Consider the following 72,089-nt stretch of genomic DNA (forward strand, 5'->3'; position numbering starts at 1 on the left):
ACTACATACGACAATCGCCATTTTTTTGTACTCCAATTAAAACGTTCAATTTGTTTTTCTTTTAGCAACAGTAACTTCCAAGGTTGAAGGTTTATCTTTTGTTAAACAAACCCATCCTTTCTACATTCTGTTGTGTTCCTAACGCAGATGAGGCTGCACACAGGGAGGTTAAAGTAACAGTGACCTCAGTCTTTATTAAGACACTCCAGAGTGAGGAACAGGCCTTAGGGGCCGGCTTATATACAGTGCTCCCAAGGGATGCTGGCATCCCTTGGGACTTCAGGGGATGCACTCCCTGGTGGCGGAACATGGGGGTGCATACTTTACAGATACACAACACATTCCATGTCCGAAAAGTGAAGGAGCTGAACCAGACACCTAGACAATAATTTCTCTTTTAAAAGACCGGCTTTCAGACAAATGAAAAATTCATTAACTCCCACCTCAAATATTCCAGTCAAGAAAACTTTCACACAAACACTTTCATTTAAGGACAGACATTCACACCAACTTTTCAACACAGCTTATCCAATATTTTTTCAGCAACTTATCCTTGCATGTCATTTCTCGTCTGGGTACGTATACCCCTCGACCAGATTCCATGTACTGTTTCCAAGCCCTTGGACTCCTCTAACATCTGGCCAGACTAACAATACTGATTGCCTCCCCAATCTGGTTCCTCGGCACCTTAAGCGTCAGTTTTATTTTTCTCCTTTCCTGCTAGCATTTATACCCAGGACTCTTCTGGTCCATATAGCAGAGACTCCCCTGGTTTTCATTCCAACCCACTGGCCAGTTTTTCCCAACGATCCTGGGGTCGGCACCCACCCTCCCCCCTTGAGGTTGTATTCCTTCTAGTTTAGAAACATAGAAAATAGGTGCAGGAGTAGGCCATTCGGCCCTTCGAGCCTGCACCACCATTCAATAAGATCATGCCTGATCATTCACCTCAGTACCCTTTTCCTGCTTTCTCTCCATATCCGTTGATTCCTTTAGCCGTAAGGACCATATCTAACGCCCTCTTGAATATATCCAATGAACTGGCATCAACAACTCTCAGCAGCAGGGAATCCACAGGTTAACAACTCTCTGCATGAAGAAGTTTCTCCTCATCTCAGTCCTAAATGGCCTACCCCTTATCCTAAGACTGTGACCCCTGGTTCTGGACTTCCCCAACATCGGGAACATTCTTCCCGCATCTAATCTGTCCCGTCCCATCAGAATCTTATACGTTTCTATGAGATCCCCTCTCATCCTTCTAAACGCCAGTGTATAAAGGCCCAGTTGATCCAGTCTCTCCTCATACGTCAGTCCAGCCATCCCTGGAATCAGTCTGATGAACCTTCGCTGCACTCCCTCTATAGCAAGAACGACCTTCCTCAGATTAGAAGACCAAAACTGAACACAATATTCCAGGTGAGGCCTCACCAAGGCCCTGTACAATTGCAGTAAGACCTCCCTGCTCCTATACTCAAATCCCCTAGCTATGAAGGCCAACATGCCATTGGCCTTCTTCACCGCCTGCTGCACCTGCATGCCAACTTCCAATGACTGATGAACCATGACACCCAGGTCTCGTTGCACCTCCCCTTTTCCTAATCTGCCGCCACAGATAATATTCTGCCTTCGTGTTTTTGCCACCAAAGTGGATAACCACACATTTATCCACATTTAACTGCATCTGCCATGCATTTGCCCTCACCTAACCTGTCCAAATCACCCTGCAGCCTCTTAGCATCTTCCTCACAGCTCACACTGCCATCCAGTTTAGAGTCATCTGCAAACTTGGAGATATTACACTCAATTCCTTCATCCAAATCATTAATATATATTGTAAAGAGCTGGGGTCCCAACACTGATCCCTGCGGCACTCCACTAATCACTGCCTCCCATTCAGAAAAGGACTCATTTATCCCGACTCTCTGCTTCCTGTCTGCCAACCAATTCTCTATCCACGCCAGTACATTACCCCCAATACCATTTGCTTTGATTTTGCACACCAATCTCTTATGTGGGACCTTGTCAAAGGCCTTTTGAAAGTCCAAATACACCACATCCACTGGTTCTCCCTTGTCCACTCTACTAGTTACATTCTCAAAAAATTCCAGAAGATTTGTCAAGCATGATTTCCCTTTCATAAATCCATGCTGACTTGGACCAATCCTGTCACTGCTCTGCAAATGCGCTGCTATTTCATCCTTAATAATTGATTCCAACATTTTCCCCACTACTGATGTCAGGCTAACCGGTCTATAATTACCTGTTTTCTCTCTCCCTCCTTTTTTAAAAAGTGGTGTTACATTAGCTACCCTCCAGTCCTTAGGAACTGCTCCAGAGTCGATAGACTGTTGGAAAATGATCACCAATGCATCCATTATTTCTACGGCCACTTCCTTAAGTACTCTGGGATGCAGACTATCAAGCTCCAGGGATTTATCGGCCTTCAATCCCATCAAATTCCCTAACACAATTTCCTGACTAATAAGGATTTCCTTCAGTTCCTCCTTCTCGCTAGACCCTTGGTCCCCTAGTATTTCCGAAAGGTTATTTGTGTCTTCCTTCATGAACACAGAACCAAAGTATTTGTTCAATTGGTCTGCTATTTCTTTGTTCCCCATTATAAATTCAGCTGATTCTCACTGCAAGGGACCTACATTTGTCTTCACTAATCTTTTTCTCCTCACATTTCTATAGAAGCTTTTGCAGTCAGTTTTTATGTTCCCAGCAAGCTTCCTCTCATACTCTATTTCCTCTCTCCTAATTAAACCCTTTGTCCTCCTCTAAATTTCTAAATTTCTCCCAGTCCTCAGCTTTGCTGCTTTTTCTGGCCAATTTATATGCCTCTTCCTTGGAGTTAACACTATCCTTAATTTCCCCTGTTGGCCACGGTTGAGCCACCTTCCCAGTTTTATTTTTACTCCAGACCGGGATGTACAATTGTTGAAGTTCATCCATGTGATCTTTAAATGTTTGCCATTGCCTATCCACCATCAACCCTTTAAGCATCATTCGCCAGTCTATTCTAGCCAGTTCACATCTCATACCATCGAAGTTACCTTTTCCTAAGTTCAGGACCCTAGTCTCTGAATTAACTGCGTCACTCTCCATCTTAATAAAGAATTCTACCATATGATGGTCACTCTTTCCCAAGGGGCCTCGCACAACAAGATTGCTAATTAGTCCCTTCTCATTACACATCACCCAATCTAGGATGGCCAGCCCTCTAATTGGTTCCTTGACATATTGGTCCAGAAAACCATCTCTAATACACTCCAGGAAATCCTCCTCCACCGTATTGCTACCAGTTTGGTTAGCCCAATCTATATGTAGATTAAAGTTGTCCATGATAACTTCTGTACCCTTATTGCATGCATCCCTAATTTCTTGTTTGATGCTGTCCCCAACCTCACTACTACTGTTTGGTGGTCTGTACACAACTCCCACTAGCGCTTTGTGCCCTTTGGTATTCCGCAGCTCTACCCGTACAGATTCCACATCATCCAAGCTAATGTCCTTTGCTATTGTGTTAATTTCCTCTTTAACCAGCAACGCTACCCCACCTCCTTTTCCTTTCTGTCTATCCTTCCTGAATGTTGAATATCCCTGGAAGTTGAGTTCCCAGCCTTGGTCATCCTGGAACCATGTCTCCGTAATGCCAATTATATCATTTGTTAATAGCTGCCTGCGCAGTTAATTCATCCACCGTATTATGAATACTCCTCGCATTGAGGCACAGAGCCTTCAGGCTGGTCTTTTTAAACACACTTTGCCCCTTTAGAATTTTGCTCTAATGTGGCCCTTTTTGATTTTTGCCTTGGGTTTCTCTGCCCTCCACTTTTACTTTTCTTCTTTCTATCTTTCCATTCTATTTCCCTCCGTCTCCCTGCAAAGGTTCCCATCCCCCTGCCATATTAATTTAACCCCTCCCCAACAGCACTAGCAAACACTCCCCCTAGGACATTGGTTCCGGTCCTGCCCAGGTGTAGACCATCCAGTTTGTACTGGTCCCACCTCCCCTAGAACCGGCTCCAATATCCCAGGAATTTGAATTCCTCCCTCTTGCACCATTCCTCAAGCCACGTATTCATCTTAGCTATCCTGCAATTCCTACTCTGACTAGCACGTGGCACTGGTTGTAATCCTGAGATTACTACCTTTGAAGTCCTACTTTTTAATTTAACTCTTGGCTCCCTAAATTCAGCTTGTAGGTCCTCATCCCGTTTTTTTACCTATATCTTTGGTACCTATATGCACCACGACAACTGGCTGTTCACCCTCCCCCTCCAAAATGTCCTGCAGCCGCTCCGAGACATCCTTGACCCTTACACCAGGGAGGCAACATATCACCCTGGAGTCTCGATTGCAGCCACTGAAACGTCTATCTATTTCCTTTACAATAGAATCCCCTACCACTATAGCTCTCCCACTCTTTTTCCTGCCCTCCTGTGCAGCAGAGCCACCCACGGTGCCATGAACTTGGCTGCTGCTGCCCTCCCCTGGTGATTCACCCCAACAGCACCCAAGGCGGTGTATCTGTTTTGGAGGGGGATGACCGCCGGGGACCCCTGCACTACCTTCCTTCCACTGCTCTTCCTGATGGTCACCCATTCCCTACCTACCTGAGTAACCTTTAGCTGCGGTGTGACCAACTCAGTAAACGTGCTATTCACGATACCCTCAGCAATGTGGATGCTCGAGTGAATCCATGCGCAGCTCCAGTGCCGTAATGCAGTCTTGTCAGGTGTTGCAGCAGGATACACTTCCTGCACATGTAGTCGTCAGGGACACTGGAAGCATCCCTGAGTTCTCACATAGCACAGGAGGAGCATGACACGGATCTGGGCTCTCCTGCCATGACTTAACCCTTAAATTAACTTAATTTGTCAACAATGCCAAAGGTTACCTACTGACAAAGGAAAAGAGAGAGAAGAAAAACTACTCACCAATCGCCAGCCAATCACTTGACCCCTTGGCTGTGATGTCACCCTTCGATTTTTTTTGCCTTCTCTCCCTGCACCAGCTGGCCTCCCCGGACTCCCGCACTGCCTCCTCGACGACTCAGCTCGTGCAGCTAGAATAAAGTGATCTTATAATGCCACAGTACTCCTGAACTGAAAATGGACATTCTATGGAAAAGATGTGAGTTTGCAGAGGACTCCTTTAGATATTTTGTGACTCAATCATGGGTATATTTTCCCCTGAAATGAAGTGGGTTATCATCTTAGTTAAAATAAGAGAGGAAGGAATGAGATAGAAGTGTATTGAGCATCTGTACGGAAACATTGGCAACAGGAATTCCCAAGCAACAGTATCTTGATGCATTTCAGGATTTTGTAATAAACTGATCTTCTACCTTTATTTCTGTCTTCAGTGCAATGTATAATTTTTTCTTAGAAGTTTCAACTCACTCCTTCATATCTGCTTAAACTCATCATTGAGTTTGTCATACTGTTCAGATTGCATTTAGAACTGAGATGAGGAGAAATTTCTTCACTCAAAGGGTTGTGAATCCTAGGAATTTTCTAACCCAGAGGGCTGTGGATCCTCAGTCAATGAGTATATTCAAGACTGAGATTGATAGATTTTTGGGAACTAAGGCAATCCAGAGATATGAGGATAGGGTGGGAAAGTTAGGTTGGTGTAGAAGATCAGCCACGATCGAATTGAATGGTGGAGCAAGCTCGAGGGCCTTATAGCCTACTCTTGCACCTATTTCTTATAAGAACATAAGAATTAGGAACAAGAGTAGGCCATCTAACCCCTCGAGCCTGCTCCGCCATTCAACAAGATCATGGCTGATCTGGCCGTGGACTCAGCTCCACTTACCCGCCCGCTCCCCGTAACCTTTAATTCCCTTAATGGTTAAAAATCTATCTATCTGTGATTTGAATACATTCAATGAGCTAGCCTCAACTGCTTCCTTGGGCAGAAAATTCCACAGATTCACAACCCTCTGGGAGAAGAAATTCCTTCTCAACTCGGTTTTAAATTGGCTCCCCCGTATTTTGAGGCTGTGCCCCCTAGTTCTAGTCTCCCCGACCAGTGGAAACAACCTCTCTGCCTCTATCTTGTCTATCCCTTTCATTATCTTAAATGTTTCTATAAGATCACCCCTCATCCTTCTGAACTCCAACGAGTAAAGACCCAGTCTACTCAATCTATCATCATAAGGTAACCCCCTCATTTCCAGAATCAGCCTAGTGAATCGTCTCTGTACACCCTCCAAAGCTAGTATATCCTTCCTTAAGTGAGGTGACCAAAACTGCACACAATACTCCAGGTGCGGTCTCACTAATACCCTATACAGTTGCAGCAGGACCTCCCTGCTTTTGTACTCCATCCCTCTCGCAATGAAGGCGAACATTCCATTCGCCTTCCTGATTACCTGCTGCACCTGCAAACTAACTTTTTGGGATTCATGCACAAGGATCCCCAGATCCCTCTGCACCGCAGCATGTTGTAATTTCTCCCCATTCAAATAATATTCCCTTTTACTGTTTTTTTTTCCCCCCAAGGTGGATGACCTCACACTTTCCGACATTGTATTCCATCTGCCAAACCTTAGCCCATTCGCTTAACCTATCTAAATCTCTTTGCAGCCTCTCTGTGTCCTCTACACAACCCGCTTTCCCACTAATCTTTGTGTCATCTGCAAATTTTGTTACACTACACTCTGTCCCCTCTTCCAGGTCATCTATGTATATTGTACATAGATGACCTGGAATCCAATGTGCATCTGCATTATTGCGTGACTGATTTCTGCATTTGCATTTCTATTACTTACTTCGGATATCTGCTTCCATTGAACATGTGCTGTAAGCTGTTACCCGTTAATCTTTAGGAAATGAAGCAAGCTCAGCGAGTTGGGAACTAAAGCATTTTAGGAAAAAAAGCAGCAAACCTTATACTGTACATTCATAACATGAGACTTATGCCAAGGTAACATGGTCAGAAGAGAGCCAGGTGGACAGTGATCAAAAGCTAAAACTGCCAGAAAGATGTTTGGTTCTGCAGTCCATCGAATCAGTTCTCAAGTAGTTGTCCCAGCTACAGACTTTGTTGGTGATTTCCTTAGCCTTGTGTGAATTAGTAATAGAAGAAAAGGAAGCTAAAGAGCAAGCTGAGAGCTCAACACCTGAGACCAGGTCAGTCGACCTATTGACACACAAAGTATGGAGAAGAGTTGAGTTTTCAGAGGCCTGGCTTCTAAGAAAATAAAAATGATTGCATAGATGACCTCACACAGGCACAGCGTCACTTTTGTACTTCAAAGCACTATCAGTTTGGAATTCAACTCTTTGGACACCCTCAAAATCAAGACACACAAACTATAAAGTACCAGGATCGATTCTCCATCCGAGATGAGTTAGCTGCTCTCATTCAGAACAGCAGTTTGGAGTGCTGCAACTGACCTCAGGGCTAAGAGGTCCTTATCATTCCTTTTGGTTAGAGGGAACGGTAGTATAGTAGTAATGTTGCACGACTAGTTCCAGAGGCCTGGACTCATAATCCGAGGACAAGAGTTCAAATCCCACCATGGCAGGTGGGGAATTAAAATGCAATTAAATAAATCTGGAATAAACCAGTATCAGTAATGGTGACCATGTAACTATCGGATTGTTGTAAAAACCCATCTGGTTCACTAATGTCCTTCAGGGAAGAAAGTCTGCCGTCCTTATCCGGTCACAACTAGATGTGACTCCAGACCAACAGCAATGTGGTTAACTCTTAACTGCTTTCTGAAATGGCGTAGCAAGCCATTCAAGAGCAATTAGGGATGAGCAATAAATGCTGGCCTTGCCAGCAATGCTCACATTCCGTGAATGAATTATAATAAAAATTCCTCATGTGTGTGCTGAAGTCACGATTACTACCTTTACTTCAGAACTCCTCTATCTTATTGAAGCTTAAATGTGATTTTCCCTTTTGTTGTGAATGTTTAAGTGCCTGACAGTTGACTTCTTCATCTTAACTGCTGTGTTCACTTTGTAATGGTTAGTTTGATTTTCAGGTTAGAGAGAAGACACTGTTCGAATCAGGTACAGATCCAGAGCTATCAGAAGCGCGAGAGTCCGGAAAAGCATCAGACCTCACCTCTGATCAAACAAGCTCTATGGTGACCAAGGTTCTTAATAAGGATCACCAGGAGGAAGATGCTTTTACAGCTATGATTGCCTCAGCAATGAAAGAACTGGAAATGGAAGAAAGTGATACTGAAGAGCAGGTGAGAGGGTTAAAAAATCTTTTCAATAGATACAGGAGGCAAGGAGAAAAAGATGAGCTTGCAGAGAGTTCTAGCAGTACTAAATGTTTAGTGGTTCGGTCGTATAATTTTTTTTTTCCCCTCTTCGTCGCTGTATATTATGACTTCTGAGAAAAGTGTCCTTGAATCATGATACCATGACTTGACAGGGCACAAGTTCAAACACTTGTGTGATTTATACACAATGAATTGATGATGTATACTAGTGTCAGCTGTGGCTCAGTGGGTAGCACACTCACCTGAGTCACAAGGTTGTGGGTTCAAGTCCGACTCCAGGGGCTTGAGCACAAAAAAGTCTAGGCCGGCACTCCAGTGCCATGCAGTTGGAATTGCCGTCTTTTGGATGAGACGTTAAACCAAAGCCCCCGTCTACTCACTCAAATGGATGTAAAAGATCCCATGGCACTGTTTCGAAGAGCAAGGGAGTTATCCTGAAGGGTGGAAGATGCCTGTGCATGCATTTTTTTATTTTTTTTTTTTTAAAACGTGGAGTGGCCAATATTTGTCCAACATAACAAAAAAAAAAATTGTTTGTGGGAGCTTGCTTGTGTGCAAATTGGCTACCGCATTTCCTACATTACAACAGTGACTGCACTCCAAAAGTACTTCATTGGTTGTAAAGCGCTTGGAGATGTCCAGTGGTCATGAAAGGTGCTATCAGTGTGGAGGCCCCAACCTGCAAGGAAACACTATAGCAGCAGGTTGGGGTCATAAAAGGAGTGGCAGCCATGGGCAGCGTGGAGACATGCCACCACAAGGTACAGCGCGAGCTGGTGCAGGAGGGCGACGGCTGTAAGAGTGACATCATCAACACCCAGGTTGGTGATTGGAGCGTGGGCAGATACAGCAAGATCGGGGCGAAGGACTGTGGAGGGACGTGATCGGGGCCCGGGAAGTCCGGACCAACCCACACTGCGATGTGTGCGCACTCTAGGTCCATGCAGCAGAGCTGGTCTCCAGTTGTCTTGGGTAATCCTTGCCACTGGACCAAGACCTAGCTCTGTCAAGCCCGTGTGGTGGCTGGTGTGCAACGGCCACCCAATGTTAAAAAAATGCACGCACAGGCCTCTTCCACTCTTCAGGATGTAGTTTGGGTCCTTCATTGAAACACCTGTGAACTCGTCCTTTTTTTGGCGTGGAAGCAAGTCATCCTCGTTTCGAGGGATCGCCTATGATGATGAAGAATGAATCAAAGTCTTTTTTTATACTGAAGCCATGAGCAGAGGCTTGCTGTTTGCTCAGTATCATGTAAATCAGGGGTGTCCAGACTTTTTTGTCCTCGTGGATCACATATATACACATCATAAAGTCTGGTTAGGCCATGTGTGAAGTTTATATCCATTTCAAGCTGAGGATACCAATAGATCTCGGTGTTGTAATTTTGAATTCAACCACCAATGAGGCAGCAGTTTTGTCCAAATCTCAAATTCCAACAAGACAAGCCTGCAAATAATAACGGCAAATGGGACTGAGCTGCCCGAGCTTCAAGGGCCAGGTTGCCAGCCCTCAGTAGCACCAGGGCACAGGTTGAACACCTCCATTCTAAGTTGTAAGTCCAACCTGCTCATGATATGAGCAAATTTTGAACGCTCTTCCTTCCTCCCAGTATTAACTGTTACTTCCTTCATGGGCCAGTGCTGCTTCTTAGTTGAACACCAGCCAGACAGACATATCCTATTTAAATTGTCATTCTCAACAGCCAAGACACGCTACGATTGAACTTAAATTCTAATCACTAGTGGTCAAGGATGGGACATCGGAACCAAAATAAAAAGGAAAAACATAAAATTTGCTGATCCCTTCCAATATCCTTAGTTCAGATAGTTTCGCTCTTATCAACAACCTTTAAACATTGCTCAATTACATAAATATCCAGACAACAAATACTGTTAGTCACAAACTACAAGAACACAAGAAATAGGAGCAGTAGGCCATTTGACCCCTCGAACCTGCTCCCCCATTTAATAAGATCATGGCTGATCTGAGCATGGACTCAGTTCCACTCCCATGCTCACTCTCCATAACCCTTTAATTCTTTATTATTCAAACATCTATCTATCTCCGCCTTAAATATATTCAATGAACCAGCCTCCACAGCTCTCTGGGGCAGTGAATTCCAGATTTACAACCCTCCGAGAAGAAATTCCTCATCAGTTTTAAATGGGCGGCCCCTTACTCAGAGACTATGCCCCCTAGTTTAAATATCCCCCGATGCATGGAAATATAGGCCCAGAAATCCCGGTCAGCAGCTTCGCGCAGGCAATCAAGGGTAAAAATCTAAGATACGCACCTACCTGAAGCTGCTGCGTCCATGCGAGTTCCTGGTCCTGAGGCCTCCACTGACTGCATGCTGCAGCACCTGCAGTCACATGGCTCTGGGCAGCCAACCCAGGTAAAGTATGTTCTCATTCATAGTAACGGGAACTCCGTAAGTTGGAGTTCTCATTATTATGAAGAGAACCCCTTAACACACAAAACTAATAGAAAAAAAAAAATCACCACACATCTTTATTAATTTAAATTATTTATGTATTATAAAAAATAAATTTTTTAGATTTAAAAAAAATTTAAAACGATGGTTAAAAATAAACTTACCGTAATGGGGAGTGTTTTTAAAACAATAAAATGTGTTTATATCATTTTAAAATGTGTGTGTATTTTAAAACTCTTACGCCTGTAAAGGTAGGCTATGTGCCTGCTTTTATCAGGCGCAAGAGTTTTCAGGACATTTGCTGGGCAAGATATGGATAAATACCGCAATCTTGCCCTTGCAAATGTTCTCACTCCAGAGATGCGGAGGATCTGTCAAGCTCCAGCTTGACAGATCGGAAAAGTCGTTTTTCAGCGCATGCACATTGTGTGCTGAAAACCAGCTTTTGCGATGCCTTCCCAGATCCATACACACAGTACGGACCCAGGAAGCTGGAATTTCTGGCCCACACTCTGCATCCATTTTGTCCAGCCCTCTCATTATCTTGTTTCAATAAGATCACCTCTCATTCTTCTGAACTTCAATGAGTATAGACCCAACCTACCTTCATAAGCCAACCCCCTCATCTCCGGAATCAACCCAGTGAACCTTCTCTGTACAGCCTCCAAAGCAAGTATATCCTTTCTTGAAATGGAGACCAAAACTGCATGCAGCACTTCAGGTATGGCTCCACCAATACTCTGTACAGTTGTAGCAGGACTTCTGTTTTTATACTCTATCTCCCTTGCAATAAAGGCTAACATTCCATTAGCCTTCCTGATTACTTGCTGTACCTGCATACTAACTTTTTATGTTTCATAGAAAATAGGAGCAGTAGTAGGCCATTCGATCCTTCGAGTTTGCACCACCATTCAATATCATGGCTAATCCTCTATCTCAACATCATATTCCCACTTTTTCCCCATACCCATTGATGCCTTTTGTTTCTAGCAATCTATTTATCTCTCTCTTAAATAGATTCAGTGACTTGGCCTCCACAGCCTTCTGTGGTAGAGAATTCCACAGGTTCATCACCCTCTGACTGAAAAAATGTCTCCTGATCTCGGTCCTAAATTTCCTACCCCGTATCCTGAGACTGTGATCCCTTGTTCTAGACTTCCCAACCAGGGGAAAAATCCTCCCTGTATCCAGTCTATCCAACCCAGTCAGAAATTTACACGTTTCAATGAGATCCCCTCTCATTCTTCTAAACTCTAGAGAACACAGGCCTAGTCGACCCAATCTCTTCTCATACGACAGTCCTGCCATCCCAGGAATCAGTCTGGTGAACCTTCGCTGCACTCCCTCTATGGCAAGTATATCCTTTCTTAGGTAAGACCAAAACTGCACACAATACTCCAGGTGCGGTCTCACCAAGGCCCTGTATAACTGTAGTAAGACATCCTTGCTCCTGTACTCAAATCCTCTTGCAATGAAGGCCAACATACCATTTGCCTTCCTAACTACTTGCTGCGCCTGCATGTTTGCTTTTAATGACTGGTGTACAAGGACACCCAGGTCCCTCTGTACATCCTCAATATACTGGTCTAAAAAACCATCTCGTACACACTACAATAATTCATCTGCCTGTATTATTACTAATTTGGTTTGGGCAGTCTATCTGTAGATTAAAGTCATCTACGATTACTGTAGTACCCATGCTGCATGCACCTCTAATTTCCTATTTGATGCCGTCCCCTACATAACCACTACTGTTTGGAGGCCGATAGACAACTCTCACCAATGTTTTCTGCCCCTTGGTGCTCCTCAGCTCGACCCAGACACAAGAACATAAGAATTAGGAACAGAAGCAGGCCATCTAGCCCCTCGAGCCTGCTCCGCCATTCAAAAAGATCATGGCTGATCTGGCCGTGGACTCAGCTCCACTTACCCGCCCGCTCCCCATAACCCTTAATGGTTAAAAATCTATCTTTGGTTTGAATACATTCAATGAGCTAGCCTCAACTGCTTCCTTGGGCAGAGAATTCCACAGATTCACAACCCTCTGGGAGAAGAAATTCCTTCTCAACTCGGTTTTAAATTGGCTCCCCCGTATTTTGAGGCTGTGCCCCCTAGTTCTAGTCTCCCCGACCAGTGGAAACAACCTCTCTGCCTCTATCTTGTCTATCCCTTTATTTTAAATGTTTCTATAAGATCACCCCTCATCCTTCTGAACTCCAACGAGTAAAGACCCAGTTTACTCAATCTATCATCATAAGGTAACTCCCTCATCTCCGGAATCAGCCTAGTGAATCGTCTCTGTACCCCCTCCAAGGCTAGTATATCCTTCCTTAAGTAAGGTGACCAAAACTGCATGCAGTACTCCAGGTGCGGCCTCACCAATACCCTGTACAGTTGCAGCAGGACCTCCCTGCTTTTGTACTCCATCCCTCTGACAATGAAGGCCAACATTCCATTCGCCTTCCTGATTACCTGCTGCACCTGCAAACTAACTTTTTGGGATTCATGCACAAGGACCCCCAGGTCCCTCTGCACCGCAGCATGTTGTAATTTCTCCCCATTCAAATAATATTCCCTTTTACTGTTTTCCCCACCCCCCCCCCCCCCCCCCCCCAAGGTGGATGACCTCATATTTTCCGACATTGTATTCCATCTGCCAAACCTTAGCCCATTCGCTTAACCTATCTAAATCTCTTTACAGCCTCTCTGTGTCCTCTACACAACCCGCTTTCCTACTAATCTTTGTGTCATCTACAAATTCTGTTACACTACACTCTGTCCCCTCTTCCAGGTCATCTATGTATATTGTAAACAGTTGTGGTCCCAGCACCGATTCCTGTGGCACACCACTAACCACCGATTTCCAACCCGAAAAGGACCCATTTATCCAGACTCTGCTTACTGTTAGCCAGCCAATTCTCGATCCATGCTAATAAATTTCCTCTGACTCCGCATACCTTTATCTTCTGCAGTAACCTTTTGTGTGGCACCTTATCGAATGCCTTTTGGAAATCTAAATACACCACATCCATCGATACACCTGTATCCACCATGCTCGTTATATCCTCAAAGAATTCCAGTAAATTAGTTAAACATGATTTCCCCTTCATGAATCCATGTTGCGTCTGCTTGATTGCACTATTCCTATCTGGATGTCCCGCTATTTCTTCCTTAATGATAGCTTCAAACATTTTCCCCACTACAGATGTTAAACTAACCGGCCTAGTTACCTGCCTTTTGTCTGCCCCCTTTTTTAAACAGAGGCGTTACATTAGCTGCTTTCCAATCCGCTGGTACCTCCCCAGAGTCCAGAGAATTTTGGTAGATTATAACGAATGCACCGGCTATAACTTCCGTCATCTCTTTTAATACCCTGGGATGCATTTCATCAGGACCAGGGGACTTGTCTACCTTGAGTCTCATTAGCCTGTCCAGCACTACCTCTCGAGTTATAGCAATTGTCTCAAGGTCCTTCCTTCCCACATTCCCGTGACCAGGAATTTTTGGCATGGTTTTTGTGTCTTCCACTGTGAAGACCGAAGCAAAATAATTGTTTAAGGTCTCAGCCATTTCCACATTTCCCATTATTAAATCCTCCTTCCCATCTTCTAAGGGACCAACATTTACTTTAGTCACTCTCTTCCGGTTTATATATTGATAAAAGCTTTTACTATCTGCTTTTATGTTTTGCGCAAGTTTACTTTCGTTATCTATCTTTCCTTTCTTTATTGCTTTCTTAGTCATTCTTTGCTGTCGTTAAAATTTTCCCAATCTTCTAGTTTCCCACTAACCTTGGCCACCTTATACGCATTGGTTTTTAATTTGATACTCTCCTTTATTTCCTTGGTTATCCACGGCTAGTTATCCCTTCTCTTACCACCCTTCTTTTTCACTGGAATATATTTTTGTTGAGCACTATGAAAGAGCTCCTTAAAAGTCCTCCACTGTTCCTCAATTGTGCCACCGTTTAGTCTGTGTTCCCAGTCTACTTTAGCTAACTCTGCCCTCATCCCACTGTAGTCCCCTTTGTTTAAGCATAGTACGCTCGTTTGAGACACTACTTCCTCACCCTCAATCTGTATTCAACCATACTGTGATCACTCATTCCGAGAGGATCTTTTACTAGATTGTTTATTATTCGTGTCTCATTGCACAGGACCAGATCTAAGATAGCTAGGTTCTGTAACATACTGTTCTAAGAAACAATCCTGTATGCATTCTATGAATTCCTCCTCAAGGCTACCCAGTGCGATTTGATTTGACCAATTGATATGTAGGGTTCTACATTTCTGTACTGAAGCACACTGCAATTTTTCTCCATTTAAATTATAATCTACTTTTCTATTTTTTCTGCCACGATGGATAACCTCACATTTTCCTACATTATACTCCAGCTGCCAAATTTTTGCCCACTCACTTAGCCTGTCTACATCCCTTTGCAGATTTTTTGTGTCCTCCTCACAATTTGCTTTCCCACCCATCTTTGTGTCATCAGCAAACTTGGTTACATTACACTCGGTCCCTTCATCCAAGTCATTAATATAGATTGTAAATAGTTGAGGACCCCTCTAGCACCCCACTAGTTAATGTTTGCCAACCGGAAAATGACCTGTTTATCCCGACTTACATTTGTTCGCCAATCATCAGTCTATGCTAATATATTACCCCCAATCCCGTGAACTTTTATCTTGTGCAGTAACCTTTTATGTGGCACCTTATCAAATGTCTTCTAGAAATCCAAGTACACCACATCCACTGGTTCCCCTTCATACACCTAGCTCATTACATCCTGAAAGAACTCCAGCAAATTTGTCAAACATGATTTCTCTTTCATAAAACCATGTTGACTGCTTGATCGAATTATGCTTTTCCAGATGTCCTGCTACTGCTTCCTTAAGAATGGACTCCAGCATTTCCCCCAACGATAGATGTTAGGCTAAATGGTCTATAGTTCCCCATTTTCTGTCTGCCTCCTTTTTTAAAAAAAACAGGGGAGTTACATTTGTGGCTTTCCAATCCACTGGGATCTTCCTAGAATCCAGGGAATTTTGGTAGATTACAACCAATGCATCCACTATCGCTGCAGCCACTTCTCTTAAGACCTTAGGATGTAAGGCATTAGGTCCAGGGGACTTGTCTGTCTTTAATCCCATTATTTTACCGAGTACTACTTTTTTTAGTGATATTGATTGTATTAAGTTCCCCCCTCCCTATAGCCCTTAATTATCCCTATTGAGATTTTTTTGTGTCCTCTACTGTGAAGACCAATACAAAATATTTGTTCAGTCTCTACCAATTCCCTGTTCCCTATTATTAATTCCCCAGTCTCATCCTCGAGGGGCCCAACATTTACTTTAGCCACTCTTTTCCTTTTTATGTACCTGTAGGAACTCTGTTTTTATATTTTGTGCTAGTTTACTTTTGTAATCTATCTTCGCACTATTTTTTTAGTCATTCTTTGCTGGCTTTTAAGTTTCCCAATCCTCTGGCCTCCCACTAGTCTTGTCCACATTGTATGCCCTCGTTTTCAATTTCATACCATCCCTTGTTTCCTTAGTTAGCCACAGATAGTTAGCCCTTCTTTTACAGCCTTTCCTTCTCATTGATATATATTTTTGTTGAGTTATGAAATATCTCCTTAAATGTCTGCCACTGCTCATCTACCGTCCCACGCTGTAATGTATTTTTTCAGTCCATTTTAGCCAACTCTACCTTCATACCTTTGTAGACTCCTTTATTTAAGCTTAGGACACTGATTGGAGATCCAACTTTCTCACCCTCCAACTAAATTTGAAATTCAATCATGTTATGGTCACTCATTCCTAGAGCATCCTTTACTAGATCGTTTATTAATCCTGTCTCATTACACAGTACCAGATCTAAGATAGCCTGCTCCCTGGTTGGTTCCGCAACGTACTGTTCAAGGAGACTATCCAGGATACACTCTATGAACACTTCAAGGCTACCCTGGCCAATTTGATTTGTCCAATGTGATGGTTAAAATCTCCCATGATTATTGCAGTTTCTTTTTTACAAGCCTCCATTATTTCTTGATTTATACTCCGTCCAACAATATAGCTACTGTTAGGGAGCCTATAGACTACTCCCACCAGCGACTTTTCCCCCTTATTCCTTATTTACATCCAAACTGATTCAACATCTTGATTTTCTAAGCCAATATAGTTTCTCACTAATGGCATCCTTTATTAGCAGAGCTACCCCACCTCCTTTTCCTTTCTGTCTGTCCTTCCGAATTGTCAAATACCCCTGAATATTTAGTTCCCAGCCTTGGTCGCCTTGCAACCACGTCTTTGTAATGGCTGTTAGATTATACCCATTTGTATCGACTTGTACCATCAACTCATCTATTTTGTTAGAAATGCTGCGTGCATTCAGATAGAGCTTTTAAATTTGTTTTTTTTATCCTTTTTCTCTGCTTTGACCCCACTTTCTGATTCACTTTTCTGTTTATACATTCTGTCCCTTACTGTCATGCTCTGGTTTTCATTTCCCACAGTGCTACCCTGCTCTATTGCCGCCTTCTTATTCTTTGACTTCTTAAATTTTCGTTCAGCTACATTGGCATTGCTTACGATACAAAGGTAAAATATCAGAAAGGGAAATTACAGTTATTTTCTTTTAAACCACAGAAACGCCACTCAACTACTGACAGATGTAGAAAAGCTATTTTATTTCCAGAAGTAGTGGTGACAGACCGAAAGCGAGGCACCCTTGGCTTCAAAATGCATAAATATGTATTAGAACAAGATAAAGCAGTTGTTACAAAACAGCCCAAAGCGAAGACAGGATCCACAAAGGAGTCCCAGGCACGGACTACGTGCAGATATATACGAAAGCCTTCTGTGGAGAGGTTGGATTCCAAGAGCATTCTAAATGCACTCCATACAAGTAATGCATTCAGCGTACAGGATGTTGATCCAGCACAAGAGGCTAGCACAGCACCCAACCAGCAAGATATTCAACAAAGTGAGGAAGTGGTACCCCAGGATACAGCATACTGTCGTCAATGAATCCCTCCAAAAATGTAGCACCCCAAGACGGATCAATATAGTTACCTGGAATACAAGACTGCTGCAAGCATGCACATTCCTGCTGAAAAGGTGGGGATGAAGTACTTTTTAATTTCTCTACGACGTCATGTTCGAAGATAATGTAGTGCCTTGTTTCAAGTATTTTTTTGTTTGTCCTTAATAAACCTGCCTAAGTTAGGGACAATTGTAGCCTGAATCTTGAATGTGAAATAGATTTTTAACGCAAGATTTAAGTTAGTTAGCTGTAGAATTCGCATCTGAGCTCTACACCGTGCGCCTGACAGAATACTTTACCTACCTTTTAATTGCCAAGCATATACCTAAATGACATTAAAATTATGTTCACTCAACCACGCACCCACCTACTTCAGTTACCAATTACTTTGCTTGACCAGCTTCCCATCACAGTGCATGGTCTGGTTAGGCCAGTGGAGGCAATAACTCTTGGAATCATTCAAAAAACTGTAGGCTTCTCTGGAAGGATGGGCTGAATGGCTTCCCTAATCTGTGTAGAATTGGAATGCACCGGATAAATAACCATTACATCAGTAATAACAAAAGTACTATAGCAGTAAGAGGGTAAGCTTACTGCCTCAACTCTCAGACTAGAAAATGGCAAAATGTGTCAACTATAACACAGTTAAACACCCGGCTTTGAGTCAGAAAGTTGACTATTCCAAGTCTCATTCCAGAGACTTAAATCACAAAAATCTCGGCTGAAACTCCAGTGCTGTGTCGTCTTTCAGATGCAACGTTAAACTGAGGCCCCGTCTGCCCTCAGCTGGATGTAAAAGATCACGTGGCACTATTCGAAGAGCAGAGAGTTCTTCCAGTGTCCCGGCCAATACTTATGCCTCAAGCAACAGCACTAAAACAGATTATTTGATCATTATCACATAGCTGGTTGTGGGATCTTATTGTGCACAAATTGGCTGCCACGTTTCCTATATTACAATACTTCAAAAGCACTTCATTGGTTGTAAATTGCTATGGGACAGCCTGAGGTGGTGAAAGGCACTATATGAATATACAAGCTGGATCTATTTATTCAAAATATTGGAACATTGACATATCAATCATTCCAGATAATTCTCTGATTAAAAGCCATACAGAATTTTCAAAGACCGTGCAGTCAAAACCATATTACATCACAGTAACAGAATACAGTAAAAATAGCAATGTTACTTTATCACTTCTGGGGAAAAAGTGACCATCATGACACCACAAACACTCATTTTCGACCATTTTCTTCAAACCATCTATACTGATCTTTTTAGGGAATGGTACAAAAGGACTAAAAGGGGTAGAAGAAAAATATTACAAGTGGCTCCTTTCTCCCTCCCTAAACAAACAAAAACATATGATTGAAGTGAGGAAGTTTTCTTTTTTTTTAAATTAGGATCTTAAGTACTTTGCAACAAATGCAGATAGCATCACATCAGGTCTTAGTCTGCTTCCGGGCCTCAAGTACTCACAGCTACACATGGGTTTAGCAATACATGCCACAAATTGTTTTATTGTGTTTTATATGAGTAATAAGTTATACATTGTGCTTATAGTCATACATTTGTATTAAAAAAAAAATGGTTTATAGTAAGGTACAACACCTCGATCTTGCAAGTGTTGATCCTACAAGTTTCGGTATTAAACTCAGCTTCCTACAAGGATTCCCACTATAATCACAGAAAAAATTTGGGTTGTTTTCGTGAAGGCTAAAATGAGCAAGAGTGAAATTTTCTTTAACTTGGCAGTTTTGAAATATAAAAAAACATTGATTCTTTTAAAATATCTCCAACAGAAGGGGTCTACAGGGCATGAAGCTAACAATTTGAAGTATGTGGCCTTGTGAAATACTGATCATTCCAGTCATTAGGCCTTCATTATTGAGCATCGGTATTAAATATAAATCCCTTTAGGCATCTGTGAAGGATTCTTCCCTTTACACATCTTTGTGGTGTGCAGATAAATTTAAGAATTTATATTAATGTGCACGATATTGAAGATGGCATTCAGACTGCTCTAATGTGAAAATTGTCTCAAAGTAATAAAACATTTAAGTGTTCTGTGTGCACAGAATGGTTCAGATTTTTAAAAAGCAGTATTTTTTTTCTTCGTTCACATTTAACACCGGGTATGTGATAAGAAATTATATTCAGCGGTAAAAAGTAGAATTTTTCCAACACACGTCCGTGACACCCAATATATTCAGTCCCTCACGTGCATAAATTCCATGTTTCAAATTATCATCCAGTACGCTTATTTATTGGAAGCCTGTTATGAAAGTTTTTGCAGCATCATACCACAAATGCTTAGTAATCACAGTAATGTATCTTAAAAGCTGTTCAAAAGCCTTGAGTGTTTCATTGATGATAAATATTTAAGTATATTGTATCAAATTCTATCGCAAGGGGATTGAAGATTACAGTATATATTACCACAGTGACAACACTTCAAAAGCAAGGCTGTTGAGCACTTTAGGGTACCCGGAGGTTGTGAAAGGTGCTATATAGATGCAAGTTTTTATTGTCATAGATCTATTCGATTTGCACTGGAGTTAGCGATGTAAATGCCTTAGGTGTCCCATCATTGAGAAGGTCCTGCCTTGACTGTGGAAGGAGCAATATTGCTGGGCTGAATATTCTTTTTCTCGTTGCAAGAATTCTTATGTAATCCTAATTGTTATAAAGAGAGACGGTATCTCTTGATCACCTTTAGTCGTCACATTTTATGCTCGTTAGAAGTAACCCGAGAGCAGACATTTTGTGTCAAATCTCCCTTCTTGTAACAGCATGGCTTGTCTACTTTCCATCACAAATGATAAATTTACCCATAATCTATAGATCCTATTTACAGGGTGGATTTTGATGAGGGGCAAGTTCCACACAAAGTATCTGCTCTCAGGCAGCCCCCACTGTAACTCTGACATATGAAATGGCATAACAAAAGCATAAACATAGGTAGGCTCTACATTTGAAATTATGACCAGTTTAGTAAATATATCTTTTTTTAAAGAAATTAATAAATGAATTGGTTGAGTGACATTTTTAGTTGGGGTATGAAACAAATTGCTCAATGGAGAAGCACTTGAGCGCCCATTTTATTGCATACAAGAGAAAATGTTAATGGCTTAATTGCGGATGGAGACTTCCTGGGTTGTGGAACAATGGGAGCAGCTAACAGGTACCCAGTGTTTTCCTCTATAAAAATTGGTATTGGCTCATTTGGGATTCTGTAGAAAATCTCAACTTGTTTCAAGACCATTAACTATTAACTGCCAACTATTCCTCTGTATGTACATATAATTGTAACCCAGGCCCCAAACATCCCTCATGGTCAAGGCAAGTGTCTAGATGCTGTGTGAACATACTAGGAGCAAAGATTCAGATTTTGATCACATCCTCACTAGCAGCAAGACAGATCCTGATTTTACATCACATAATATACTCATCACATCAAATAACTCCAAAAATTCTTTTTTGGGGCCCTTAAGACTTAAAAGTTTGTTACAAAGCAATAGCAGATTTTTCTTACTTTCATAAGCCCAGCAAGTATGCATAAGGTACACCTTTTAATAAATTGATCATTTCAGTTCTGTACACTACTGAAGAAATGAAATATTGAGGGGAAGAATAGCGGGATGAAGATTTCTCCAGAGGATGAGGTTCACTCTCCATTGCATTTCTTGCAGGCCTGCTATAGAGTCAATGGCAGAAGCCTGGGAGCAACTAGCCAGCTCATCTTCACCATCAGGGGTTGCATGGTAAAGATGAAGTAAAAAAAATGTTTTTTTTAAAAAGCCGGAAATTACTTTTTGCAACGGAGAGAATGACCAGCTGAGTGCAACTGTTTGGGGAAGTGGGGCAAAAGAGAAAGATTTTTAGTAATAACTTTTATTTATATTGCACCTTTAATGTAGTAAAACGCTCCAAGGCGCTTCACAACAATTTTATAAAAAAGGTTCTATGATCAAAGAATTTAAACGAACACAGAGCCTCTCCAATTTGTCTTAAATACTACTTCAGTGAATAATTTGTTGTTCAGATTTTATATTACCTTCGGCTTACAGGCCAAATCACATTGTCACATCCTGCATAGTGTCCTCGACACATTAACATTGCGAAACAGCTTTGTGCTACAATTGTTTGGAATTGTGGATACGTATGCCCAATATGGCGAGGTTAGACCAAGGCTTAGAGAACACAATGCAATTATATCCACTGCACAGCAATGTGACCAAACTGTATTATTCATACCTTTGAATGAGAGAAGTAATTACCTGCAATGTGAGCACTCTTTACCGGACAATGAAGAATAGGATTACATTTGAGACCAACAAAATTTGTTTAGGAACTTGTTCAAAAGCTCCAATATGAACCTCAAAATAAGGTAAAACGGTATAAGTTCTGACAGCGCTCCAGAGAACATGAAGAACTTAAACGGGGATATTTTGCTGCATAGCAGACCCCGATTTCACTGGGAGAAAAAAATGGTATGGCCAGTTTTGTCACAGTCTGTGTTATGGCTATTTGTAACTTCCTATTCCCATCTGCACAACTTATTATGCTTCCTATCAGTATTTTCTCCAGGTCCTATAAGCAAACTCTTCTCACCTCCACTCAAACAATCCAATTATTTCCACTAATAATCAGCTGTGGGCTGAAACACTTACACAATAAGAAATTCAAACAAAATACACTATTCATAAAGACGCGATCTGCTGAAACAGCAGTTAGTGTTATTACCTGAAGAAACTGCACATTTACAGTTTGTGTTAAAAGGGAGGTTCCACACTGAACAGCCAAAGTAAAGTTCTGGGACCAGTTGAAACTCTCATACTTTCACAATACATCCTAGAATAGTGTTGAAGGCACAGTGGCACACTTTTGGTAAATGATGAAAGAAAATAAAGGTAAAACGCAGTGCATACACATTTAGAGTTTGGGTCCCATTTTAAACAATGGAAACAGACGGCACCAAAACTTTGTACACTCTGTTCTAGTGGGAGTTTTGAGGATATAACAGCCCCATTATTTCAAAAAAAGTTAAACTTCGAGTTTTGTTTTTCATTAAAATGGCAGACATTCCTTCTTACTTAGTACTTCATGACCAAGAGGGTGGGCAAGTTAACTGCTCCCCAAGCACTGCAATTGGATGAGAATGACTCAGGGCAACTGGCCTGTCAGTTCCTCTCCATTTCTATTTGGACCAGACCACCATTGCTCAGTGCTTTCCTGCTCTGTGCTTTGCCCCCACCCCAGCCCAATATCATGCCATGGCAAAATTAGGAAGCAGGGGAAACTGCAGGTTCAAATCTGTTTAATCTTCTAGGACACAAAAAGCTCACTAGTGCTCCAACACACCATCATAATGGTGTGTTGCAAGATACCCAGCCTTAATGTTGCATCTGTATGTAAAAAAAATACAAAGATATGTTCTTGTGTGCTTGTACATGCAGCCAGTTTGAGTGCCTTTGGCAACTGCAGACACTAATGTTCCAAATTACTGTTCGAGCAATAATCTAATACCTGTACTGAAGTACGAAATGCACCACATATAATGGTAAATAAATTTTCAACCTGGCTGCAGGATCAATTTGGATTAAGCTCTGTAAATGTTTGATCTGGATTTACAGCAGATAGTCCTGTAATGCAGGTCAGCAACCTCATCTACAATATATTCAGCACAAAGATAACGATGACGAATTCCCAATTTTAGCAGGTCATTTTCCTAGCCTTCATTCACCTTAATGGGCAACTGACAAAAGTTGTCTCCAATTCAAACTCATTTTGTTTGTTTTTTTATAAAGAAGAAAGCTGGGTAAAGGGAGAAAAGTTAAAAATCCCAGTCACCATCTAGCCCCTGTAAGGGACTGATTGGCCCATCTCCGTGTGACTGGGAGGTCCCTGCTGTGGCCTGAGAACCTGAGAGTGGCACCGCTGGTCGAAGCAGATTTATCAGCGCCTCCCTGGTCTGTTTTTTCACCTGCAGAGAGGGAAAAAAAATTAAAACCAGTTACTGCAAGGTAGTGTGCAAAGGCTGGGGCTTCCAAAATGGCACAAGGTAATCTCCAGTGCAAGAGTATGCTTCTGATAAAGCCCTTTATTTAAACCTCAGCGTGAGCTAAATATTAAAATGTTAACCAAAGTAGAAGCATGTTACTGAACATTGAATCTTACAGCTGGTCCTGTAGCTGTTTATCATAGTGGCAGAACTCAATACAATTTACTGATATTCATACAAGCTGCACCACTGCACGCCATCCCCTCCCGTACCCCCGCCCCTGCCGAAAATAACCAAAATACTCACCTGTTTGAAAAAGGGGTGTGCTAACAACATGCTTGCTGATGGTCTAGAACAGAAGAGAAGTAATATAAAAAGTTGGTCAGATTAATAGTTACAAAAAAGACTCCACTTTTCACAATATAAAAATATATATTTTTTTAAAGACGATCTAGACCTGTTAATTCAAAGTCACAAATCAAATTACTGTTTAGTTTGAATTAGAATTGCGTAAAAGGGTTACTGTGTCATTTTAATGCAATTAAACAATTCAAATTATTGGATAATTTAATTTTCTTTACATAGAAGCATACAAAATAGATGCAGGAGTAGGTCATTCGGCCCTTCGAGCCTGCACCACCATTCAATATGATCATGGCTGATCATGCAACTTCAGCACCCCATTCCTGCTTTCTCTCCATACCCCTTGATCCCTTTAGGCGTAAGGGCCACATCTAACTCCCTATGGAATATATCTAACGAACTGGCCTCAACAATTTTCTGTGGTAGAGAATTCCACAGGTTCACAATTCTCTCAGTGAAGAAGTTTCTCCTCATCTCAGTCCTAAATGGCTTACCCCTTATCCCTAGATTGTGACCCCTGGTTTTGGACTTCCCCAACATCAGGAACATTCTTCCTGCATCTAACCTGTCCAATCCCGTCAGAATTTTATACGTTTCTATGAGATCCCCTCTCATTCTTCTAAGTTCCAGTGAATATAAGCCTAGTCTATCCAGTCTTTCTTCATAGGTCAGTCCTGCCATCCCGGGAATCAGTCTGGTGAACCTTCGCTGCACTCCCTCAATAGCAAGAATGTCCTTCCTCAGATTAGGAGACCAAAACTGTACACAATATTCAAGGTGTGGCCTCACCAAAGCCCTGTACAACTACAGTAAGACTTCCCTGCTCCTATACTCAAATCCTCTCGCTATGAAGGCCAACATGCCATTTGCCTTCTGCATTCAAACTTTCAATCACTGATGTACCATGACACCCAGGTCTCGTTGCATCTCCTTTTCCTAATCTGCCGCCATTCAGATAATATTCTGCCTTCCTGTTTTTGCCACCAAAGTGGCTAACCTCACATTTATCTACATTATACTGCATCTACCATGCATTTGCCCACTCATCTAACCTGTCCAAGTCACCCTGCAGCCTCTTAGCATCCTCCTCACAGCTCACACTGCCACCCAGCTTAGTGTCATCTGCAAACTTGGAGATATTACTCTCAATTCCTTCATCCAAATCATTGATGTATATTGTAAATAGCTGGGGTCCCAGCACTGAACCTTGCGGTACCCCACTCGTCACTGCCTGCCATTGTGAAAAGGACCTGTTTATTCCTACTCGTTGCTTCCTGTCTGTCAACCAGTTCTCTATCCACATCAATACATTACCCCCAATACCATGTGCTTTAAGTTTGCACACTAATCTCTTATGTGGGACCTTGTCAAAAGTCTTTTGAAAGTCCAATCCACTGGTTCTCCCTTGTCCACTGTACTAGTTACATCCTCAAAAATTTATGAAGCATGATTTCCCTTTCATAAATCCATGCTGACTTGGACCGATCCTGTCACTGCTTTCCAAATGCGCTGCTATTACATCTTTAATTGATTCCAACATTTTCCCCACTATCGATGTCAGGCTAACCCGTCTATTTTCTCTCTCCCTCCTTTTTTAAAAAAAGTGGGGTTACATTAGCTACCCTCCAATTCATAGGAACTGATCCAGAGTCTATATAATGTTGGAAAATGACCACCTATGCATCCATTATTTCTAGGGCCTCTTCCTTAAGAACTCTGGGATGCAGACTATTAGGCCCTGGCGATTTATCGGCCTTCAATCCCATCAATTTTCTTCACACAATTTCCTGACTAATAAGGATTTCCTTCAGTTCCTCCTTCTCGCTAGACCCTCGGTCCCCTAGTATTTCCGGAAGGTTATTTGTGTCTTCCTTAGTGAAGACAGAACCAAAATATTTGTTCAACTGGTCTGCCATTTCTTTGTTCCCCATTATAAATTCACCTGATTCCGACTCTGCAAGGGACCCTCATTTGTCTTCACTAATCTTTTTCTCTTCACATATCTATAGAAGCTTTTGCAGTCAGTTTCTACGTTCCCTGCAAGCTTACTCTCATACTCTATTTCCCCCCTCCTAATTAAACCCTTTGTCCTCCTCTGCTGAATTCTAAATTTCTCCCAGTCCTCAGGTTTGCTGCTTTTTCTGGCCAATTTACATGCCTCTTTCCTTGGATTTAACACTATCCTTAATTTCCCTTGTTAGCCACGGTTGAGCCACCTTCCCCGTTTTATTTTTACGCAAGACAGGGATGTACAATTGTTGAAGTTCAACCATGTGATCTTTAAATGTCTGCCATTGCCTATCCACCGTCAACTCTAAGTATCATTCGCCAGTCAGCCTAGCCAATTCACGTCTCATACCATCGAAGTTACCTTTCTTTAAGTTCAGGACCCAAGTCTCTGAATTAACTGTATCACTCTCCATCTTAAATGAAGAATTCTACCATATTATGGTCACTCTTCCCCAAGGGGGCTCTCACAACAAGATTGCTAATTAATCCTCTCTCATTACACAACACCCAGTCGAGGATGGCCAGCTCTCGAGTTGGCTCCTCGACATATTGGTCTAGAAAACCATCCCTTATACATTCCACAAAATCCTCCTCCGCCGTATTGCTACCAGTTTGGTTAGCCCAATCTATATGTAGATTAAAGTCACCCATGATAACTGCTGTACCCTTCTTGCATGCATCCCTAATTTCCTGTTTGATGCCATCCCCAACCTCACTACTACTGTTTAGCGGTCTGTACACAACTCCCAGTAGCGTTTTCTGCCCTTTGGTGTTCCGCAGCTTTACCCTTACAGATTCCACACCATCCAAGCTAATGTCCTTCCTTACTATTGCGCTAATGTCCTCTTTAACCAGCATCGCTTCCCCACCTCCTTTTCTTTTCTGTCTATCATTGCTGAATAGACATAAAATTCTGAATTGTCAGGGGTAGACTGATTTTTTTTTCTCCATGCTGCACACCATCGCCAGTATGGTAAGTAGGCAACCTGTTCAACAATGCTGCCCTAAAGCCAAATATAGCCATGCCACTGCGAGCATCTTGCTCTGATTCTCTCCATTTGTACAGAAGTGCTTTCTTTATCCTCTGTTGCCTTTCCTATTTTCCTCCAGTTTGTCCAGCTGATAGATTGCCCCAGTTGGTTCTACTGCTACTTATCCAATTGTAGACAAAGCATCTCCAGCAATGGCTTCTCTTCCCATCTCTACATCATTACCTCTAGAATTCCCTAAGCATCTGAACTTGCTCCCTCCTTTTCATGCTGCCACTTGGTGATATCATCCAAAGACTTGGGGTCAGTTTCCACATGTATGCTGATGACACCTAGCTCACCCTCTCCACCACCTCTTTCAACTGTTCCACTGCCTCTGTGCTGTCAGACTGTATATCATGATATCCAAACTTGGGTAAGCTGCAATTTCCTCCAGTTAAAACACTGGGAAGACCCAAGTCATCGTACCCTTGCTATCGGTTCCATGCTCTCCCTGGCCAGTCTCTACTTGAAATAGACTGTTTGAAATCTCAGCGTCCCAATTAACACGGAGCTGAGCTTACATATCCTCTCCATTACAAAGACCATCTACTTTCATCTCCGTAACATTCCCACCTCCCTCCCTGCCTCAGCCCACCTGCTGCTGAAACGCTCATCCATGCCAGTCACCTCCAGACAAAACTATTGTAATGCTCTACCAATCTCTACCCTCTAAACTTCAGTTCATCGAAAACTCTGCTTGCCTGTACCCTACCCTAGCCCGCACCAAGTCCCGCTCACCCTTCACTCCTATCCTCGTTGAGCTACATGGGCTCTCAGTTCCCCAATGCCTCCCATTTAAAATGCACATGTTTAAGTCCCTACATAGCCTTGCACCTCCCATCTCTTAACCTCTTCCAGACCCACATAGAACCCTTAATTTCCACCCCATCCCTGCCTTATTCCTTCATTAGTAGCCATGGCTTTAGCCAACTACACTATTCCTCCCTGTGAAGTACTTTTGCAATAAATGCTTCTTGTATCCTGCACTGGCCTTTTCTGGATAGCTGAGAGCAAGAATTTGGAATGTGGAGCTTCAAAAGCACAACCAATTGGAGCCCAGGGCTGGAGGAACAAAACCAACTTTGCAAGCTCAGTCCAGCATTTTGGTGACACACCTACTGTGTATCCCAGAGATTCCAAGGCTGATATCTTAATGCAGTACTGAGGGAGTGCTACATTATTGGCGGCATCATTTTTTGGATGAGATGTTTCATCAAAATTTAAATTAAACATCGCTAAAAAGGCTCCTAACATCTGCTAGATACCATCGCTCTATACTTCCTGCTCCAGATTCTGCTGAACTGTTGCCTCTTGCTGGGATCCAGTTCCACAGGTGGCAGGCAGCCCTGAAATCTGGCTCAGTAGCAATTCTTCATGACAGCCGAGATACTGAATCCCAGCAGGTTATTCCGAAATGCTGTTCTTACCATACATCCTCGTCCCAGATGGTGTCACTGGACTGTGGCCAGGAGTGGAGAACACAGGCACAGGCGGAGGGCAAATGTGCCTCAAGCGCTGCCTGACTGAGATCAGCTAATACAGGAGAGACGAGAGCTCAAACGCGACACTTTTAAGTCTGTGCAGTTTAGAGCTATACAGATTAATGCCATTACCCACAAGGTTATCAGACAGGTTAATATTGGAATTGTTAACTGTGTCAGCCATGGATCAGTGGTAGCACTCTTGCCTCTGAGTTAGAAGATTGTGGGTTCCAGTTCCACTCCAGAGACTTCAGCCCAGATGAGACGTTAAACCGAGGCTCCGTCTGCCCTCTCAGATGGACATAAAAGATCCCATGGCATTATTTTGACAAAGAGCAGGGGTGTTCTCCACAGTGTCCTGGGCAATACTTTATCTGTCAACCAACATCACTTTTATTAAAAACCATGATCTGGTCATTATCTGACTACTATTTCTGGGAGCTTGCTGTGCGCAAATTGGCTGCCACATTTCCTACATTACAACTGTGACGACAGGTCAAAAATACTTAATTGGTTGTAAAATGCTTTGGGATGTCCCAAGGACGTGAAATGCACTTTTTAATCACATGGGTCCCTAATACATTCAAATCTACACAGTGGTGCAACACGTGTTCACAATCCCCAATCTCAACCACAGTGCAATGGAGAACAGAGGCTAGAAACTTCCCCACTGATAGCAAGGAAAGCAGGCAGATGATATGCAGCATAGATAGATTGAGCAAAAATGTGTTCATTCTAATCAAACGAAGAATGATTTAGTAGACCTACCGATTTTCAGGCTCTCTCTGCAGACAGAGCTCCACAAAGCTGTGAAAGGCAGCAGAGAAAGTTTTATTCATTGAACTCGGGAATCGCTCACTTGTGTTTGTCCTCATCATGCTGCAGGTGGCAACACTCTCCCCAATTCCAGAATCCACCCCAGAGCGGGAATTCTTCATCACGAGTTCCTTTGGAGGGAAACTAAGGTCTACCAGACACAAGGAGCCCCTCAGCTTCTGGAGCAGCATCTGTGAGAAATATTAAAGGATTAGACAGTCAATACTTTCAACTATCCTTCTCTCTCCTCTTCATCCACAGGTCAGCTCACATTATACACACTCTTAAGGTACAGTGCTCCATGTTAAAAGATTAAAGAAAAAAAGATCACCTGCGTAGGCCGCATATCCTGAAAGGGAACCTGGCCTCTGGCTAACTCACATGCCGTGATCCCAAGGCTGTAGATGTCAGACTTCGCATCATATCCATGCAAGTCCTAATGTGGAAGAGAAGACACAGTGTTTGAAACTCAAGAGGGTGGTAATGGGACAAGTTTTCTATACTCCAACTCGTTCAGAGAGTGTGGATACTGAAATCCAGCTTACCACATACCAAAATACATTGAAAAGACCTGCTCCTTCCATCCTCGCATTCAAGACACAGTGGCAGTCAGCCTCCTTTGAGTGTATTGGACATAGTTTGATTCACACTCTGCTCAACAGCCTTTAGCCTCATTATAAATCAGTAGGCAAGAGGTGAAATTTGAGCAGATCCATGCCAGATTTCTGTACTCACCTCCCACTCCAACATTTAAAGCATGCCTAGTACAAGAAACTGACCCAGACAGTTAGGAGGTAGAGGCAGCTCTGCAAGTGAAATTCTCTTGCCTCCCCCCTATACTGCTCATTTTGGCCCTTAAACAGAATCCTTGGCTGAGTATTCTGCACATGTGTTAGTCAAGTACTTTGCAGGCAGGTGGTTTAGATTATGTGACCCACTCAAACTCCTCTCTCCCTCTTCATATACAAAGAAAAACACAAAGCAGTATACAAAGCAGGACAAAGGGTTTGATTAGGGCAGGGAAAATAAGAGTACGAGAGGAAGCTTGCAGGGAACATTAAGACGGACTGTAAAAGCTTCTATAGATATGTAAAGAGAAAAAGATTAGTAAAGACAAATGTAGGTCCCCTACAGTCAGAATCAGGGGCAGTCATAACGGGGAACAAAGAAATGGCAGACCAATTGAACAAGTACTTTGGTTCGGTATTCACTAAGGAGGACACAAACAACCTTCCGGATATAAGAGGTCAGAGGGTCTAGTAAGAAGAAGGAACTGAGGGAAATCCTTATTAGTCGGGAAATTGTGTTGGGGAAATTGATGGGATTGAAGGCCGATAAATCCCTAGGGCCTGATGGACTGCATCCCAGAGTACTTAAGGAGGTGGCCTTGGAAATAGCGGATGCATTGACAGTCATTTTCCAACATTCCATAGACTCTGGATCAGTTCCTATCGAGTGGAGGGTAGCTAATGTAACCGCACTTTTTAAAAAAGGAGGAAGAGAGAAAACAGGGAATTATAGACCGGTCAGCCTGACCTCAGTAGTGGGTAAAATGATGGAATCAATTATTAAGGATGTCATAGCAGCGCATTTGGAAAGAGGTGACATGATAGGTCCAAGTCAGCATGGATTTGTGAAAGGGAAATCATGCTTGACAAATCTTCTGGAATTTTTTGAGGATGTTTCCAGTAGAGTGGACAAGGGAGAACCAGTAGATGTGGTGTATTTGGACTTTCAGAAGGCTTTCAACAAGATCCCACACAAGAGATTAATGTGCAAAGTTAAAGCACATGTGATTGGGGGTAGTGTGCTGACGTGGATTAAGAACTGGTTGTCAGACAGGAAGCAAAGAGTAGGAGTAAATGGGTACTTTTCAGAATGACAAGCAGTGACTAGTGGGGTACCGCAAGGTTCTGTGCTGGGGCCCCAGCTGTTTACATTGTACATTAATGATTTAGACGAGGGGATTAAATGTAGTATCTCCAAATTTGCGGATGACACTAAGTTGGGTGGCAGTGTGAGCTGCGAGGAGGATGCTATGAGGCTGCAGAGTGACTTGGATCGGTTAGGTGAGTGGGCAAATGCATGGCAAATGAAGTAGAATGTGGATAAATGTGAGGTTATCCACTTTGGTGGTAAAAACAGAGAGACAGACTATTATACAGAGTGACAGATTAGGAAAAGGGGAGGTGCAACGAGACCTGGGTGTCATGGTACATCAGTCATTGAAGGTTGGCATGCAGGTACAGCAGGTGGTTAAGAAAGCAAATGGCATGCTGGCCTTCATAGCGAGGGGATTTGAGTACAGGGGCAGGGAGGTATTACTACAGTTGTACAGGGCCTTGGTGAGGCCACACCTGGAGTATCGTGTACAGTTTTGGTCTCCTAACTTGAGGAAGGACATTCTTGCTATTGAGGGAGTGCAGCGAAGGTTCACCAGACTGATTCCCGGGATGGTGGGATTGACATATCAAGAAAGACTGGATCAATTGGGCTTGTATTCACTGGAGTTCAGAAGAATGAGAGGGGATCTCATAGAAATGTTTAAAATTCTGGCGGGTTTCGACAGGTTAGATGCAGGAAGAATGTTCCCAATGTTGAGGAAGTCCAGAACCAGGGGTCACAGTCTAAGGATAAGGGGTAAGCCATTTAGGACCAAGATGAGGAGAAACTTCTTTACCCAGAGAGTGGTAAATCTGTGGAATTCTCTACCACAGAAAGTTGTTGAGGCCAATTCACTAAATATATTCAAAAAGGAGTTAGATATAGTCCTTGCTACTAGGGGGATCAAGGGGTATGGCGAGAAAGCAGGAATGGGGTGCTGAAGTTGCATGTTCAGCCATGAACTCATTGAATGACGGTGCAGGCTCGAATGGCCGAATGGCCTACTCCTGCACCTATTTTCTATGTTTCTTACCCATGCAAAATTCTGGAGGTCAGCAAAATATCACTTCTGAACATGGAGAAAAAAAAACTACGATGGTACAAAAATTGATTTCTTCACAAGATTCACAACAACAGGCAGAGGGAATTCTGGTTCTGAGTATAGTTGAAGACAAGCTGTATTGACTAGGTTTGTATTCCCTTACATATAGAACATTAAGGGGTGACCTAATGGAGTGTTTAAGATGATTAAAGGAGTCGATAGTTTCTCTCCGTCTACCCTATCTCCTCTGCTGGGGGAGTCCAGAACAAGGGGCATAACCTTAAAATTAGAGTTAGGACGTTCAGGTGTGATGTCAGGAAGCACCTTTTCGCACAAAAGGTAGTGGAAATCTGGAACTCTCGCTCCCAAAATCTGTTGAGGCTGGGTGTCAATTGAAAATTTCAAAACGGAGATTTAGATTTTTGTTACACACAGGTATTAAGCGATATGGAACCAAGGCAGATAAAATAGAGTTAAGATACAGATCAGCCATGATCTAATTGAATGGCGGAACAGGCTCGAGGGGATGAATGGCCTATACTTATGAAATAAATTAGTTTCAAGGGAGTAAATATAAGCCTTTGTTACACAAAACTATTAATTCTGTTTAAAACATCACCCAAATGAACAATTGCAGACATTACACTCGAAGTAGTGTATTAAAATTACTTGTGACATACAGTGCTGAAATAGATAAACCAGTTATTCTGCATTCTTCACACTAACTTAGATCAGTACCTAACCAAGCAAGTTATAGCGCAGCTAAAACTTACCTGCTGGAGAACTTCAGGGCTCAGCCAAGGCAAAATAGAAGCACTGAACTCTGGGAAATCATACACAACTCTTAGCCTTTGTCCATCTGTGACCATACTGCAGAGACCATGCAAACCAGAGAGATAAATGTGTCCCTCCCCAGATATAAGAATATGGCTGGGTCGAACACTCCTGTTGAAGAAAGAGAAAAAAACTTTAAAAAAAACTGATGAGCTCAGCTTGACTGCATTTGGAAATTTTTCTGAAGGAACAGCATGGGAATGAATGACTCTGCTCTCTAAGACCCGTCAAAATTTGGAGGTGAAATCAGTCTCGACAGTCTCATATTGAGTAGATGTCGGTCAACGTCAAACTGTCCCTCCAGATCTACACCAGCAGAGATTCAGTCAGTTATTTTACTAACAGAAGCCAAAGGAAGTTGCACTAACATAGTCAGCGTTGAACAACTTGCATCTTTAACATAGTGAACCATTCCAAGGTGCTTCATAGGAGTGTTATGCAATAAATATGACACCAAGCTGCATAAGAAGAAATTACGGCAGATGACCAAAAGAGGTAGGCTTTAAGGAGAGTCTTGAAGGAGGAAAGAGAGGTAGAGGCGGCGTGATTTGGGCAGGGAGTTCCAGAGCTTGGGGCCAAGGCAACAGAAGGCATGGCCACCAATGGTTGAGCGATTACAATCAGGGATGCTCAGGAGGGTAGAATTTGAGAAACGCAGACATCTGGCAGGTGGGGGGGGGGGGGGGGGCTGGAGGAGATTACAGATAGGGAGGGGCAAAGCCATTGAGGGATTTGAAAATAAGGATGAGAATTTTGAAATCGAGGCGTTGCTTAACCGGAAGCCAATGTAGGTCAGCGAGCACAGAGGTGATGGGTGAATGGGACTTGGTGCGAGTTAGGACATGGGAAGGGTATAATGTGGAAGGCCAGCCAGGAGTCTAGAGGCAACAAAGGCATGGATGACAGCTTCAGCAATGGATGAGCTGAGACAAGGGTGGAGACGTGCAATGTTACGAAGGTGGAAATAGGCGATCTTAGTTATGCTCCGGTTATGTGGTCAAAAGCTAATTTCAGGGTCAAATATGACACCAAGGTTGCGAACAGTCTGGTTCAGCCTCAGACAGAATTTGGGGAGAGGGATGGTCAGTGGCTAGGGAACAGAGTTTGTGGCGAGGACTGAAAACAATGTCTTCCCAATATTCAATTGGAGAAAATTTCTACTCATCCAGAACTGGATGTCGGACAAGCAGTCTGACAATTTAGAGACCGTGGGGGGGTCAAGAGAAGTGGTAGTGCGGTAGAGCTGGGTGTCATCAGCGTACATGTGGAAACTGCCGCTGTGTTTCTGGATGATATCGCCAAGGGGCAACATGTAGATGAGAAATAGGAGGGTGCCAAGGATAGAACCTTGGGGGACACCAGAGGTAATGATGCAGGAGCAGGAAGAGAAGCCGTTGCATGTGATTCTCCGGCTCGAATTAGATCGATAAGAATGGAGTCAGGCGAATGCAGTCCCACCCAGCTGGACGACAGTGGAGAAGCATTGGAGGATAGAGTGGTCAACCGTGTCAAAGGCTGCGGACAAGTCAAGAAGGAAGAGGAGAGATAGTTTGCCTTTGTCAGTCATAAAGGATGTCATTTGTAACTTTGATGAGAGCCATTTCGATACTGTCCAAGGATTTTGGAGAGGAAAGGAAGGTTGGAGATGGAGCTGTAGTTTGCAAGGACGGAGGGATCGAGGGTTGGTTTTTTGAAGAGAGGGGCAACGATGGCAGATTTGAGGGAGAGGGGGACAGTACCCAAGGAGAATGAACCGTTAACAATGTCAGCTCACATGGGAGCCAGAAAAGGAAGTTGGATGGTCAGCAGTTTGGTGGGAATAGGGTCAAGGGAGCAGAAAGTGGGTCTAATGGACAGGATGAGCTCGGAAAGGTCATGAGGGGAGATCGGGGAGAAACTGAAGAAAGATGTGAAGTCAGGGCTAGGGCAGGGGGCTTCCTGAGAGGAAGTTTGGCCTGACGGGCTAGGGGATGGAAGGGAAGAGGCAGTAGCAGCCAAACGGATGGGCTCAATCTTAGAGACAAAAAAGTCCACGAGTTCCTCATATTTATTGTCGGAGGTGTAATCCATGGGCATTACAGGAAAAAGTTTATTTTTAAAAATACTCATTCCCTTAATTCTGCTTTCAATCGACTAATTCATGCAGTTTCATTTTTCATTTAGGTACAGAGCTTTTTCATTAGTGTCTAGATTTAAAACAACATTGGCACCTTATGTTTAATAAATGGGCTAACAACTGTCTTAAAATAAAAGACAGGAATGCAGTGTGAACATGTTAACCCATATGCCAACAGGGCAATCAAATCCTCAAGTGAAAAGAATTATCTCAAGATTGGGGTGAAAGTGCAGCATTAGAACAATACCAGTATTTGACTGCGTCATTGGAGACAGCGCGGTTAGATCTTAACGTACAGCAAAGGAAACGAATGTTAAGCAACTGTGACAGAAGAGAGCACAGATAATTATATCCAACAATTGTACGAAAGCAGGAAGACAGTAGTGTTTCCTGGCAGCGAATACGAGGGGTTTACGGACCGCAGCGGTTCAAGGCGGCGGCTCACCAACACCTTCTCAAGGGCAATTAGGGATGGCCAATAAATGCTGGCCTTGCTAGCGATGCACACATCCTATGAATAAAACGGTGCAACATTACAAAGAAATACATGAATGCATGCTAACACTGTACACTTGTTTAATTTGGCTCATGTAGAGCAGCAATATTTACACCGTTGGAGAAAAAAGCCTCTTATTTTGTAACGGAGTTGGCTTTAATAGGATAAATGCAGATACCATTTTCTCGCGATCCAAACTGAATGCCCTCCATGACCTCACCCCTCTCCATCTCTGTAACCTCCGCCAGTCTTACAACCCTCCAATTCTGGACACTTGCACATTTCTGATTTTCACCACTCCACCACTGGCAGCTGTGCCTTCAGTTGCCTAGGCCCCAAGCTTTAGAATTTCCTCCCTAAACCTCTCGCTTTTGCTACCTCCTCCTTTAAGACGCTCCTTAAAACTTCTTTACCCAAACTTTTGGTCATCTGCCCCAACATCTTATGTGCCTTGGTATCAAATTGTCTGATAGCCGTTTTCGCAGAGGAGTGGTGTGCGGCAGTATGTTTGGGTGCCGCAACAATTGCCAGATGAGAAGTTCATTCCGAAAGCAAAATGTAAATTCTCCAGGAAGCACCTTAGGAAGTTTTACTACATAAAAAGGCACTATATAAATGCAACTTGTTGAAAGAGCAGCAATATAAAAGCCCCTCACTATTTGGGAGACAGCACGCACTGAAGTATAACCATTGCCAAGGTCGGTCACTCTGTGGGCTTCTCCTTGCAATTTTAGTCACATTTTTATAACAGGTGTGAATGGAAAACCAGGAGATCACTGGATTTACCACAGGAATGTTTACATCACACGTCTGTCGCTAAAGAATCAAAGCAGTATCACGGTGCAGCTCATTCACACTAATGCACGAGTGTATGTTCAAAAATGAAAACAGGTTAAAGATGATCATAAGGTTGGACCTTCTCCAGAAACCGGTCTTCGGAAGCCATAAAAACATGTGACAGTAATGACAACAGGGAGATATATATTTTTTTTTTAAAGGTGGTGGGGGGGAAAAGAGAACGAGAAGGGAGAAAGTTCATACAAAAACAAAAAAACTGGTTGGCTTAAAATCTAAATTTACCTGTGAATGCATCCCATTCGATGAATATAATCCAAGGCCTTCAGGACTCCGTAAAAAATATGTGCAATGAGACTTTCACTCATGCCTTCAGTAAAATATAACTTTAGGAGGCTGCTGGCAGAACCTACACAAGGTCAGAAAGGCATGGTCAGGACAGGTTTGTTAATTAAATGTGGCTTTTAAGTACAAAATGTAGGACACAGCAGATCGGAACAGAGGAAGCTCCCTGTCCAGGTTTTATCTTACCGTAAGCTGTAAATGCCATAATGACCCATAGCTCGCTGCCCTCTGCGAAAATGGCTCTGTGTGGCAGTATGTTTGGGTGCCGGAACAATTGCCAGATGAGAAGTTCATTCTGAAAGCAAAGTGTAAATTCTCCAGGTAAGGCACAACACATTCGGGGCAGTTGTGGCCATGTTCAAGAAAACACAAATAATAGTTTCCTGCACATGGAGTGAAGGCTGCATTCTTCCCTGAACATGCCAGCAAGTCTTTTTTGGCTGTTCTTTATTTTTAAAACTTACAGATCTCTGGAAAAATCATGGCTATGTAATGTCACGTTGCATGGAGCATGTAACTCATTGATTCATTGAGGAGTAGGTTTGATGACTGGCATTTACCTGGACTTCATCTGGATAGCAGTTGGTGTGCTACAATTGGCTTTAAGACTCCTGTATAAGGGAAGTTTCATATCCAGATTCCTATCCAGTGACCCCCTACTGAAAAGTATGTGTGTGTATGGATGCAATCCACAGTCAAATAAATCACCAACATTCACATGTGAAAAAGGGACATTCGGTAAGCTATCAAAGGGTCACTGGCTTCAGGGAAAAGGGGGCAGGGGAACAGTTCGGAGATGCACATCAGGATATTTATTCAGATATCTCTATGTAACCATTCAACAACATGTAAAAGCTATGATATCAATTAACCAATATTTTGTACTTCTACTGTACTGACCTGTAAGGAGGACAGATTTTCTTCAGAACAAGTGTCCATATTAGTGCGTTTCACCACCACCATGTTACCAGATGGGATGTGTTTAGCCAGGTTCACCGTGGTTAGGTTACTAAAACTCTTTCCTAACACAAAAACAAATAAAAATATTAAAAGACACAATAATCAAATTATTAGGTTTTGAAAGGCATTATATAAATGACAGTCTTTCTTCTCCCGGCATGTTAATCCTCTGTAACAGAGCCAATAGCTGCGAGGCAGGCCTGTGGCAATATAATGCCATCCCGCATACAATGCCAAGTCTTACGCATTTTACTCTGCAGATTGTGTCTTTAGGCACATGCAATCTTTGAAGTAAGATCTTAAATTGTCTGCCAGTTCGAGCAGACATTTAAAAAATCCCTCAGTGCCTTCAGAAAAGCAAGGAGTTTTCCCAGTGACGTGCGCAACATTTATCCCTCAACCAACACCATTAAAACAGATTAACTGGTCATTTATCTTGGTCATTTGTGGGATCTTGCTGTGCATAAATTGGCTGCCGCATTTGAACAGTGACTACAATTCAAATGTAATTCATTGGTTGTGAAGCACTTCAACATCCTGAGGACATAACACTCTGCAAATTATTTATTTACAAATCAAATGTTATGTGCCCCCCTCCCCCCAGATATTTCTACGTCCAAGGCATGGTGTAACTTTCTAGATTGACAAATTGTCACATTGTGTCTGTGATGCAACTGTATTCTATAATTAATTTATTTGGATCATTAGTTTTTTTTTTAATTACCCCAGCACACCTGATACTACGTACTAAAAGGCTGAATTCCTGATGACGCAGTGGGTAAATGTACCATCATAAAGTTACAATGTCAACCCTGGTCAATGGTGAGTAAACTGGTTGTGGGTTCAAGCTCCACTCCAGGGTCTGAGCACATCATCTAGCTGATGTTTTAGTGTTGTACAGAGGGAGTGCTGCATGGTCAGGGAAGAGGGGAGCGATCTTATGGAGGAGAAGTTACCCTGAGGCCCCATCTACCTGATTAGGTGGAACTAAATGATCACAAGTTGCTATTTATCCAGGACATGAAAGATGTTATGTAAATGCAAATTATTTGTTCAATGATTTCAGCTGGAAAGACAGTTTGGGTGCTCTTTTTGGCTTCAGATTCCTTGTGCTGGGAAGAAATCCAGGTATACTTTCCACTTCTAATCAATATCTAGTAAAATCTTCTGTAAACTGTTCACATGTAGACATCTGTTGAGAACAGGAATAGCTTGGTTGTGATGTCATCCACGGTCGAATCGACTGTCTAGGCTTACCATTTTAATTCACACCAGAAAAATGCCTACTGGACAAGGTACAAAGGGCTAATGTCACCAGTAGAACTGCACTCCTGTGTCTTAAGAAGTACGGGAGAAATTGGATTAAAACATTTCTAGTATTTACTGCAGATGCTGCTCTCGGTTTAGACACAATTTATTTGGTGCAGGGAGTGGTTATGTGGAATTCTCTGCCACAGATCCTGTTGAATTAATACATTTCAAAATGGAGTGGTGAAAGGTTTGGGAGATTAGGCTAAGTATCCTGTGAAGAAAATATTAGCACAGACTACTTGGGCCAAATGACCCGTTTCTATTCTGTACCATTCTATGATTCTTCATTCAAGCACTATGTCTGCAATGGCATACCAAATGAAGCAAATTCAGAAAGTACTTTTACCAAGTTCAGATAGAAGCTCATAGTGACTGGCAATGGTTGTGTACATCATCTTTGTATCTCGCAGAGAGCTCTGTGAATGCGCTGAAAACTCATCTCTCTGTGTAGAGGAAAAGAAAACACACATTACTGGATGAGTAGAAGCTCAGGACAGGAAGGAGAACTGCAGTTGTACGTATTGCATCGTGATAAAACACTCGCAGGTAAGCTTTGATGCCAGATGACAGGAAACAAGAAAATAAATTGGGATTGGTACCCAACCTTGAGAGAGTTTACTTGCAAAAGGATCATTGAATTAAATATCTGAGTTGCACTGTATTTAGACATGTATTCACTAGTTTCTGAGAAAGGCTATAGCCCAATAGTAACCATGACACATCTACAATTGTACACAGTAAATAAGTATACTATTAATATACACTACAATACTTCTGCATTGTAACTTGATGCACGTTATTCAGAAGCAGCTGAAATAGTGCAGTAAGTCTGGTCCTGCAGGTTTCATATACAGGGTAGAATTTCTTCTTTTGCACTCAAGTGCATTGAGGAAAATCAGGTAGGGAGGACTGCAGATTCATAATGAAGCCTGCCTAATTTTCTGTCCATTAATTTGAATAGGTAGTCCTCCCAACCTATTTGTACTCTGTCCAAGTGATAATTTACACCCAAGCTCAAAAGGAAGTAATCTGCCCCATAATGTTTTGTGCCCAATAAAAAGAGATGATTTTTCTCAATGCATAGCATCCCTCAGAGAGAAAGCTTCTGCTTGTGTCTATCTCATAATACAGGATCCCTTCCAAACCTAACTTGACTGTTGGACACAAACAGTCATACGCACTGAAACTGGTGTTCTCAGTCTGGCACTACTCAGCTCAGTTCCAGGATAATGTGAATGTGTCCAATATGCACTTAATAAAAGGTCCACTACAAGATTACTTTGCAAAAACAGGCCAGAAAATGCTCGAGTCAAATGAAAAGACGTCACTACCAATTATGTACGCTTACCTCTCCCGCAGCGCTATCATGTGAAAACCAAAACCTACCAGATGCAGACGCTCTATCCCATCTACCTGGCTTCCAGCATCAATTGATTCTATTTCTGTCTGGGAAATGCAGGAACAGTCCTTAAAAAGAGAAAAAAAATATCTTAAATCAAAGCTATAAAGTAATTAAAACTGAGATGAAGGGGACAGGTGAATGGAGTCTGGAAGTGGATTTCTGCTGTCTACGGCCACTAATGAGTCAAAACAACAGAAGGTTGTGAACACCCATCCAATATGAGATACATCATCATATGCAGTCCCTCGAAATCGAGGAAGACTTGCTTCCACTCAAAGTGAGTTCTCGGGAATTACAGTCTCTGTCGCAGGTGGGACACAGTCATTGGTGGAAAGGGTGGGTGGGGGGTCTGGTTTGCCGCACGTTCCTTCCGCTGTCTGCGCTTGTTTTCTGTATGCACTCGGCGATGAGACTCGAGGTGCTCAGTGCCCTTCCAGATTGTTCTTCCTCCACTTAGGGTGGTCTTTGGCCAGGGACTTCCAGGTGTCGGTGGAGACTTTATCAAGGAGGTTTTGAGGGTGTCCTTGAAACGTTTCCTCTGCCCTCCTGGGGCTCGTGTGCCGTGCAGGAGTTCCAAGTAGAGGTCTTGCTTTGGGAGTCATGTCCAGTATGCGGACAATGCAGTCCGCCCAACGGAGCTGGTCGAGTGTGGTCAGTGCTTCGATGCTGGGGATGTTGGCCTAATCGAGAACACGGACGTTGGCCCTTTTGTCCTCCCAGGGGATTTGCAGGATCTTGCAGAGGCATCGTTGGTAGTATTCCTCCAGCGATTTGAGGTGTCTACTGTATATGGTCCACATCTCTGACGTGGGATACAAGCCAGCATCAAGGACAAATTACCTAGAATTTACAGCACAGAAATAGGCCATTTGGCCCAATGGGTCTATGCCAGTGTTTATGCTCCACACAAGTCTCCACTCACCCTACTTCAGCTAATCCTATGAGAATATCCTTCTATTCCCTTCTTCCTCAGATACTTATGTAGTTTCTGCTTAAATGAATCTATGCTATTTGCCTAAACTACTCCATGCAGTAACTAGTTCTGTATTCTAACCACTCTCTGGGTAAAGAAGTTCCTCCTGAATTCCTTATTGGATTTATTAGTGACTATTTTATATTCATGGCCCCTAGTTTTGGACTGCCCCACAATGCCCCTCTATGTCTACTCTATCAAACTCCTGCATAATTTGAAAGGCCTCTATTAGGTCACCTTTCAGCTGTCTCTTTCTAGTGAAAAAAAGCCCAGCCTGTTCAGATTTTCCTGATATTTATAATCTCTCAGTTCTGGTATCAATTTTGTACATTCTCCAGTATCTCTATATCCTTTTTGTAATATTAATTTAATACATTAAATAATTAATATCCAAATTTGTTGACACAGATCTTTACAATACCAGCCCAGCCTTTAATTAGACCCCCCACAGTCATTACATTAGTGCTCCAGCGAGGATATAATAAAAAGGACCATCAAACTAATCTTCTCAGAATATTCCAGACCTCCCAATCACTTTGTCTTTCTTTACCTGAAATATTCTTCTTATTAATTTGCCAACATGTTTTGTTTCCATTTTACTATTTTTCCCATTTGATTTATTTGTTATCTTTATTCCTTTCCCTAGGTCTTCACTTTTCTTTCCCAACTCCTGTCCTTTATATGTTCTTGCATTGTATTTCATTTTGGTTTTAATTCGGACTTTTATATCTCTCCAGAGTTCTGTATTGTACATTTCTTCTTCCTCTTTCCTCCTTTGTCCCAGGTTCCTTTTGAGTACCTAATTTTGGTGGTGTTGCCATCAGTCTCTTTCCCACAACTTCTGCATCTCTGGAGCACAGAGGTAATGACTATGGGGGGTGGAGGGGAGCTAATGTAGGCAGTTTACTCTTCCTCCTTAAAATGTATTGTTGTTAAAGGACAGTGGTGTCAGCCATCGCTCAGTTGGCAGCACTCTCACCTGAGTCAGATAGTTGTGCGTTCAAGTCCCACTCCAGAGACTTGAGCACAAAAACCTAGGCTGACACTCCAGTGCAGTACTGAGGGCGTGCTGCACTGTCAGAGGTGTCACCTTTCGGATGAAACATTAAACCGAGGCCCTGTCTACTCTGAGGTGGACGTAAAAGATCCCATGGCACTATATCGGAGAGGAGCAGGGGAGTTATGCCTGGTGCCCTGGCAAATATTTATTCCTCAATTAATCTCACGAAAAAAATTATCTTGTCATTATCACATTGCTGTTTGTGAGAGCTTGCTGTGCACAAACTGGCTGCCGCATTTCCTACCTTACAACAGTGACTACACTTCAAAAGTACAACAAAAGCAAAATACTGCAGATACTGGAATCTTCAAAAGTACTTCATTGGCTGCAAAGCGCTTTGGGACGTCCTGAGGTCTCTATGTAAATGCAATTATTTCAGTTTTTGAGAGTTATCTATTCCTCACTGTTCATAGAATCATAGAATGGCTACAGCACGGAAGATGGCTGTTCGGCCCATCGAGCCCCGCTGCAAATTTTGAGGACATTTTGTACTCTACACCCTGGTAATGTGATGTGCAACATGTACAACCACTGGTACCTGTTCAGGCAAACAGGGCTGCGGTTGCATTCAGAATAAGGCATTTTTGTAACAACTTTGGGTTGACTTACCAGAAAAGACATGGGAAGCTCCTGATACACTTAGTGACTCACATGAGCACAGCAATCCTGAAAATGAGAAGTAAATATATGAAGGACAGTCCTGTTTTATTTGGCTGCAGATTAAACACAGGCCAACATAATGATGCAAGGTAGATGTTTCTGTAGTTCCCTGTAAAAGTACATAAAGCTGTACTAGTTTTGATCCTATATCCCCCTCCAGGTAGTGAATGTCATGTGAAATCAAACAGCCACAAGAATAGCAATAAAATGGATAAAGAAAATTGGAAAGACAAATAATGCTTTTTATATTTTAAGCAGCAACAGATACTGCAGTGAATTTAATGGGGAGGTAACTCTATGGGCAAGTATTGACACTATTACATATTCACCCGAGTACTTCTTTGATGTGGTGTTTTTTTTTATTGTTTAAGAGTTCCTTAGAGCCCAGGATACAAACACAGTAACACAAGGCATGGGCCAATCAGTGTTTACAGTCTCTTCAGAGACCAATCATAGTTCCATATGTGTATCTCTCCCTCACCCTCTCTCTAATACCTGTATGGCAAACATTAACACCTATTCGCCCCCCAACCATCCCATCTCCCCCTCTCGTCCCTCTTTTCAAAACAGACTCCCTGCCCTTCTGTAGTCGCTAATATTAAACTGTGGGAACAGCTCCAAAGTCACATTGAATAACAGCACAACAGTACTAAAGAACTCCGCACAGAATTTCTACTCTCGGGTTGCCTATGACCAACAATTTTAAAGCAGAAAATACAGCAACAAAAGTCACCAATATGGCACTTTGGATGGATAGACTTGCTTTTGAAATGTGCAGAGTGAAGTTTTGTTTTATCATTAATTTCCTCTTTCTCTCCTGATCAGTGCTATCCGCCCCTTATGTCACCCAGATGCCATCTTTCATAAGTGTGACTAACCTGTGTGTAAACAGGCTGTTTCTGACCTTGAGGGAGGAATCACAGGAAATACAATTCTGTCCATCCTCAATGTCCACTTTCCAGCAGGGCATGACTGGATGTAGGCCATTCTCATCATCATCAACTTGGAATAGGCTATTCTAATGCTCCCCTGACCACCCTCTCACTTTCCACCCTCCATGCACTTAAGATCATTCAAAACTCTACTGCCCATATTCTAATTCATACCAAATCCTGTTCATCTATTACCCCTGTGCTCGCTGACCTACATTGGCTCCCAGTCTGGCAGTGCTTAATTTTGAAATTCTCATCCTTGTGTTTAAATCCCTCCATGGCCTCACCACTTGCTATCTCTATAACCTCCTCAAGTTGTCCAAGAACTCTGCATTCCTCCAGCTCTGGCCTTTTGTGAATACCCCACTCCATTCAACCCAGCAGTGGCAGCCATGCCTTCAGCTAGATAGGCCCCCCCGCCAAGCTCTGGAATTCCCTCCTTAAACTTCTCCGCCTCTTGCTCCCTCCTTTAAGACCCTCCTTAAAAAGCCATCTCTTCCTATTATTCTCATGGTTGGCTTGGTTATGTGTGTCTGATTACACACCTGTGAAACACCTTAGGATGTTTTACCATGTTAAACATGCAATATTAATGCAAGTTTTTGTTGTAATAGCAGGCAGGGCAAGAATCATGGCTGATTGATTCTCTCCCCACCCCCTTTGTGCTAGGGGGTGTTGAGCCCAACTGTCATATTCCTTCTGCAGAGATGCATAGACCAAGAATTGAACCTGCCACCTACCTAATCTGTATGGCTCTGCACCAGACACACAGATGCACTTTTCTACTGAGCCACCAAAAAGCCAAACATTGCTGTTAAGCAGAAAAATAGAAACAGTTTGAAAAGTGGTATATTTTACTGCAAAATAAATAACGGTCGATAGAAAACTATTGTAGAAACTACTTGTTCACATTATTTAAACTTTACAACTGTATGCCAACAGAAAATCCAAGCTGTTGAAATTTGATACGGTGTTAATAAAATATAAATAAATACTGGTGTGGTATTGCTATCAATAAGTGCACTTACTAAAGGTACTACATCATTTCCAAACAATATCAACAATATCTAGGAAAAAGATCAGTACTTCAATACACACCCTTCTGCCTCGAAAGAAACACACTGGACTCTTGAAAATGAAATGAACTTCTACTGCGAATACTTTGATCAGCCAATCGAAGGTACTGAAAAATAAAATAACATTAAGCCACCAATTCTACCCGTTTCACCCCCTTGCATCAATGTAAAAAGTTGCCATTTTACATATATAAAGATTGGTTGATTGCAAATAAGCACAGTGACTTTTTATTGCAATTTACAAAGAAGTCGATGATCGATCACATATTCTAATGACCGAAGGCACTTAAAGCATAGCCCCCTCGTCCCTTTCCCGGAAAAACGCTAAGTTCTTGTAGGGGGAAAGAGATGTCTGCCCCGTATCATGGCTTTAAATGGCATTGTATCTGACGGTTGTCCATGTGTCACTCCTGATACCTCATTGGGGGCCCTCCTGGAGCCGCCGGGACCGGGCTTGGGACTGGGACTGGGAGATGACCAGGCCTCGGACACCGGGAGTCCGAGCACTGGGAGCAACAGGCAAACGCCGAGTACTTCATCCCGCCAGGGCCTCCAGCTTTCTTTTTAAATGTCTTCCTGCTCCTCCCCTCCATTTCCCAAGGCCGTATCTCCAGCCCACCGGGGCTACGGTTCTCTCCCAGCGCTTTCCCTCCTCTTCCTCCATCGGAGCCCAGCTGCGCCTCTCTCACCTGGGCCGGGGGGGAGGGGAGCGAAGCGACCCACTGCATATGACGTCACAGAGTCCCCCTCCCGCCCAGAGCAGCGGGCCGCCATCTTCGTCCCGCTGCAAATCTCGCGAGAGCGCGGCCAACCTGCCCCGGCGCAGGCGGGAACGTTGTATTTTGAATGCGATTTAAATCTTTCGGACGGTTTGGCTGGGCTCTATCAAAATTGATCAAACCGTCAATCGGGAACGCTTAAACCATAAGTGCCCTCCTTTTAAAGGGGCACAAACAGTAAGTTCCAGGTGATGACAAAACTAACATTAAAAACGAAAATCAAATTCCAAATGTTATTCTCTGTGCTCACAAAACATTCCAGTCCCTCCTTTGCCCACCAGTCGCGCAAAGCCACTATCAGTCACCGCGTGCTCCCTCTCCGAGGACAGCCGGGCGCAGACTTAGATGCACAATAGGGGCAGGCAGCCGGAGCGAATGGCCCCCATCGGCCGCGCACTGCCTGGACTTGTTAATGCATCCCAGGGTATTAAAAGAGATGGCGGAAGTTATAGCAGATGCATTCGTTATAATCTACCAAAATTCTCTGGACTCTGGGGAGGTACCAGCGGATTGGAAAGCAGCTAATGTAACGCCTCTGTTTAAAAAAGGGGGCAGACAAAAGGCAGGTAACTATAGGCTGGTTAGTTTAACATCTGTAGTGGGGAAAATGCTTGAAGCTATCATTAAGGAAGAAATAGCGGGACATCCAGATAGGAATAGTGCAATCAAGCAGACGCAACATGGATTCATGAAAGGGAAATCATGTTTAACTAATTTACTGGAATTCTTTGAGGATATAACGAACATGGTGGATAGAGGTGTACTGATGGATGTGGTGTATTTAGATTTTCAAAAGGCATTCGATAAGGTGCCACACAAAACGTTACTGCAGAAGATAAAGGTACGCGGAGTCAGAGGAAATGTATTAGCATGGATAGAGAATTGGCTGGCTAACAGAAAGCAGAGAGTCGGGATAAATGGGTCCTTTTCAGGTTGGAAATCGGTGGTTAGTGGTGTGCCACAGGGATCAGTGCTGGGACCACAACGGTTTACAATATACATAGATGACCTGGAAGAGGGGACAGAGTGTAGTGTAACAAAATTTGCAGCTGACCCAAAGATTAGTGGGAAAGTGGGTTGTGTAGAGGACAGAGAGAGGCTGCGAAGAGATTTAGAGAGGTTAAGCAAATGGGCTAAGGTTTGGCAGATGGAATACAATGTCGGAAAATGTGAGGTCATCCACCTTGGAAAAAAAAACAGTAAAAGGGAATATTATTTGAATGGGGAGAAATTACAACATGCTGCGATGCAGAGGGACCTGGGGGTCCTTGTGCATGAAACTCTTTTTGGAGTTTATCTGAAAAACATAAAACATTAATCCGTGCCACCCGATCTGGATGACACACCAGACATTTACAAGGCCCTTTTTTTTTTCTTTTTTGTGTTTTTTTTTGTGTTTTTCTTTTTTTTTGGGGCACTAAAATCACTTTTTTTTCCTCCAGTGCCCCCTATAAAAGGGGAGGGGGACACTAAAAGCACCGGCAATTAAAACAAATTAAACTTTAAAACGTAAAATCAAATTAAAATTTGGTTGTCGGGCGTGATGATGCACTCCAGTCCCTCCGGTGCCCACCTCTCGCGGAAGGCCGCGAGCGTTCCTTGTGCATGAAACTCTTTTTGGAGTTCACCTGCGAAAACATAAAACATTAAACCGTGCCACCCGACCTGGGTGACACACCAGACATTTACAAGGCCCTTTTTTCCTTTTTTTGTTTTTTTTTTGTGTTTTTCTTTTTTTGGTTTTTTTTTTGGGCACTAAAATCACAATTTTTCCCCAGTGCCCCCTATAAAAGGGAAGGGGACACTAAAAGCACCGGCAATTAAAACAAATTAAACTTTAAAACGTAAAATCAAATTAAAATTTGGTTGCCGGGCGTGATGATGCACTCCAGTCCCTCCGGTGCCCACCTCTCGCGGAAGGCCGCGAGCGTACCGGTGGACACCGCGTGCTCCATCTCCAAGGACACCCTGGACCGGATGTAAGAGCGGAAGAGAGGCAGGCAGTCAGGTTGAACGACCCCCTCGACCGCCCGCTGCCTGGACCGGCTGATGGCACCCTTGGCCGTGCCCAGGAGCAGTCCTACGAGGAGGCCTTCGGACCTACCCGCTCCCCTCCGCACAGGGTGCCCAAAGATCAGGAGAGTGGGACTGAAGTGCAGCCAGAATTTCAGGAGCAGCCCCTTCAAATAATAAAACGGGCTGCAACCTTGTGCATTCCATAAAAACATGGAACACGGACTCTTCCAGACCGCAGAAATTGCAGGCGGCCTGGGAGTCCGTGAACCGGCTTAAAAATTTGTTGCACGGCACTGCTCCGTGCACCACCCTCCAGGCCAAGTCCCCGATGAATAGTGGGAGGACCCCTGCGTAGAGTGCCTCCTTGTGCATGAATCCCAAAAAGTTAGTTTGCAGGTGCAGCAGGTAATCAGGAAGGCGAATGGAATGTTGGCCTTCATTGCGAGAGGGATGGAGTACAAAAGCAGGGAGGTCATGCTGCAACTGTATAGGGTATTGGTGAGGCCGCACCTGGAGTACTGCGTGCAGTTTTGGTCACCTTACTTAAGGAAGGATATACTAGCTTTGGAGGGTGTACAGAGACGATTCACTAGGCTGATTCCGGAGATGAGAGGGTTACCTTATGATGATAGATTGAATAGACTGGGTCTTTACTCGTTGGAGTTCAGAAGGATGAGGGGTGATCTTATAGAAACATTGAAAATAATGAAAGGGATAGACAAGATAGAGGCAGAGAGGTTGTTTCCACTGGTCGGGGAGACTAGAACTAGGGGGCACAGCTTCAAAATATGGGGGAGCCAATTTAAAACCGAGTTGAGAAGGAATTTCTTTTCCCAGAGGGTTGTGAATCTGTGGAATTCTCTGCCCAAGGAAGCAGTTGAGGCTAGCTCATTGAATGTATTCAAATCACAGATAAATAGATTTTTAACCAATAAGGGAATTAAGGATTACGGGGAGCAGGCGGGTAAGTGGAGCTGAGTCCACGGCCAGATCAGCCATGATCTTGTTGAATAGCGGAGCAGGCTCGAGGGGCTAGATGGCCTACTCCTGTTCCTAATTCTTATGTTCTTATGTTAATGGCCACCTTGGCCAGGCACAGGAGTAGACCTGCTTATAAAAAATCTTTAATAATCACCAATTAAACTGACCAACTTCAAGTTGCCAACCCTCCAGGATTGCCTTGGAGTCTCCAGGAATTAACAATTAATCTCCAGGACAATGCTGCGAGCAACCCGGGAGAAAAATGATAACGTTAAAAAAAATGCTGGGTTTAATCATTTACTTTGAACACATGCCTTTGTTATAAAAATATTGGGAATGGGGTAAAATGGCTGTTTGACCAACAGTCAAGATTCATCTAATCAAGTAACCAAGATTCCATCCTTTTTTCCAATTGGTGTGGGAAGGCAGTGCGTTGCAAACGGTAGAAGTGGCGGATGGCCAATGGCGGGAGTTTGGGGGCGGGATGGTTGGAGGTTATGTGATGAAACCTCCTGGAATATGTCCAAGCAGAGTCAGCAACCCTAACTTCAAGCCGGAGACTGGCCGTGCAAGGCCAGTGCATTTTTCAGCAAACCCCTGTCCATGCAGTGCTCATATTGAATCAACCGGCCTTCTACTTCAGCTGACTACATACTTCGAGTTGCTGGTGAAGAAGAACCTCCTGAACAACTTTTTTTAGTTTGACCCTGTGTATCCTTGTCTTTCTTCCGCAATGTAATTTATAGTAGTGCTCCAGATTAAGTTTTTCCAATGCCATCTGATTATTTTACACTGCCCTCAAATTTCCTCAATGGTTCCATGAAAGTAAACCAACAGAAGATGTTTATGGATGATCTTAATTCATTCATCCAGAACAACCCTCCACTTCCCACATTGCTGCAACTAGTCGTTTCATAAATGAATCCAAATTTTGTCTCCACCACTCTGCCTGGAAGTCCATCCCAAGTGTTGATCACTGCAGGAAGAAGGACATCAGTTTTAAAGTTACATTCTACTAGTTTGAATCTGTGTTCCCTTGTCCTACTACCGCTGTTTAATTTATAGTAGTATTCCAAATTAACATTTTCTCTTTTTTTTTGAGGGCCACTAAAACACAAATTATACAAGTGCCCCCTGGCTAAAAGGGGGGGGGGGGGGCACTAAAACCGACAACTTAAACTTTAGACATTAAAAGCAGAGAGGTGAGAGAGAGTGGGAGGGGGGAACGGGAGCCTTTCGGGCATAGCCATTAACTATCTTATGTACAACACACTTCATCCTGCCCTCGAATTTCCTCAAATTCTATTCCGATAATGATGAAGAGTTGCACCCCTTTACAGGTACATAGCGACTTTTTGCATACTGTGCCCCAGTCTTTGGGCTCAATTTTCCCCAAAGCTGTTTTTTGGCGTACTTGAAGAGTTACGCCCGTTTTTTGGGGGCCCAAGTACGCCAAAAAAAATCATCCAAGTTTCCCTGTTTGAATTCCTCATATTCGCGCCACCTAGCCTGTCGTTTATTTTGGGGGTGGAGCCCAAGATCTGCGCCAAAAAGATCGGGTTGCCACGGTAACCAGGGACACAATGCGGGCTGAGGCTGGAAAGTGAAACATACAGCAACCTGCACAAGCACATTACACATTGCAGCAACTTACCAAGCACATTAGACATTGCAGCAATTTACCTCCACTAACTATTAAAGTGTAATGACAAATGTCTATCTCCCCCTCCCGATGCCGGTGCCGGTCCCCACTCCTATCCCAGGCCGAATGCCTTCCACCCCCCCCAGTCCCCGCACTTATCCCTGGCCAAATGGCCTCCCAGTCCCCGCACCTATCCCTGGCCAAATGGTCTCCCGATGCCAGTCTCTGCACCTATCCCAGGCCGACTGGTCTCCCAGTTCTCGCACCTATCTCTGGCCGAACGGCCTCCTCCCTCCCGGTCCCGGCTCCTAACAATGCCCGAAAGGCTCCCCCTCCGTCCCCCCTCTCCCACTCTCTCTCATCTCTCTGCTTTTAATGTCTAAAGTTTTAAGTTGTTGGTTTAGTGCCCCCATCCCCTTTTAGCCAGGGGGCACTTGTATAATTTGTGTTTTAGTGCCCTCAAAAAAAAAGAAAAAAACAAAAAAAAGGGGACACTTGAAAAGGTTTTTGGAGTATACCCCCCCCCCCCTTTAATCAGGGGGCAGTTGTTTATTTGTGTCTCTGCTGCTGCTGTCTGGGCCCTGGAACTGCATCTGCTGCGATTTACTTACCTGCACCGATTTTCTTAACTCACCAGAAGGTTTTTCCACAGAGGCCACAAACGCCGTCCTAAGAAGAATTGGAGTAAATCGGAGCTGGCCAAACTTGCTTAAATGGCCAGAATTGGCTTGGATGGCAGGTTAAGCCCCCATGACACAAAAAAAACCTAAAAAAAATCATAACTAACTGGCACACATTGATGGGGGAAACTTGTATTCTTTAACCTAGGCTAAAAAAAGCGGCACGTGCCAAAAAAATGGCACAAATCATTGGGGAAAATTGAGCCCATGGTTTCTACCACATTCAGCTTCCCTATCTTTCTAGTAACATTCACCAAATGAAACAAAGCCATAATAGGAATAGGAATAGCCTTTTGTTATACCCCTATCTATTGTAAAGGTATTAATAATTACGAAGGTTATCGACCTGAAACATTAACTCTTGTTTCTCTCTCCACAGCTGCTGCCTGACCTGCTGAGTATTCCCAGTATTTTCTATTTTTATTAATAATTATACTGTTAGCTTTTACAGTATATCAGTTGACTATTCTGTCAATGTGTCCAAACACATTGACAGAATAGTCAACTGATCATAGCCAAAGTTGATGTTCAGAAACACAATTGATAACATTTTGCACATTAACATTAATGACTAGGAAGAAATGGAACCAAAAAGTAAATGTTTTATTAAAGAACTTCAGTAAGGCAACTTTAGAAGTGGCATGCAGGCATAATTGATTGGGCCAACCATTATAATACAACCGATCTTCTGGGTAAATTGGGCAATAAGATTGCTCTGGAGAATAAGCTAATGGGCATTATGGATGGGGCTTTCCACTTATGTGCTCGTCAGCAAACCTCCACCTCACCCCTGCCAAAAATAAATTCCACTATAGTAAGTCGAGGAAAAATTGTGCCTGCTGATGATGATGAGTATGAAAGCAGAATATCCTGTCGAGTATCTCTTGACTCCCCGAAAGCATTAGATAATGTCCCTCATTGAAGATATGGTGCAAAAGTGAAAGTTTAAGGGACCAATGATAACAGATTAGACATATTCCACTTCTATCCCGGGCCGAAAGTACCCCTGCACCGGCCCGCTTCTACCCCGGGCCGAAAGGACCCCGGGGCCCCGACTCTTCTGGGCCCACCGGCTCTTCGAGGCCTGCCGGCTCACCAGGGTCCGCTGGCCCGCGGCAACAAGGAAGACGCTGGAGTGGAGTGTTCCGGCAGTACTGTGAAACATTCTGCCCGGGGCCGGTGCTCAACCAGCCGAAGGGACTCCGGGGCCAGCACAGAACCAGCCGAAGGGACTCCGGGGCAGCACAGAACCAGCTGAAGGGACTCCGGGGCCAGCACAGAACCAGCCGAAGGGACTCCGGGACCGGCACAGAACCAGCCGAAGGGACTCCGGGGCAGCACAGAACCAGCCGAAGGGACTCCGGGGCCAGCACAGAACCAGCCGAAGGGACTCCGGGGCCAGCACAGAACCAGCCGAAGGGACTCCGGGACCGGCACAGAACCAGCCGAAGGGACTCCGGGACCGGCACAGAACCAGCCGAAGGGACTCCGGGGCCGGCGCGGAATCGGCCGAAGGGACTCAATTTTTAAACTTTTCATCAACTTTTAAACTTCTTAAACAATTCGGGAAAACTTTTAAATTTTTAATCAACTTGGAGAACTTTTTTTCTATAACTTTTAATCAACTCTTAATCTATTTATTAAACCTTCAATCAACCTGTGTAACTTAAAAAAAATAATTTAGAAATACTTTTAAACTCTTAAATTTTTAAAACAACTTGGAAACCTCTGGGGAAATTTTTAACCTTGGAAGAAACTTTCCAAAACATCCCTCGGAAGCCCAGCGGGCAGTTGATCTTCCCAATGCCTGCCTCCCAACCAAGCCTCGGGCCATCAATGGCGCCACTTGGTGCCGAGCCTGCGGCCAACACCTCGCCGTAGGCAATTAGGCTTATACAGCAGTGTCTGGTCTCCAGTCATCTTGGACCCCTTGCCACTGGACCAAGACCTTGCTCAGCTAAGCCCGTGTGGTCGCCGGTGTGCGCGGCCATCCCAGGTTAAAAGAACTCATGCACAGGCATCTTCCACTTCACTAATATGAAGTTCGGGACCTGGAACGTCAGGACCCTCATGGACAATTCCAACAGCAACAGGCAGGAATGCCACACCGCCATAGTTGCCCGTGAACTTAGACAAGGTTTTGACATTGACATCGCCGCCCTAAGCAAGATCCGGCGGGAAGGGAAAGGCCAGCTCAAGGATCATGGTGGAAAGGAAAACCAGAGGAAGAATGCCGCCTTCATGGAGTCGGCTTTGCCGTCAAAAATAAACTGGTCGACCGCCTCAAAGACTCCCACTGTGGGGTTAACAAACGCCTCTTGACTCTTCGCCTTACCCTATTCCGGAATCAATGCGCCACACTCGATGCAATGGATGAGGCTAAAGAGGGTTTTTATTCCAACCTCGAGACATCCCTGTCCCATGGGCAACAAATTGATCCTCCTAAGTGACTTTAATGTCAGGTTTGGCAAAGACACAGCCCTCTGGGGAGATGTCATTGGCAGAGGGGGGGTAGGGAAAGCCAACTCCAGCGGTACCCTACACCTGACAAAATGTCTAGAACATGAACTCCTCCTCACCAACACCCTGTTCCGCCAGAGGGAGAAATACAAGGCATCGTGGCAACATCCTCACTCCAAACACTGCTCGACTACATCATCGTCCAAGCCAGGATGTGCACATCACTCGCGCCATGACAGGAGCTGACGACTGCTGGATGGACCATCGCCTAATCCGATCTATTGTGTTCCGAACACAGATGAGGCTGCACACAGGGAGGTTAAAGTAACAGTGACCTCAGTCTTTAATAAGACACTCCAGAGTGAGGAACAGGCCTTAGGGGCCGGCTCATATACAGTGCTTCCAAGGGATGCTGGGATCCCTTGGGACTTCAGGGGATGAGCTCCCTGGTGGCGGAACATGGGAGTGCATGCTTTACAGATACACCACACAATCCATCATCAATATAAACATAGCCCCAAAGCAGAGGGGACAGCAGAAGCAGTGCCGCAAAAAAGTTAATGCCGGGGCACTTAAAGACCCAGCTAAGAGAGCCCTATACAGCCAGTGCCTCACTGCTAATCTGGCGTGCCTTGATGACCCTGAGATGCTGAATGCCCACAGCGCTTGGTCTGCCCTCCAGGTCTCCATAACTATTGTCTGTGAAGAGACACTTGGTTACTCAACCAGAAAACACCAGGACTGGTTTGATGAAACGATCAGGAGATCCAAGAATTAATAGATCGTAAGCGCAGAGCATTTCTGAGCCTCAAGCAACAACCCAACTCGGGAGCTGCAAAGCAACATTACAGACGGCTCAAGGCTGAGGTCCAGCAAAAAACCCGGGACCTAAAGAACAGGTGGTGGATGGAGAAAGCACAGGAAATGCAACAACTGGCCAACAGCCACAATATGCGAGGATTCTTTATTGCGGTCAAGGCCACCTACGATCCAAACTCCCAAGGCCCCACCCCACTCCTGGCCAAGAACGAGAAAACACTCATCAAGGACACCGAGACTGTCAGGGCCCGCTGGAAGGAGCACTTTGAAGATCTCCTCAATCAAATGTTCTCAACTCCATCCCGCAGCATGTGACCCACCACCATCTCAGTGAAACCCCTACGTTGCAAAGCCATAAAACAGCTCAAGAATAACAAGGCTACGGGTGCAGATAGAATTCCTGCTGAGGCGCTAAAGTATGGCGGAGAGGCGCTGTTGACGCGGATACATAACCTCATCTCTCTCATCTGGAGGGAGGAGAGCATGCCGGGAGATCTCAGAGATGCAGTGACCGTGACCATCTTTAAAAAGGGGGACAAGTCTGACTGCAGCAACTACAGAGGAATCTCCCTGCTATCAACCACTAGGAAGGTTGTTGCTAGAGTTCTTCTCAACCGTCTTCTCCCTGTGGCCGAGGAGCTCCTCCCGGAATCACAGTGCGGATTTCGTCCCCTACGGGGCACAACAGACATGATCTTTGCAACGTGACAGCTGCAGAAAAAATTCAGGGAGCGCCAGCCCTTATACATGGCTTTTTTCGATCTTACAAAGGCCTTTGACACTGTCAACCGTGAGCGCTTATGGAGTATCCTCCTCCATTTTGGATGCCCCTAAAAGTTTGTCACGACGACATGCAGACCGTGATCCTTACCAGCTGTTCCATTATAGACCCAATCCATGTTTGGACCGGGTTCAAACAGGGCTGCGTCATCGCTCCAACCCTCTTCTCAATCTTCCTCGCTGCCATGCTCCATCTCACAATCAACAAGCTCCCCGCTGGAGTGGAACTAAACTACAGAACCAGTGGGAAGCTGTTTAACCTACGCCGCCTCCAGGCCAGGTCCAAGATCACTACAACCTCTGTTGTTGAGCTGCAGTATGCAGGTGATGCCTGCGTCTGCACACATTCTGAGGCTGAACTCCAGGATATAGTCAATGTATTCACAGAGGCATATGAAAGCATGGACCTTACGCTTAACATCTGTAAAACAAAGGTCCTCCATCAGCCTGTCCTCGCTGCACAGCACTGCCCCCCCAGTCATCAAGATTCAAGCCCAGCCCTCGACAACATGGACCACTCCCCATACCTCGGGAGCCTTTTATCAACAAAGGCAGACATTGATGTGGAGATTCAACATCGCCTCCAGTGCACCAGTGCAGCCTTTGACCACCTGAGGAAAAGAGTGTTCGAAGACCAGGCCCTCAAATCTACCATCAAGCTCATGGTCTACAGGGCTGTAGTAGCACCCGCTCTCCTGTATGGATCAGAGGTACGGAAGATGTACAGTAGACACCTCAAGTCGCTGGAGATATATCACCAACGATGTCTCCGCAAGATCCTGCAAATCCCCTGGGAGGACAGACGCACCAACATCAGTGTCCTTGCCCAGGCTAACATCCCCAGTATTGAAACACTGACCACACTCGATCAACTTCGCTGGGCAGGCCACATAGTTTGCATGCCAGACACAAGGCTCCCTAAACAATTGCTCTATGAGGAGCTCCTTCATGGCAAACAAGCCAAATGTGGGCAGCGGAAATGTTACAAGGACACCCTCAGAACCTCCTTGGTAAAGTGCAATATCACCACTGACACCTGGGAGTCCCTGGCCGAAGACCGCCCTAGGTGGAGAAAGTGCATCTGAGAGAGCGTTGAGCTCTTTGAATCTCAACGCTGCGCGCGTGAAGTGGTCAGGCACAGGCAGCAGAAGGAGCATGTGGCAAATCAGTCCTACCCCCCCTCCCCCCGACGAATGTCTGTCCCACCTGTGACAGGGTTTGTGGCTCTCGCATTGGACTGTTCAGCCACCAAAGGACTCACTTTAGGAGTGAAAGCAAGTTTTCCTCGATTCCAAGGGACTGCCTATGATGATGATGATCCCGAACAGCATAGAAATTTATAGCACTGAAGAAGGCCACTCGGCCCATTGTACCTATGCTTTTTCATTTACACAATTTACCAATTATGTCATTAGAGGTATTGGAATGATTGAGCCTGACAATGTAAGGGAGCAATATCAACACACAATTGAGATTATAACGAAATACTCCAGATTATACCATTGTGTGTTGATGTCCCAGTGTCAATCAAATTCATTAATATAATCAATAGTCACCATAAATAAAATAAAATATTTTTTAAAATTAAGACATAAGCTTATACAACATGAAAGTGAATCATAATTCTCAGAGCACATACTAGTGTAGCATGTAAGAGTTCACAAGATATTCACAGATGAGGAATGTTATTCATATAATTTTAGGACGTGGTTATTTGCAACAGAGAAATGCTCTGATTGGGTCCCCTTGATCACATGACCTGATGATGATTGGTCCCCTTGGAGGATAAGACCCACCCAACAGTTTCTCTGGAAGGTGTAATTAGAACAGCCAGCCCAAGTTCTCAGTGACTTTGCAAAGTGTAATTCGAACCATTCTGACTGCCGACGCCAGACAGGAGAGAACTTTCCCCCTCCCCGCCCAAGTTCATGTCCCATCCCCCAGCCAAAGTTCCTGACATCCCCCCAGCCCAAGTTCATGCCCCATCCCAGCCCAAGTTACTGACCTTAGTCCCACGCCCCCCCTCCCCCCCTGCCGCACTATAGATGGGACATTGTGTGTGGGTCACGGATTGTTAACAGGTTTATTGGGTATGTAGTGAATAGTGACAGTTTTGTGACTTCCGGATTTCATCCACTCCAATGACGCCCTTGTCACACATGCACCAAGATTTCCGAGTCATCAGGTGTGGGTGTAAAGGAGGTCGGGTTGGAAAAACGTGATCTGTCTTCCCTGAGTTTCCTCTCTCCCCTCCGATCCCCTCTCCTGCATCCCCTCTCCCTACCCCCGAATCTCTCTCTCTACCCCACTCTCTCTCTCTCTCTCTGCTCAACTCTCTCACTCTCCCCCCAGTCTAGCTCACTCTCCCCTGTCTCCTTCACTGTTCCCCACTTCTCTTTCTCCCTCCCCGCAGTTTCTCTCTCTCTTCCCCAATCCCTCTCCCTCCCCAGTCTCTCTCCCACCTCTGATGTTTTCTCTCCCACAGAAGGCTGCAAAAATGTTTGTGTAGATAATCACAATGGTATTCTAGGCAAAAGTCCTGAAGATAATCCAAAAGCTAGAAGCAGCTCCAGTGGCAGTGAATTCCACACGGTTCATGGTTCAGCCCCACTTCCGGCTTCCTCATATGTCGTACTGTACATGCACGACCGACTTGAGCACCCATGCACATAAAGGGGGTGGAGTCCAATGCGCGTATGTGCAGAAGGACACACAAAAAACGAGCGCAAATAATCATTCTGATCATTTTAGTTCATCCATCCAGAAAGACTCCAAAGTCCACCCATTTCTGCATCCAACTGGTTCTTAATTGTAAAGTTTTGAGCTTTGGTTGAATTTTTAAAAATGAAATAGCAGGAGCCCTAGAAATTAAATTTTTGGCTCTACTGAGAGTTGCCAATGTAATATCCATTTTCAAAAATGTCATTCTTCCTCCTATGTCAAGTCTCTGCTTTTGTTTCTACATATTTGAGTGTGATTCTTGAAATTCAATGGATAGGAAAGGAGAACTGTGATGGATTGGAAACACAGACTAAATGTACCATTTTTATAATATATCAGTTGATCTCCCACAGCATTGCACCCGTGGAATCAAGACTATTTGTAACCTTCAGGTGAAATTGGGTCAGATATTCTGTCCTTTATATAATTACATTGAAAATTCCCGTGTTCAAATTTTGCAATGGAAATTGTCTATGTAAATCTTTCTCGGTGTCATTACGCATTTAATAATAATGGGACTAATAGGAACATGGGAACAGGAGTAGGTCATTCAGCTCCTTGAGCCTGTTCCGCCATTCAATTAGATCATGGCTGATCTGTATCTTAATTCCATTTACCTGCCTTAGTTCCATAACCCTTAATACTCTCACCCAACAAAAATCTATCAATCTCAGTTTTTAAATTGTAAATTCACCCCTCCAGCCTCAAAAGAGAGCGTTCCAGATTTCCACAACACTTTGTATAAAGAAGTGCTTCCTGGTATCACCCTTGCATTGCCGAGCTCAAATGTTAAGGATATACCCCCTTGTTCTGGACTCCCCCACCAGAGGAAATAGTTTCTCTCTATCTACCCTTGAATCATCCGAAACAGCTCAATTAGGTCACCCCTTAATCTTCTATACACAAGGAAATACAAGTCGAGTCTATGCTACTTGTCCTCATAATTAAATCCTTTTAACCATGGTATCATTCTGATATTAATTCTGATCTAATAGCTGCGATTTTGCCTACTGAGGCAGGCAACGTCGGTAGTGGGGTCCAAACCTGCTGCTGTCTCTATACCGGCTTCCCACACGACTTTACCCTGATTGGACTTGTTAAGCCCGCCCAGCGCTGTTCCTGGCCAATTAAAACGAAGTGGGTCTGATAACATCATTTGATGATACGTCATCAGCGGTTTCCTTAAAGGGACCATCCGCAAATTGATTTTGACATTTCTGCTGTCAGTGTTCTACAGTATTGAGCTGTTGCAAACACTGACAAGCACTGCACAGAGGTGCAGGGCTGCACCCAGGTTCTCCCATGCCTCCCTCCATTTGCTTATGGAGGGGGTCACAGCACGCAGGGAGGGGGGTCACAGCACGCAGGTAGGTGCTCTTTCCTTCCAATGGCCTGAAGAGACCTCCCCAGGAGATCAATGCAGCCTGGTTGCATATTGCACAGAAGGACACAAGCAGGGATGTCGTCAGAAGGACCTAGTTGCAGTGACGCAAACCTTTCATCATCACAGGCAGTCCCTCGACTCGAGGATGACTTGCTTCCACATCAAAAAGTTCACAGGTGTTTCAATGAAGGACTTAAAATTCCAGGTCCCGAACTAAATCTTGGAGGGTGGAAGATGCCTGTGTGTGGATTATTTTAACGTGTGGTGACCGTTGCACACCAGCCATCACACGGGCTTGACAGAGCTAGGTCTTGGTCCAGTGGCAAGGATTAACCAAGACGAGTGGAGACCAGCTCTGCTGCACGGACCTAGTACACACACATATCACAGTGTGGGCTGGCCCGTGCTGCCCCTGGGCCCTCGCCTCTTCTGGGCCCCGAACTCACGCCTCTCCTGGGCCCCGATCATGTCGCTCTGCAATCTCTCGCCGCTCCTTCACCCTGACCTCACCGCTCCTGCTGTACCTGCCCACTCTCCAATCACCGACCTGGACCTTGATGACATCACTCTTCGCTGCCGTCGCCCTCCTACAACAGCTTGCGCTGCTCCCTGAAGTGGCATGCCTCCACGCTGCTCCCGGGCCGACGCACCACCTCCTTTTATGGCCCCGACCTGCCGCTGGTGTTCTCACGCAGGTCGGGGCCTCCACGCTGCTCCCAAGGCCAAGGACCTGGCTGCAGTGAAGCAAACCTTTCAATGATCTCAGTAGATCACGAAATGTTTCTACAAAACCACACTCAATCTCACCCTGCTGTGCCACTCATCACATCCCCATCACTCTACCTTCCCTACCCTACTCCTACACATCTTTACTCAAACCAACTTACCTTGCACTTCCACCCATCCCTCTCTCTCTCTCTACATTATCACAACATCATCTCACTAGCCACCCCTCACACTCACCCTCATCCCCAGCTGCAGCCCCTGTGGTGCAGGTACTCCCACAGTGCTGACTTTGTCGTAGTGGTTTGGTACAATTGAATGATGTGCTAGGCCATTTCATAGAGCAGTTAAGAGTCAACCACATTGCTGTGGGTCTGGAGTCACATGTAGGCCAGACCAGGTAAGGACGGCTAATTTTCATCCAGATGAATTTTTACAATGTTCTGGTAGTTTCATGGTCACCATTACTGATACTTTATAATTCCAGATTTATTTAATTAATTGGATGTCTATCCCTCAGATGAAACATTACAATTGTGCCTCTTTTTTCTTTGCTACTAACAATGTTAGTTTTGCTTAGTGGTAGCACTTTCACCTCTGAGTCAGAAGGTTGTGGGTTCAAGCCCCACCCCAGTATTTGAAAAAATAATCTAAGGTAATATTTCAGTGCATTATTGAGAGAGTGCTGTATTGTCAGAGTTGCCAATTGCTTGAAGATATATTAAACTGAGCTTCCCCTGTCTGCCCATTCAGGATTTAAAAGACTCTGTGGCACTCTGTTCTTCTGGTGTACTAGCCAACATTCATTCCTTAACCGACACCATCACAAAATAATGATCATTCATCTCATTTTCTGTTGTGGGATCTTGCTATGTACAACTAGGCTGTTGTGTTCACCTGCACCAAGGTTGTCCAAGCTTTCTGTCACTTTTTCATCTTCGCTCTCTCAAGTCCAAGGGGCACAGAATTGAACGGGTGTGGTGGACAACTGGTTTATCCCTGCTCACTATTCCAGGATCGTTCTGGAACGCAAAGATAACCCCCAACTACTATTCTCTCTTGCTAACCATCTTCTTAAAGCCCTCTCCCCTGTCTCCACCACACTCACCTCCAACAACAAGTGCAAAGAGCTCATGGACTTCTTTGTCTCAAAGAGAGAGACCATCCGATCAGCTGCGTCTGCCAGTTCCCTTCCTTCCCCACCCCACCGGGCCAATATTCCTCTGAGGTTCCCCATGCCCTATCCCTGAACTCGCATCTCTCTCCAGTTTCTCTCTGATCTTCCCTCTTGACCTTTCCACGCTCATCATGTCCATGAGACCCGCTTCCTGCTCTCTTGACCCTATTCCCACTAAACAGTTGACCATCCAACTTCCTTTTCTGGCTCCCATGTTAGCTGCATGAACAGTTCTCTCACCTCAGGTACTGTCCCCCTCTCCTTCAAATCTGTGGTCATCACCTCTTCTCATCAAAAAAACAACCCTTGACCTCACTGTGCCTGCAGCCTACTGCCTATCTCCAAACTCCCTTTCCTCTCCAAAGTCCTTGAACGTGTTGTCGCCTCCCAAATTCATGCCCACCTTTCCCGGAACTCCATTTTTTAATCTTTTCAATCTGGTTTCCGCCCTGCCACAGTACCGAAACGGCTCTCATCAAAGTCACAAAAAAGTAAACTATTCCCCCCTCATCCTCCTCAATCTGTCTGCAGCCTTTGACCACTCCATCCTCCTCCAATGCCTCTCCACCACTGTGCAGCTGGGTGGGACTGCACTCACCTGGTTCCATTCTTTTTATGTATGTAAACATTATAACTGTGTTAGGCTTGCCAGCAGAGGACGCACCTGTTGGAGATCCAAGGGTCACCAAGCTAGTATAAAAGGTTGTCTGCCATGCTGCTTTGGCACCCTGGAGTTTTATTAAAGAGACTAAGGTCACATCAATTTAAGCTCACAGTACTCAGTCGTGTGGAGTTATTCTAAACATAACAATTGGCAACGAGTAACAGATCACGAACTTTCACGTGGTTATGGCTGCCGTTGGTATTTTTTGAGCGATTTGTAGAGGGTGATTGGGAAGCCTTCGTTGAACATCTCGACCAGTACTTCATGGCCAACGAGCTGGATGCAGACAATCAAGTGCAGGGCGATTCTCCTCACCGTTTGTGGGTCTACAACATATGGCCTCATCAAGCATCTGCTAGCAGCGCCGAAACTAACGGAAAAGACATATGCAGAGTTGTGTATGCTGGTTGGAGAACACCTCAAGCCGAAGGATAGCATCTTAATGGCCAAGTATCGCTTCTATACGCACCATCGCTCCGAGGGCCAGGACGTGGCGAGTTATGTCGATGACCTAAGGCGCCTTGCGGGACCTTGCGATTTTGCTAAATATTTGGGGGAAGTGCCGCGGGACTTTTTTGTGCTTGGAATCGGCCGCGAGGTCATTCTTCGCAAGCTGCTGTCTGCCGAATCCCCAGACCTGAACAAGGCCATCACAATAGCCCAGGCTTTCATGTCCACGAACGATAACACTAAACTGATATCTTCTCAGCATCGAAGCTCACCGGCAAGTACTGTGCATAAAATAACGCCATTATCAGGCAGAACTGTGCATGGCAGGGCCTACACGTCTGCAGCTGCAAGACCTAGGATGACTCAGAGTCCGCCGTGGGGCGTGAATGCGAATCCATTAACACCATGTTGGCGCTGCAGGGGTAATCATAGAGCCCATCAATGTCGATTCAAGCACTACGTGTGCAAAGGCTGCGAAACAATGAGGCACCTCCAGCGAATGTGCAAACGTGATGTGACTCACCACGTGGTAGAGTCGGCAGAAGATGGTCGATCCGAAGCGGATCATGCACAACGAGTAAGAGAGGCAACTGAACCCGAGGCCGAGGAAGAAGTGTATGGGGTACACACCTTCACCACCAAGAGCCCTCCTATAATGCTGAAAGTCAAATTAAATGGCATTCCAGTTTCCATGAGTCAGTCAATTATGAGCCAGAAGGCTTTTGCGAAACTGTGGGGCAACAAGTTACAAAGGCCCAAACTGAGCCCGATTTATACAAAGTTGCACACTTACACCAAAGCGCTCATATCAGTCATTGGCAGTGCAGCAGTGAAGGTATCGTACGATGGAGCTGTGGATTGTACCAGGCGATGGTCCAACGCTGTTCAGCAGAAGCTGGCTAGGAAAGATTTGATGGAACTGGGATGACATCAAAGCACTATCTTCGGTGGATGACGCCTTGTGCGCTCAAGTGCTGAGCAAATTTCCTTCGCTATTTGAACCAAGCATCGGCAACTTCACAGGCGCCAAGGTACAGATCCATCTAGTCCCTGATGCACGGCCTCACAAGGCTCGAGCAGTCCCATATTTGATGAGGGAAAAAGTCGAGATCGAACTGGACAGACTTCAACGAGAGGGAATCATATCACCAGTTGAGTTCAACGAGTGGGCCAGCCCAATTGTTTCGGTGTTAAAAAGTGATGGCACGGTCAGAATCTGCGGAGACAGCAAGTTAACTATCAACTGAGTCTTGTTACAAGAACAGTATCCACTACCCAAGGCGGATGACCTGTTCGCAACATTAGCAGGGGGTGAAGTCGTTCACTAAATTGGATCTAACCTCCACTTACATGACACAGGAGCTGGCTGAATCTTCGAAAAGGTTGACGTGCATCAACACGCACAAAGGACTGTTTATATACCACAGATGCCCTTTTGGGATTCGCTGAGCTGCTGCCATTTTCCAGAGGAACATGGAGAGTCTGCTGAAATCGGTTCTGTGCACCATTGTGTTTCAAGATGACATCCTGATCACCGGTCGTGACACCATCGAACATCTGCACAACCTGGAAGAGGTTCTAAGTCGACTAGACAGAGTGGGACTCAGGCTGAAAAGCTCCAAGGTGTGCTTTCCTGGTGCCAGAGGTCGAATTTTTGGGGAGAAAGTTTGCGGCAGACTGCATCAGACCCACGGACTCAAAGACGGAGGCTATCAAGAATGCACCCAGACCACAGAATATGACGGAGCTGCATTCGTTCCTGGGACTCCTCAACTATTTTGGTAACTTTCTACCTGGGTTAAGCACTTTGCTGGAACCATTGCACATGTTGCTACGCAAGGATGATGACTAGGTTTGGGGTAAATCTCAAGAGGCAGCCTTTGAGAAGGCCAGAAATCTGCTATGTTCTAACAAGTTACTTGTATTATATGACCCATGTAAACATTTAGTGCTAGCTTGTGATGCATCTTCGTACGGGGTCGGGTGTGTGTTACAGCAAACCAATGTATCAGGCAAACTGCAACCGGTTACATATGCATCTAGAAGTCTATATAAGGCTGAAATAGCCGACAGTATGGTCAAGAAAGAGGCGTTAGCATGCGTATGCGGGGTTAAGAAAATGCACCAATACCTATTTGGACTCCGGTTCGAGCTTGAAACCGACCACAAACCGCTCATTTCGCTGTTTTCAGAAAGCAAAAGTATAAGCACCACTGCTTCGTCCCGCAATCAAAGATAGGCACTAACATTGTCCGCTTATGACTATATTATCAGCCACAGACAAGGCACAGAGAACTGTGCTGAAGCCCTCAGTCGGCTACCATTGCCCACCACCGGGGTAGAAATGGCGCAACCCGCAGACTTGCTTCTGGTCATGGATGTTTTTGAGAGCGAGGGGTCACCCATCACGGCTCGCCAGATCAGGAAGTGGACTAGCCTGGACCCTGTGCTATCACTAGTAAGTAGTTGTGTCCTCAATGGGAGCTGTTCCCAGGGAAAAGCAAGATGAAATTAAGCCGTTTCACCGACATAAAGATGAAATGTCCATCCAGTCGGATTGTCTCTTATGGGATAATTCGCGTGGTTTTGCCAAAAAAAGGCAGGGAAACGTTTATAAGCGACCTACACAGTACCCAGGCTTATTCATGATGGAGGCTATCGCCAGGTCACACGTTTGGTGGCCCGGCATTGACTCGGATTTGGAGTCATGCGTACATCAATGCAACACTTGCTTTTAGTTGAGCAATGCACCAAGGGAGGCTCCACTGAATCTGTGGTCATGGGCCTCCAAACCGTGGTTCAGGATCCATGTAGATTTCGCTGGCCCCTTTCTAGGAAAGATGTTCTTAGTAGTAGCTTACTCTAAATGGATTGAATGTGTAATCATGCCATCCTGCTTGTCCACTGCCACCATTGAAAGTCTCCGGGCCATGTTCACACCCATGGCTTGCCCGACATCCTTGTCAGTGACAATGGACCGTGTTTCACCAGCTCGGAATTCAACAATGGCATTAAGCATGTCAGGTCTGCCCCGTTTAAGCCCACATCCAACGGTCAAGCGGAACGGGCAGTTCAAACTATCAAGCAGAGCTTGAAATGCGTGATGAACGGCTCCCTGCAGACCCCTTTATCTCGGGTTCTGCTCAGCTACCGGACGGAACCCCACTCACTTAACGGGGTTCCCCCGGCAGAATTGTTAATGAAGAGAGAACTCAAAACCAGGCTCTCCTTAGTCCACCCGGATATTAATGATCATGTGGAAACCCGGCGTCACCGGCAAAACATGTACTACGATCGCGCGACTGTATTGCGTGACATTGATGTTAATGACCCTGTGTTTGTCCTTAATTACGATCATGGTCCCAATGGATTGCTGGCACCAGCAATCAACCTCATTGTCAATCAAGAGGATGAACCCACCATGCCCAATAGTCCGGTCAGACCAGCCGCGCTGCAGTGCAGCAATGGCCCGACCAACTCACCCATGCCAGGGTTCGAACTCAGGCGTTCAACCAGGGATCGAAGGGCCCCGGACCGCCTCAACTTGTAAATAACTTGTATCAAAGACCTTGCGGGGTAGCGATGTTATATATGTAAACATTATAACTGTGTAAGACTTGCCACCAGAAAGCGCACCTATTGGAGACCCAAGGGTCACCTGCACACCTCATGCAAGCGAGTATAAATGGTTGTCTGCCATACTGCTTTGGCACTCTGGAGTTTTATTAAAGAGACTAACGTCACCTCAGTTTAAGCTTACAGCACTCAGTCTTATGGAGTTATTCTAAACATAACACATTCTTATCTAATTGTAGCCAGAAAATCAACTACAATGGCTTCTCTTTCCACTCCCCCATCTTTACCTCTGGGTGTCCCCCAAGCATCTATCCTTGCCCCCCTCCTATTTCTCATCTTTATGCTGCCCCTTGGTGACATCATCCGACAACAGTATGCTGACGGCACCCAGCTCTACCTCTCCACCACTTCTCTTGACCTCTCCACAGTCTCTAAATTGTCAGACTACTTGTCCAACATCCAGTACTGGATGAGCAGAAATTTTCTCCAATTAAATATTGGGAAGACCGAAGTCATTGACTTAGGTCCCCGCCACAAACTGCGTTCCCTAGCCACTGACTCCATCCCTCTCCCTAGCGTCTGTCTGAGGATAAACCAGACTGTTCGCAACCTAGGTGTCATATTTGACATTGAAATGAGCTTCCGGCCACATATCCGAGCATAACTAAAACCGCCTATTTCCATCTCCCTAATATTGCCCGTCTCCGCCATTGCCTCAGCTCATCTGCTGCTGAAACTCTCATTCATGCCTTTGTTTTAATATAATTGATCTTCATTATACTAATTCTACAATTGTAGAATCCCTATTGTAGTATTCACTATGTAAATTGAGTTTCTTTTATCCCGTGTCTATTTGCGTGTGCATGTTGGCTGCCACTTCGGACTTGAGTCATTGACTTCTATTTCCACTTCCTCCCCCCCGCTTTTTCTCTCGATCCCTCCTTGATCAGTCTCTTCTGTCATCATGCCACCTTTCATCTCTCCTCTCTTGGATACTTTGTCCTCCCAAATCCCTAACCCAACCCTTCATTACTCTTCAACCAGCCTATTCTCCTGCCGCTGTCCCAGGCTCGACTCTCTTTTAGACAAGCCTGCAACTTCCCTCTGTGCCTCTCTTGGCGTTATCCAAAGGGCCCACCATGGCACTCGTCACTGTCTCCTCACAAGCAGCAACCCCTACTGTCCCATCCTACTCTCTCACCGACCTTGCCACCTAGCTTGCACAGGGGGGGCTAACCTTGCCAATCTCCCCATCCAACTCATCCATCCAAGCACTGACCCTGTGTATGCTGGAGGGTGGATCAGCCATCACGATCCTTTCCAGATCTCCTTGCAGAATGTCCGTTCACTTGAGAACAAGACCCTTGCCATCCATAACCTTATCGTGGATGATTGCATCGACATCATGGGCACTGACGGAAATTTGGCCTACACATTGGGGCCGAAATTGCACCTCTCCTTAAGGCCTGTTACCACCGCAACTCGGCGGCCATGCTGCGGAGTGGAGTGGCCACCAACTTTTTGTGGAATGACCGCTGATAGCCCAATTGACCTCCCAAGTTTTCCCAGTGGTGCCTCGATCTCTCCCCTACTGCTCCGCTGCTGCCAATCCGTGGTAAGCGCATCATCACTGTGCACACCGCCGATCTCACCCCCCGACGGTGACATTCTCCTCCAAAAATCTTCGGCCCGCCCGACGATGCCAAAACCTGTTTTTATCTGGTGGTCCAGTGAGGCTGTGGCCTTCTGCAATGGCAGTGTGACTTCCCTTAAAGGGGAGGACGCACTGCCGCTGACGCCATGTTTTCTTTTGTCGGCCGACTACTATGTTGGCCCGACATATATGCCCCCGGGTTCAGCCGGGCCGCCAACAGGCAGCCTGGCACCCCATCTTGGGTGCCAGGCTGCTGGCCTGGCCAAACCCTCCCTGGTGGCCCAGTGGCCCGAAGTTTAAAAATCGCGGAGGCTCTCCCCTTTAAGTGAAGGGGACAGCCATGGTGACGCGGCGTTGTGATGACGTCATCGCGGCCATGACTCCGCTCCTCGCCAAACTTCTGCCCCTCAGTTTCTGTCACTGCCGCGTATCCGCCCCTCAGGTGTTGTCACCGCCCCATTATGATCGAGTTCCGGATGCATGGAAAAAAAAACAACAAAGAGCCGAATGTCGCGCAAGAGTCAACCTGAAATGCAGCTGCGGTAAAAACCATAGAAACGGGGTGGGAACGTCCCGTTTTAGGTAGGGGGCATTTTCTACCCCGTTACCTTAAACGAAGCCTCCCTGCCCAGCTATGCCTTCCACCACTTGCCCCGCCCAGACCGCCGTGGTGGCGGTGTGGCTCTCATCACCAAATCATACTTTGGTCTGTCCCCCTACTCCTCCAGCACTTTCTCCTCCTTTGAACATCTCACATTATTCCACCCCTCTCACCTCTCATTTAAAATTCTCGTTCTCTACTGCCCATCCAAGTATGATAAAAATGTTGTCATGGATATATTCTCACTGTTTTCCTCCCTCACCGAGCAACTTCTCATCCTCAATAATTTCAACCTCCATCTCAATTCATCATCCTCCCGCTCCTCTGAGTTCACTACACTCCTGTCCTCCCTTAATCTCTCCCACCATGTGAACTCCCCACCCCATAGTCACGGCCACCCCCTTGATTTTGCCATCTCTCATGGCCTTGCTATTCCAACTGTGTCAATTAAAGATAAAGCCATCTTTGACCATTTTCTTGTATCGTTCTCGACCCACATCCCCCTTCCCCAATCCAAACCTACTTCCTTCTGCATTTTCCCCTGGAAAAAACTTTCTCCAAACTCTCTTACAACTGCACTTATCAACTCAAACTGTCCAGCCTTTGGCCCTCCTTTCACACTGACAGCTATCGATAGGCTCAACCATGAAACGGTTTGTGGTCGATTTCGAGCTCGAACCGGAGACCAAATAGGTATTGGTGCATTTTCTTAACCCCATATATACATGCTAATGCTTCTTTTTCAACCATGCTGAAGGCTCTTTTAGCCTTGGATAAACTTCTGGATGCATATGCAACCAGTTGCAGTTTGCCTGACACATTGGCTTGCTGTTACACACAACCAACCCCATACGACGACGCATCACAAGCTAGTCCTAAACTTTTACATAGATCATACAATACAAGTAAATTGTTGGAGCATAGCATGTTTCTGACCTTATTAAAGGCTGTCTCTTGAGATTTACCCCACCCAGTCATCACCCTTGCATAGCAATAAATGCAAGGATTCCAGCAAAGTGCTCAACCCCGGATAAAAGTTATCAAAATAGTTGAGGAGTCCCAGGAACGAACGCAGCTCCGTCACATTCTGAGATCTAGGTACATTCTTGATGGCCTCCGTCTTGGAGTCCGTGGGTCTGATGTCGTCTGCCACAATATTTCTCCCCAGAAATTCAAACTCTGGCACCAGGAAAACACACTTGGAGCATTTCAGCCTGAGTCTCACTCTGTCCAGCCACTTTAGAACCTCTTTCAGGTTGTGCAAGTGTTCGGTAGTGTTGCGACCAGTGATCAAGATGTCGTCTTGGAACATCTCTGTGCATGGAACCGATTTCAGCAGACTCTCCATGTTCCTCTGGAAGATGGCCGCAGCCGAGCGAATCCCAAAGGGGCATCTGTGGTTCACGAACGGTCCTTTGTGCATGTTGATGTACATCAATTTCTTTGACAGTTCAGCCAGCTCCTGTGTCATGTAAGCAGAGGTTAGATCTAGCTTGGTGAACGACTATCTCTCTGCTAGCGTTGCGAATAGGTCATCTGCTTTCGGTAGTGGGTACTGGTCCTGTGACGAGACTCGGTTGATCGTTATCTGCAGATTCTGACCGTCCCATCGCTCTTTAGCACCGGCACGATTGGACTGGCCCACTCGTTGAACTCGACTGGCGATATGATTGCCTATCGTTGAAGTCTGTCCAGCTCGATCGCGACTTTCTCTTGCATCATATATGGGATTGCTTGGGCCTTGTAATGAACAGGCCGTGCCACAGGAACATCCAGGATCTGTGAAGTTGCTGATGCCTGGCTCAAATAACGCCGGGAATTTGTTTAGCACCTGGGCACACGAGGTGTCATCCACCAAAGACAGTGCTTTGATGTCGTTCCGGTTTCATCGGATCTTTCCTAGCCAGCTTCTGCCGAACAGCGTTGGGCCATCGCCTGGTACAATTCATAGTGGTAAATCATGCACCATTCTGTCGAACGATACTTTCACTGCCGCACTGCCGATAACAGGCATGAGTTCTTTGGTGTAAGTGTGCAGCGTTGTTTGAATCAGGCTCAGTTTTGGCCTCTGTGCCTTGTTGCCCCACAGTTTCTCAAAAGCCTTCTGGCTCATGATTGATTGACTCGCCCTCGTGTCCAATTCCATGGAGACTGGAATGCCGTTAAGTTTAACTTTTAACATTATCGGAGGGCTTTTGGTGGTGAAGATGTGTACCCGATACACTTCCTCTTCATCCTCAGGTTGAGTTGCCTCTCCTGCTTGTTCAGCATGATCTGCACTGGATCGGTCGTCCTCTGCTGACTCTGCCACATGGTGAGTCAGAGGTCATTTGCACATTCGCTGGAAGTGCCCCATTGTTCCACAGCCCTTGCACACATAGTGCTTGAATCGACATTGATGGGCTCTGACTGCCCCCGCAGCGCCAATATGGTGTTAATGGATACGCATTCACACCCCACAGCATCACTCTAGGCCTGGCCTCTGCAGTCGTGTAGGCCCTGTCATGTACAGTTCTGCCTGGTGAAGGCATTATTTTATGCACAGTACTTGCCGGTGAGCTTCAATGCTGTGAAGATATCTGTTTCGTGTTGTTGCTCGTGGATATGAAAGCCTGGGCTATCGTGATGGCCTTGCTCAGATCTAGGGATTCGGCAGACAGCAGTTTGCGAAGAATGACCTCGTGGCTGATTCCAAGCACGAAAAAGTCCCGCAACATTTCCCCCAAAGATCCGGCAAATTCGCATTGTCCCGCAAGACGTCTTAGGTCGGCTACAAAGCGCGCCACATTCTGGCCCTCGGAGTGATGGTGCGATACCTGGCCATTAGGATGCTTTCCTTCAGCTTGAGTTGTTCCCGGACCAGCGTGCACAGCTCTGTGTAAGTCTTGTCCGTTGGTTTGACCGGTGCCAGCAGATTTTTGACGAGGCCATATATTGAAGACCCACATACGTTGAGGAGAATCGCCCTGTGCTTGACCGCCATCTCAGCCGTGTCCAGCTCGTTGGCTACGAAGTACTGGTCGAGACGCTCAATGAAGGCTTCCCAATCATCACCCTCAACAAATCTCTCAAGAATAACAACGGCAGCCATTACCGCGTGAAAGTTTGTGATCTGTAACTCGTCGCCAGTTGTTATGTTCAGAATGACTCCACAAGACTGTTGTAAGCTAAATCCAATGTGACTTTGGTCTCTTTAATGTAACTCCAAAGTGAGGAAGCAGCATGGTGGATTGCCTTTTATACCTGCTTGCTAAGGGTGCACAGGTGACCCTTAGGTCTCACACAGGTGTGCCCCCTGGTGGCAAGTCTTACACATTGGTGAGATTTGCATACATAACACCTCTCAAAAAAACAACCCTTGACTCTACTGTGCTTGCTAGCTACCGCCCCATCTCCAAACTCCCTTTCCTGTCCAAAGTCCTTGAATGTGTTGTCGCCTCCCAAATCCGTGACCATCTTTCCTGGAACTCAATGTTTGAATCCCTTCAATTTGGTTTCCGCCCCTGCCACAGTACTGAAACGGCTCTCATCAATGTCACAAATGACATCCTTTGTAACTGTGACAAAGGCAAACTAGCCTTCCTCATCCTCCTGGACCTGTCTGCAGCCTTTGACACGGTTGACCACTCCATCCTCCTCCAGCACCTCT

At 44.7% G+C, this 72,089-nt stretch overlaps 1 protein-coding gene across 1 annotated transcript; it reads right to left on the reverse strand.

Moving 5' to 3' along the window:
- Positions 1–18,774: 18,774 nt before the first annotated feature.
- On the reverse strand, positions 18,775–46,099 carry stradb (STE20 related adaptor beta). The gene is made up of 13 exons (XM_070876172.1): positions 45,751–46,099; positions 45,356–45,440; positions 43,275–43,331; positions 40,617–40,697; positions 39,577–39,673; positions 37,860–37,981; positions 37,146–37,254; positions 36,900–37,023; positions 33,147–33,318; positions 29,779–29,883; positions 29,400–29,638; positions 24,053–24,095; positions 18,775–23,728 (listed from the first exon to the last, which is right to left on the reverse strand). The coding sequence occupies exons 3-13, from the start codon at positions 43,284–43,286 to the stop codon at positions 23,579–23,581; spliced, it is 1,254 nt and encodes a 417-aa protein (XP_070732273.1). The 5' UTR covers positions 43,287–43,331; positions 45,356–45,440; positions 45,751–46,099; the 3' UTR covers positions 18,775–23,578.
- Positions 46,100–72,089: the final 25,990 nt, after the last annotated feature.

The sequence above is a fragment of the Pristiophorus japonicus genome, chromosome 3 (genome assembly GCF_044704955.1).
Source record: "Pristiophorus japonicus isolate sPriJap1 chromosome 3, sPriJap1.hap1, whole genome shotgun sequence".
NCBI classification, from domain to species: domain Eukaryota; kingdom Metazoa; phylum Chordata; class Chondrichthyes; family Pristiophoridae; genus Pristiophorus; species Pristiophorus japonicus.

Bases quoted from the DNA above. Each gene is read 5' to 3' on its own strand.
- stradb (XM_070876172.1), bottom strand. The intron at 29,639-29,778 runs GTGATCTTTTTT...TATTTCTCACAG, and splicing joins AGGATATGCGGCCTACGCAG to ATGCTGCTCCAGAAGCTGAG. The intron at 23,729-24,052 runs GTGAGTATTTTG...CCCTCTCTGCAG, and splicing joins CACACCCCTTTTTCAAACAG to GTGAAAAAACAGACCAGGGA.